At 45.9% G+C, this 72,089-nt stretch overlaps 1 protein-coding gene and 1 pseudogene across 1 annotated transcript; both read left to right on the plus strand.

The window, feature by feature from the left end:
- The first annotated feature begins 30,128 nt into the window (after positions 1-30,128).
- LOC113566373 lies at positions 30,129-48,452 on the plus strand. Its single transcript, XM_026991672.1, is given in 4 exon segments — positions 30,129-30,314; positions 40,688-40,841; positions 47,696-48,252; positions 48,309-48,452. Coding segments are annotated over 4 exon segments (1,041 nt in total).
- Positions 48,453-50,101: 1,649 nt separating this feature from the next.
- On the plus strand, positions 50,102-58,122 carry LOC6604466 (annotated as a pseudogene).
- Positions 58,123-72,089: the final 13,967 nt, after the last annotated feature.

The raw sequence follows: 72,089 nt of genomic DNA on the forward strand, positions 1-72,089 counted from the left end.
TCTCCCCAACTCAATTTGACACCATTTGCTCCACCAAATTTTGGCCGGAGCATTTGGTGGTGAAGGAGTTTAAGGCTAAGAAGAAGAATAGGCCCCCCATATCGCTTCCAAATCTTTCCAGCGTGCCACCCTCAACCTCAACTTCCTCTTCCTCAACTTCCCGTCTTGCTCCAACCTTTCCAAAAAACTAACTTCTCTTTTAGTAACCTATCAGAATGTAAGAGGCTTGCGTAGTAAGCTCAGCATTCTTTTCCGGGATAGTGTTGCATTTGCTTCCCACGTTATTGTGTTTACTGAAACCTGGTTAAAGCCGGACATTCTTAGTTCCGAGGTTTTGGCAGGTCGGTACACAACTTTTAGAAAGGACCGTTCGTCTCGACGTGCAGGAGGGGTTCTAATTGCAGTGGACTCTTACTTCACGTCAGAACACTTCACAGTCCAAGTTCAACAGGAACTGGAATTCCTGTGTGTAAAACTGATTCTTCCCGCTTTCGCTATATTCATTACTTGCTCGTATATCCCACCTTCTTCGGATGTCCCTATTTATGAGCAGCACTTGTCCGCTTTAACCGCTGTTGCTTCCTCGCTATCTGATAAAGATCGTATGATAGTTCTTGGTGACTTCAACTTGCCAGGAACTGTTTGGTCTTCGGTAAACGAGTCTAGTATCCTAGTGCCCATGTCACGACATGACTTTGTTGACGGCTTGCTTGACCTGTCCCTGTCTCCAGTCAATCATGTGAAAAATTTCTTGGGTCGATTGCTTGATCTATGCTTTGTATCGGATCCGACCATAGTGTTGTTAACCCGAGCCCTTCCGCTCACTATACCTGACGACGCCTACCACCCTACTTTCGAGGTGTCGCTAGATATAGGACCAACTGTATTGGATCGGTCGAGTAGACTACCTCAACGTGTCCGCTGCTTTCGTAAAGCCGAGTTTGCGAAGCTTAATAACCTAATTAGGGATTTTGATTGGTCCGCTTTGTACTTGTGCACTGATGTGACTAAAGGCACAAACATTTTTTACAATGCTCTTGGCACATTTTTTGATTCTTGTGTCCCGCTTTCTTGTCCGATTAGATCTGGAAAACCCCCTTGGTTTACCAAAGAGTTATCCAGTCTAAAAAACTTAAAATCAAGACTTTATAAACAACTTCAAGAAGTGGGCTCTCATACTTCTCACTCTCGTTATGTAATAGCTCGGTCAAACTTTTCAGTTCTTAATGCTCAATGCTATAAGAACTACCTATCTCGTTGCAGGATACGTTTTTCTCAGGACCCTTAATAGTTTTACTGCTTCGTAAACAGTAAGCGTAGAACGTCCGCACACCCATCCTCGCTATCATTTTGTAATACGTCGGCAAATAATGATCAGGCGATTGCCGATCTTTTTGCCCAGTTTTTCCAAACCACCTATTCTGAGGAACGCTACTCTGGTCAACCGTACCCATACGGATTACCGAGGTCGAACGGCATTTTCAGTCCCTTGTTAAATGAATATTCCCTACTTCATGATCTTCGACTAGTTAAGCCGGTGTTTTCACCGGGTCCAGACGGGGTTCCAGGTTGTGTACTCAGGTACTGCGCCGAGGCTCTGTGTGGACCATTGCTTAAACTATTCACCCTGTCCATTGATTCCTCTTGCTTCCCCCCGATCTGGAAGGAATCGTTTATAATTCCTCTCCATAAAAAAGGTAGCAAGTCTGATGCAAAAAATTATAGAGGTATAGCAAAGTTATCCGCTATTCGCAAATTGTTTGAGAAGGTTTTAACTCCGCACTTGCAACATCTCTGCAAGTCACTTATATCTCCAACTCAGCATGGATTTATTAGGCGGCGATCAACCACCACGAACTTGTTAGAGTTTACCTCTTTCATTGGACGTCTCGAATCAACTTTCATAGAGATCGGTTGTGTCGCGCTTGTGCAAAGTTGTTTTCTTTATTCTGCTTTAGCGGAGCATTCTCTTGTGTGCTAAAAATAGCATACATCATAAATTCGGGTGCTGCTTCGTGCGGTTTCGGCAATTGGACAAAAACAAAAAACATATTTGTGAACGTTTTTACAACTGTATTCACTGCCCTTCGGGCAAGACATTCCCCTCAGTCTGCGCACAGCCGCACAAGAGGGGCAATAAAAACTTCGCTTATCAGCTACGGTATAATGAATGCGAATAGTTCATCTGACTCTCGGCTTAGAAATAAGCGGACGGATCATGAGAGAATGCTTGTAATATCAGGCAAATTACCTTGTGAGATTCGTGCTGAGTACCGTTCAGAGGCTGAACGCTCTACATGCACAGAAACCACAACAACAGTAACATTCACTAGTGCCACCAACAACACCACCTACACCATGGCAACTGCTACAATAAGCAGTATCTGCCCTGCACTAAGCTTTGATAGCCAAGAAAACTCCATATCCACATGCCCCGACGACACTGAGGCAAAAACACTTCGCATTGCTGCCGAACGACTTCTGGATGCTCAAAAACGGAGAACGGGCAAAAGAAAAAACGATCAGACTTTGTCATCCTATCCTAAATCTAAACGAGGGAGCGGCGGCCGGGACCTGGGCGTGTCCCCCACTACAAGCCAACAGGCAAACACCAACAACAGATTTGCCATTCTTGACACGAACATCCCAAGTGATAGTAATAATGAGGAAGTTCGGATGAATGTAGATGCAGACGCTGGAAATGACCAAATGGATGAACACCTTTATGAAGCAGTTAATACAGACCAGTGTCTTCAAGGTGAATCAGCGAGCTCTGGTAATCAGCTTAAAGGCCCTCCAAAACCACCACAAATAGTTGTCAATATTAGCAACTTAAATGACTTATTTGATGTCATAAAGGACGTTGCAAATTTGAATAACGTTGTCGTCAAAGCTAACCAGGGGGAAACGGTCAGAGTCCTCCCCAAAGACAGTGATACCTATAGAGCAATTGTGGATCGTTTCGATGCCATTGGAATAGAATTCCACACATACCAATTGCAGACTGAAAAGCCTCATAGAATTGTTGTAAGAGACCTACATCATAGCACCCTAAACAATGATATTACCGCCGGATTTAAAATGTTGGGCTTCGAGATCCATAATCCAAGCTCAAGGACTAACAAGGACGAAAAACTTAATATTTTTTTCATTAATATTAAGCCTTGTGCAAAAATTAACGAAATTTACCAAGTCAAGACCCTTTGCCGCCAAAAAATAAGGATTGAAAGGATGCGAAAATCCACAGAGATTGCTCAATGTCGTCGATGCCAGGATTTCGGCCACACAGCCAAATACTGCCGCCGGCATCACAACTGTGCCAGATGCGGTGAAAATCACCAAACCTCATAATGCACACGCCCCCTAGATGCACAGCCAACCTGCATTCACTGCTCTGGAAGCCATATGGCCAGTTATAAAGGATGCCAATGGTATCAGGAGTTTCTACGCCGATCAATGTGCTCCGCAAAGAAGGCAATTAATACGCACAGGACGGGTCATGTCCCCTTAAATAATCAAGTGGCATATGCTTACTCTACCACACTTCCTGGAGACCAGCAACAGTTTCCTACCTTGCAGTCTAGTCACAAAAAGGGGGCTAATAGACCAACAATACAGCAGCACCAGCGAAATATTGTTCAGCACCAACCTTTGGTAGGCACTAGAAGTAATACAGGAGCCTCCTATGCTGCCGTAGCAAATGGTAATTCAAATGCAATACCTGCTACACCTGCTCAGCGTCGTGTTCATAGTCTACAAGCACATCAGCCACAAGGATTGAATAACCAGCAACAGAATTCATATGAAGTCCAGGCACTGCTACAACAACAGCAGACACAATTTCAACAATGGCAACAACAGCTCCAACAGCAGCAGCAGCAGCAGTTTCTTATGTGGCTACAGCAGCAGCAGCAAGAACAGCAGCAGCATAATAGTCAAGCCAATCAACGCCTTGAAAAACTCGAAAAAATGGTTTTTGAATTGGCCAACACGATTAAGCAATGGGCTGGATCTAATCTTCAGCTCCAGAACAACGTTTCAGCATCTCAATGAACCCACTAAAGGTTCTCATGTGGAATGCTAACGGCATTTCACGGAAAGCAAAAGAGGTTGAGCTCTTCGCGCACAAGAATAGCGTTGACATTCTTCTTTTGACGGAGATCAGAATTAAAAGAGGGGCAGCTGTTAAAATACATGGATATGCCTTCTATCCAGCCTTCAAGCCATCGCGGAATAATAATAGCGTTGGTGGAGTTGCGGTTTTAGTTAAGACTTCGCTTCGTCATTTTCCACAAAGGGTCATTGAGACACGCAGCATGCAAATGTCAGCAGTAAAAGTAGCCACAGGACTGGGCGATATGGAGTTCAGCGCCATTTACTGCCCTCCCAGAGTCAGGATTGAGGAAAGACATTACATCGATGCACTCCGTGCTTGCGGGCAAAGGTATTTGACAGAGTGTGCAATTCCACACTGAAAGCATTGCCTACTCGGGCGATACTCTACATAGTGCTCATTTTTAACGCCATGTTAAGGATGCAGTTTTTCCCTAAGCAGTGGAAGATAGCAACAATCCTGATGATCCATAAGCCTGGAAAACCGGAGGACGACCCTGAGTCGTATCGGCCAATAAGTCTCTTGTTTTCCTTATCGAAGGTCTGGGAAAGGCTTCTTGCCAATCGTCTTGGTGGCATCATCAAGGAATGCGGTATCTTGCCGGATCACCAGTTTGGCTTTCGGGAGGGACACGGCACAGTGGAGCAAGTCCACAGATTGGCAGGACACATCCTACAGGCCTATGATGATCTAGAATACTGCAATGCAGTCTTTATTGATATGCAGCAAGCCTTCGATAGAGTTTGGCATATCGGCCTACTGAGCAAAATTAAAAAACTGTTCCCAGCACCATACTACGGTGTCCTACGATCATACTTGGAAGGACGTCAGTTTATGGTCAGGTTCAGGAACACACATTCAACACCTTGCCAAATGAGAGCTGGAGTTCCACAGGGCAGCGTCCTTGGCCCGCTGCTTTACTCTATCTATACTGCAGATCTACCCTCCCCAAGCGAGCAACATATGGAGGCCCCCCGGAAGGCTCTGCTTGCTACCTACGCGGACGATATAGCACTGCTCTACAGCTCCAAGTGCCGCCTTGAGGCAGCAGATGGTCTCCAAGAGTACCTCTACTCTTTGGCAGCTTGGTGCAAAAGATGGAATTTAAAAGTCAACCCACTGAAGACCACCAATCCATGCTTCACCCTGAAAGCGCTCATAGACCACACCCCACCCATAAAGCTTGAAGGCGTAACTTTGGACCAACCAGAGCAAGCAAAGTATCTCGGTATCACCCTTGATAAGCGTCTTACTTTTGGTCCACACTTGAAAGCTACGGCTCGTAAATGTGGGCAAAGAATGCAGCAATTGCCGTGGCTGATTAACAGAAGAAGCACCATGTCACTGAGAGCCAAAAGAGCAGTTTATGTACACTGTGTAGCCCCGATCTGGCTCTACGGTGTGCAGATTTGGGGTATAGCTGCCAAATCGAACTATAAACGGATACAGGTCTTGCAGAATCGCGCCATGAGGCAAATAACGAACTGCCCTTGGTACGTGCGCGGCTCCACCCTACATCGGGACTTGAATCTGCATACAGTAGAGGAGCAGATTGGAAGGCACACCAGCAGATACAGTGACAGGTTAATTAGACACCATAGTATGCTCGCCAGACGATTACTACCTGCCAGGCCTTTGAGGCGGTTGAAGAGATTGGGTTTTGCCAAAACTATTGGCCAACTCTAAGTTTCCCTCCCAATATTATAATATTACTTTTTTTATTATTACTATATACTATACTATATTATATCTCTATAAGTCCTCTTGCATAAAGCAATAGGTTTGGTCTCCTTAATACTATTTACCTGGGTTGTTAAGATACGATATATGCAATGTACGGATTCAACGCTTAATAAAAAAAAAAAAAAAAACCTCTTTCATTATTAAAGGCTTTCAAGGTAACTTACAGACGGATGTTATTTACAGCGACTTTAGTAAAGCATTCGACTCTGTAAACCATTCCCTTTTAGCACATAAACTTGACCTTTTAGGGTTTCCGCCCAACCTCCTGAGATGGATTTCTAGCTATCTTTGTTCTAGGTCTCAAAGATTCCTCTTCAAAAACTCCCTCTCTTTACCAGTAAAGGTTTCTTCGGGAGTACCACAGGGCAGCCATCTAGGCCCCTTACTCTTCACACTCTTTATTAATGACTTGCCTTCAGTATTAACATACTCTCGAGTACTTATGCATGCGGATGATGTTAAACTCTGTGTCCAGTACAAGGACATTTCATTTCATTCTCGCTTGCAATCCGATCTCAATAGCTTTCAGTCATGGTGTTGTGCAAACTTGTTACACCTTAATGCCTCGAAATGCAAAGTTATGACATTTCATCGTTCTAGCCCTTTGTTGGCTCCATACACCCTATTTGGGGGTTCTCTTGAGAGAATTACCCTGGTGGATGATCTGGGTGTTATGTTAGACCCCAAGTTTAAGTTTTCCGAACACATTTCTACCATGGTAAATAAGGCCATGGGCGTGCTTGGGTTTATAAAGAGGTGGTCAAAGGAATTTGACGACCCCTATATAACAAAGACTCTCTATACCTCGCTTGTTCGTCCGATCTTAGAATACGGCTCCTGTGTATGGTGCCCTCAGTACAAAGTACACCAGGACCGTATAGAATCAGTACAGAAAAACTTTTTACTCTTTGCTCTGCGGGGCCTTAACTGGGATGCGGGTGTAAGACTCCCATCTTACTCTAGTAGACTATTATTAGTAAACCTCCCATCCTTAGTTAACCGTAGAATAATGCTTGGTGTGATATTTATGCACAACTTGATCAGGGGTGACATAGACAGCCCTGATCTGTTGAGCCGCATAAACTTCACGATTCCTGTTAGAATGACTAGAAATTTTACACCGTTGTTCCTTCCACTTTGTAGATCAAATTATTCCTTGCATGAACCGTTTAGGGTCTTATGCTCGGATTATAATTCCCTCTACCATATTATATCCAATACTAATTCTCTTCCTCTTATTAAATTATTAATCCTTACACACCTTTCGATTAATTAGTAACTGTAGTGGTATTTGTATTTTGATTGCATGCTTAGTTTCTTAGTGAGTTTAGTGCTAATTTTCCTCGAATGTTAGTCTAATATCTATCTTTCTTGCATGTTCGCGTTTGGTTCGGCTACGCACCGCGCGTCATGCGGCAGCGCCCCTCGGTCGGTTGGGCGGGAGGAGGGCTGCGTTTTGCCAGGGATCCGCGCGTAACAGCCTTCTGCTGGTGTCACACGGGCCACTTGACGGTGCAGTAACTGCCTCTTGAAAGATGCAGTCATTGCATGTCAACGTCCAAGAAAAAAGTTACTGTGCCGGCTCCGGGGCAAGGCGGATATCTCCCAAGAGGAGAAGTCTAAGCTAGCCTTGGCTGAGCAACGGGTACAGGAGGGCCGCGAACACTACGCGCAGTTGCCCCATATGAAGGCAACAAACGGTGGATTCACCAACAAGGTGGAGGAGATGTTGGCCACCAAGAGGCAACGCTCGATCGAGAGTGCTGCCAAAGACACTCCGGCGAGCAAGCGGCAACGCGGGCCCACGGTGGCCACCCCCCAGCCGAAGACGAGGAAGCCGAGACAGAAGGCCATGAGCAAGGTGTCCAAGAGACATCTCATTGTGGCCTTGATCGACCGCAGCGACGAGAACGGGAAGATGACGGCGGCGCAGTGGAAGTTAGTCCACGCGCAGCTCGTCGAGGCACTATTCCTAGGACCCTAGCGCTCTTATGCCCACGTTCGATGGAGCGGGATGGCTGAACGGGGTCAAAATCCTGAAGTGTAATGACGACCCAACGCGGCAGTGGCTGGTGCAGAAGGTGCCCCTACTGGAAGCTCTGTGGGAGGGGGCCAAGCTGAAGGTGGTAGACAGGGAGCTGATCCCGTCCATACCAAAGGCGAAGGTGCTCTTCCCCATTGCTGTCCAGGGGGAGCGAGCACTGAAGCTGCTGCAGAGGCAAAATCCGGACGTGCCAACGGCTGACTGGAAGGTTCTGCATGCCGGTAGCCCACTACCCAACGAGGGGGGCCAGCACGTGATCCTCCAGATCAGCAAGGAGGCGGAGGACATCTTGTATCCCAGGTTCGGGAAGATGGCGTGGGGCGTAGGTAGCGTATACCTACGGCTGAAAAAGCGCCACCCTGAGGACAAAGATGCGCATACCCTCCAGGCAGGCGAGGTCGAGAGGGACCTAGGTCTGGAGACCATAGTGGAGGCCGCCCAGGGTCTTGCGCTGGACGACTCGGAGGAGGAGGAGGACGGTGACCTGACAATCATAGTCAACCCGTTGTGCGAGGTTGAGTTAGCCACCCATGACACTAAGGGTGCTGCAACTCAATCTTCATAAAAGCAAGGTAGCGTCGGCGGAGCTCCTCATTGCCATGGAGCAAGGGCCCACCGACATAGCTTTAGTCCAAGAGCCGTGGATTGCGTCAGGCAACTCTGTGGCCGGACTAAAGTCCTCAAATTACAGCCTTCTCTACTCAACATCGGTAAGCAGGAACAGAACCGCCGTACTCGTACGGAAGGGAATCCATACTCATCTTATGTCTCAATACAGCACGGATGACCTGACGGTGGTGATGCTGGAGAGCGAGGAAAAGCGCCTAATGGCAGCTTCCTGCTACATGGCACATGACAGGCCCGCCCCACCCGAAGAACTTAGGAGTCTGGTGACAGAGGCCGGCTCCAAAAATCTCCAACTCCTCATCGGTGCAGAAGCCAACGCACATCACAATGTGTGGGGAAGCCCTGACATCAACGATAGAGGTGAGTCACTCCTAGACTTTATCTTATCCACTAACTTAGATGTAGCAAACGTGGGGGAGGAACACACCTTCGTGGGTCCCACCTCGTCAAACGTGCTATACCTAACTGTTGTCACGGGAAAGAGTACCTTGGTATCTGACTGGAGAGTCCTCGAAAGACCATCCTTCTCAGACCATAAGTACATTCAGTTCAAGTGCGACTTCAAACACTCTTCGAAGATAACAGTCTATAGAAACCCCCGGAACACAAACTGGGTAAAGTTTAAAAAGACAGTTACTTCGAAGCTCGCGAATTCGGGCTCAGTGAAATCCGCGGAGGATATAGAAAAATCCCTAAAGACCCTATCCAACGAGTTACTGAACGCCTACCATGCATCGTGCAAACCCTCGAGAACGAAGATGAGGTCCAAGCCACTCTGGTGGAACCGAGATCTCTCTCTCCACAGGAACAACCTCAAGGAATTCTTCAAGATCGCCAAACAAGCGAACGAAGAGATTGTCAATGAGGAATATAAAATCCTACTTAGGAGCTACAAGAAGGAAATACGTAGGGCACGAAGGAACTCGTGGAGAAACTTCTGCTCCAACATCGAGAAAGTGCCCGTAACCGCTAGGCTCCGGAAGCTGCTTTCAAAGCAGCCCACAGTACAGAGCCAACTAAAACTAGACAACGGACAGTGGACAGAGGGCAGTAAAGAAGCCCTAACAGCACTAATGGAGGCGCACTTCCCTGGATGCACCGAGGTCACTGACGCCAAGGAGCATCAGGACCTAGCAACTGAGGAGCAGCACCCCCCAATAGGTCTGTTAACCACTAAGAGAATCCACTGGGCCATAGACTCCTTCGCGGGCATAAAAACACCAGGACTGGACGGGATATTCCCAGCCATGATGCAGTTGACCAAAGAGGTTATTAGCCCATGGCTCCTCGCAATATACTCAGCATGCCTAAGTACGGGCTATAAACAAGTCGCCTAGAAGCGAATAACATACACCCTGCAATCAACGTCTGGATCAAAAACCTCCTAAGTTGTAGACGGGTGCAATCGGAGTGGGGCACTGCTTCCATGGTAAAGGGGGCACACAGAGGCACACCTCAGGGTGGAGTCCTGTCGCCACTACTGTGGAATTTGGTGGTCGACGACCTCATTAAGGGATTTGAGAGGAAGGCCCCAAAAATAACAGCTTATGCAGACGACATAAGCATACTTATTACGGGTGTTTGTCCATCGACCCTCAGCTCCTTAATGGAACGTACACTCAGGGAGATACGTGAGTGGGCGGAAGAGGTAGGACTCAGTATCAACGCGGACAAGACGGACCTCATCCTCTTTACCAAGAGGTACAAGGTACCGATATGGACCCCCCCGAAAATTGACCAAGCTAGGCTGACTCCAAAATCACAGGTGAAATACCTAGGCACAGTACTGGACAGCAAACTGGCATGGAGGCCCAATGTAGTGGAAAGGGTGAGGAAGGCTACCATTGCGCTTTATGCATCCAAGAAGATGCTCAGCAGCACATGGGGCCTGTCACCTGCTCTAATGCACTGGATCTACATCTCGGTGGTGCGACCAACTCTGCTGTATGGAGCCTTAGTGTGGTGGCAGGCTTCTGAAAAGAAGACATACCATAAGCTTATGGAAAAGACTCAGCGACAGGCTCTGCTCTGTATTACACGGCGCTGAGGTCAACCCCAACAAAAGCACACGAAACTGTACTCGGAATCGACCCCCTGGACATAAACTCGCTCGCCTGATTGCGGGAAAGGCAGCACAACGCCTTATAGTATCTGGAAATCTATCGATACAAGGATACGGGCACAGTTCAATTGGCAGGGACATGACCAGATCAACTGATTACATGACCCCCCAAACTTGCCTTGACGTCAAAACAACCACATCTTTGGGACCTGAAGACTGGAAAATTGGAAGGGACCAAACTAAGCACCTCAATATATACACTGACGGCTTCAAGATGGACGGAGGAGTAGGAGCGGGCCTATACTGTACAGACCCTGAGATAAGGCTGTCGTATAAGCTACCGGACCAATGCAGCATATTCCAGGCAGAAGTTTTTGCCATCGGGAAAGCAGCGGAGGTCGCTCTCCTCACAGAACGAGCACACGATGCGGTCAACCTATTCGTCGACAGCCAAGCGGCGATAAGATCCATGCAGTCGTCCGCGGTCAGTTCCAGAAGTGTCTTGGCGAGACAGTGTGGATCTATTGGGTTCCCAGCCACCAGGGCATCGAAGGAAACGAAGCGGCGGACGTACTAGCTAAGGAAGGCGTCGGGCTGGAAAATTGGAGAACCGAGAACGTGCCTGTCTCCCTTAGAACTCTGCAATGCGATCTAGAGAAGCAGGCTAGAACACAGACTGATAGCAGGTGGAGTAGTACCACCACCTGCAGAACCTCGAAGATAATGTGCAAGGAACGCAACGAGAAACTTAGCCACTACCTACTGCACCTACCACGAAAGGACTGTAGATTGCTAGTGGGAATACTTACAGGTCACTGTCTGGCTGCTGCACATGCAGCAAAGCTAGGCATCACCAACAGAGACAGTTGTAGGAAATGTGATGAACCTGGGGCTATCGAAACCCTGGAACATCTCATCTGCTACTGTCCGGCTCTCTGAAGGGCAAAGATTAGATACCTGGGCGCCCCAGTGCTGGCATCACTGGAAGATGCCTCCAAAAGGACGCCACAGGAACTGCTGGCCTATGCTAAAACACCTCGATTCTCGGGGACTTTAAAACCACATAAACACTCCCGCGACGGTTCATACACCCCCCTATTCGGATAAATAAGGGCCAGATTGGCCTATGCGTGGCCCCGCTGAGGGCCGTCCGGGTTAACATAACTTAACCTAAGCTAGAGATTCTGCAGGCTGTTCTTATATGTGGCGAACAGGAGCTCATTAGCCGTATGGAAGATCGTGAACCAAACTTTATGTGATTTGAGTGATGTAGAGTTGCGAGACATCATCGCAGAATTATTGCCGTTAGTGCGCATAAACCATGTTTTACCACCTCATAGTGAGATACTCTGCCAAGCAATTCGTAGAGATCTTGTCAGCACTCCACCTTCACATATGATTGGAGAAAATTTACGTATCAATGCCTGAATACGTAGTGGTAGTAATCAGGGACTCTTTGTTGAAGGATCGATTATCTTCATCTCACCACCAGGTGGAACTAATGCGTATTAGTAGGGCGCGACACCCGCCAGATATTCCTGATACCTTGAATATGGTGTCCCACATGAATGCAGCGGATAATAATGGACTTTGTAGTGTTGTTAATCGTGGTGCTATTCATGAAAATATTGACATGATGGTAGGGTCGGCTGTTATACCAGCACCGGATAACCAAACTTTATTGGCAATGCGTAAACGCAAAAATAAACTTCGCCAGTCACCTATGTGCCAGCGTGCATTGCTACTGCCACTTTCATCAAAACATGAAATTGAACGACAAATTCGGCTTCGGGTCGTGAGAGAGTTTAACGTCCCTGATGAAGTATCTGATATTCTGGAAAGCTCACACCAATCCAGCCAGAAAAGTGATGATGTTCACAAAGAAAATCCTTGTGGAGTTGCGTCCACTACTTAAGGCGAGGACAATTTGCTTGAAGATGAAGATCAAAGCCCACCGCCATCACCAGCGGCTACTGGCTCAGTTCCGCGAAACACAACCGTTGGATCTTCTTTTTTATCGTCCTCGTCAATGGGATCGTCAGCATCATAAATCTGTGGCAGTGGATTGAGTGCATCATAAATCTGTGGATGGAGTACACCCCTATTATAGCCGAAATCTCACTTTTCCGCGTCACCAATCAAATGGTCTTTTTGGTGTAGCCAGTATTTTAGCAACCAACTCTGGTCCTGCGCTTCAGTGTAGCTGTGCACGTATTTCAGCGTCAGCGCGTCCACGAAATGAACTGCCGGCGTTAATAACTGAAGGGGACTTTCGATTTCCGCATGGAAATAGCTTGGGCTTGGATATTATTGTTGAGAACGGCGCATGTGCTTTGGACTCTGGAAATAGTCATCTTTCAGATATGATGCCGGATGTGGCTATGGCCACCGCATCGTTAGGTCAGCTTCATTTGTCGAATAGTACTGGAAATACTAGCGGCCGTAGCGTCGGCAGCAATAACGACATGTCAGAAAGTTTACAATTACATTTGGGGGATGGTCCAAACCCTCGCGTAGTTGGAAACGTTCCAAGTGCACTGACCCTGCGAAGTATACACGTAAGTATTTCCTTCTCGGTATTTATCCTAAAATAAAAATTTTCCATTAATTTTAGCACGCCCTGCCACAAAGCAACTATCACCGCTTCGTGCAGCGCTCTAGTTCGCCATTTGATATGATGCGTCATGGACAGTTATCGCCCACATCACACCCTCCAAATCCTGGGTCATTCAACTCTGGACCACCCTGGTATTTATAGAGGTTGTAAGTGGGCAACTGTTACATGTTCTGCAGAGTAATTTTTTAACCAGCTCCTAAATGTGGAGAACAGGAGCTCATTAGCCGTATGGAAGATCGTGAACCAAACTTTTTGTGATTTGAGTGATGTAGAGTTGCGAGACATCATCGCAGAATTATTGCCTTTAGTGCGCATAGACCATGTTTTACCACCTCATAGTGAGATACTCTGCCAAGCAATTCGTAGAGATCTTGTCAGCACTCCACCTTCACATATGATTGGAGAAAATTTACGTATCAATGCCTGAATACGTAGTGGTAGTAATCAGGGACTCTTTGTTGAAGGATCGATTATCTTCATCTCACCACCAGGTGGAACTAATGCGTATTAGTAGGTCGCGACACCCGCCAGATATTCCTGATACCTTGAATATGGTGTCCCACATGAATGCAGCGGATAATAATGGACTTTGTAGTGTTGTTAATCGTGGTGCTATTCATGAAAATATTGACATGATGGTAGGGTCGGCTGTTATACCAGCACCGGATAACCAAACTTTATTGGCAATGCGTAAACGCAAAAATAAACGTCGCCAGTCACCTATGTGCCAGCGTGCATTGCTACTTCCACTTTCATCAAAACATGAAATTGAACGACAAATTCGGCTTCGGGTCTTGAGAGAGTTTAACGTCCCTGATGAAGTATCTGATATTCTGGAAAGCTCACACCAATCCATCCAGAAAAGTGATGATATTACAAAGAAAATCCGTGTGGAGTTGCGTCCACTACTCAAGGCGAGGACAATTTGCTTGAAGATGAAGATCAAAGCCCACCGCCATCACCAGCGGCTACTGGCTCAGTTCCGCGAAACACAACCGTTGGATCTTCTTTTTTATCGTCCTCGTCAATGGGATCGTCAGCATCATCAATCTGTGGCTCTGATGGAGTACACCCCTATTATAGCCGGAATCTCACTTTTCCGCGTCACCAATCAAATGGTCTTTTTGGTGTAGCCAGTATTTTAGCAACCAACTCTGGTCCTGCGCTTCAGTGTAGCTATGCACGTATTTCATCGTCAGCGCGTCCACGAAATGAACTGCCGGCGTTAATAACTGAAGGGGCCTTTCAATTTCCGGAAATAGCTTAGGCTTGGATATGAGTGTTGAGAACGGCGCATGTGCTTTGGACTCTGGAAATAGTCATCTTTCAGATATGATGCCGGATGGGGCTATGGCCACCGCATCGATAGGTCAGCTTCATTTGTCGAATAGTACTGGAAATACTAGCGGGCGTAGCGTCGGAAGCAATAACGACATGCCAGAAAGTTTACAATTAGATTTGGGGGATGGTCCAAACCCTCGCGTAGTTGGAAACGTTCCAAGTGCACTGACCTTGCGAAGTATACACGTAAGTATTTCCTTTTCGGTATTTATCCTAAAATAAAAATTTTCCATTAATTTCAGCACGCTCTGCCACAAAGCAACTATCACCGCTTCGTGCAGCGCTCTAGTTCGCCATTTGATATGATGCGTCATGGACAGTTATCGCCCACATCACACCCTCCAAATCCTGGGTCATTTAACTCTGGACCACCCAGGTTTTTATAGAGGTTGCAAGTGGACAACTGTTACATGTTCTGCAGAGTAATTCTTTAACCAGCTCCTAAGCTAAGCTAGAAGGCTGGCAAAAACCCTCTAGTTGAACCCTCCACGAGGTTGCCGGCTGGGCAATGGACACTGCATTATCCCGGGCGAGGATAATGCACTGTCGCTTGCCCTGCCCGCGGTAATGCAGTGTCTAGCTAAGGCTATTGTCCATCGTCTTCCCGATCTAAAGTCGGGGGAACTGAACCAAGGCCATAGCTAGAGGTGCCTGGCGGCCAGGCATAAAACGCTAGCGGGTGGTCCCCCCGAAAAACATTAACCGGTATGGACCTTCGGTTCAAATATGGAGGACCAAGCACGGTCATGTCTGTTGTAATACTACTGCCACAAAAACGACGCGTTGCAGGGTGAGCAGCGCGGGTGCCGTTGTCGACGCAGACTCGGACTTGGAGAGCGTGCTATCCATTAGCAAGACCGAAGAGGAAAGCCTTCTCCGCTCGCCGGAACTAGGTTCCAGCTCCCTGCGTAGGGAAGGGCCGAAGCGTTCCAAAGAGGGGATGAAGGCAGCTCAGTATAAGGCGGCCCTCAAGTTACTGAGCCGAGGTAATGTTGGCCACCAAGAGGCAACGATCGATCGAGAGTGCTGCCAAAGACACGGCAGTGGCTGGTGCAGAAGGTGCCCCTACTGGAAGCTCTGTGGGAGGGGGCCAAGCTGAAGGTGGTAGACAGGGAGCTGATCCCGTCCATACCAAAGGCGAAGGTGCTCTTCCCCATTGCTGTCCAGGGGGAGCGAGCACTGAAGCTGCTGCAGAGGCAAAATCCGGACGTGCCAACGGCTGACTGGAAGGTTCTGCATGCCGGTAGCCCACTACCCAACGAGGGGGGCCAGCACGTGATCCTCCAGATCAGCAAGGAGGCGGAGGACATCTTGTATCCCAGGTTCGGGAAGATGGCGTGGGGCGTAGGTAGCGTATACCTACGGCTGAAAAAGCGCCACCCCGAAGACAAAGATGCGCTTACCCTCCAGGCAGGCGAGGTCGAGAAGGTCTGGAGACCATAGTGGAGGCCGCCCAGGGTCTTGCGCTGGACGACTCGAAGGAGGAGGAGGACGGTGACCTGACAATCATAGTCAACCCGTTGTGCGAGGTTGAGTTAGCCACCCATGACACTAAGGGTGCTGCAACTCAATCTTCATAAAAGCAAGGTAGCGTCGGCGGAGCTCCTCATTGCCATGGAGCAAGGGCCCACCGACATAGCTTTAGTCCAAGAGCCGTGGATTGCGTCAGGCAACTCTGTGGCCGGACTAAAGTCCTCAAATTACAACCTTCTCTACTCAACATCGGTAAGCAGGAACAGAACCGCCGTACTCGTACGGAAGGGAATCCATGCTCATCTTACGTCTCAATACAGCACGGATGACATGACGGTGGTGATGCTGGAGAGCGAGGAAAAGCGCCTAATGGCAGCTTCCTGCTACATAGCACATGACAGGCCCGCCCCACCCGAAGAACTTAGGAGTCTGGTGACAGAAGCCGGCTCCAAAAATCTCCAACTCCTCATCGGTGCAGAAGCCAACGCACATCACAATGTGTGGGGAAGCCCTGACATCAACGATAGAGGTGATTCACTCCTAGACTTTATCTTATCCACTAACTTAGACGTAGCAAACGTGGGGGAGGAACACACCTTCGTGGGTCCCACCTCGTCAAACGTGCTAGACCTAACTGTTGTCACGGGAAAGAGTACCTTGGTATCTGACTGGAGAGTCCTCGAAAGACCATCCTTCTCAGACCATAGGTACATTCAGTTCAAGTGCGAATTCAAACACTCTTCGAAGATAACAGTCTACAGAACCCCCGGAACACAAACTGGGTAAAGTTTAAAAAGACAGTTACTTCGAAGCTCGCGAATTCGGGCTCAGTGAAATCCGCGGAGGATATAGAGAAGTCCCTAAAGACCCTATCCAACGAGTTACTGAACGCCTACCATGCATCGTGCAAACCCTCGAGAACGAAGATGAGGTCCAAGCCACTCTGGTGGAACCGAGATCTCTCTCTCCACAGGAACAACCTCAAGGAATTCTTCAAGATCGCCAAACAAGCGAACGAAGAGATTGTCAATGAGGAATATAAAATCCTACTTAGCAGCTACAAGAAGGAAATACGTAAGGCACGAAGGAAGTCGTGGAGAAACTTCTGCTCCAACATCGAGAAAGTGCCCGAAACCGCTAGGCTCCGGAAGCTGCTTTCAAAGCAGCCCACAGTACAGAGCCAACTAAAACTAGACAACGGACAGTGGACAGAGGGCAGTAAAGAAGCCCTAACAGCACTAATGGAGGCGCACTTCCCTGGATGCACCGAGGTCACTGACGCCAAGGAGCATCAGGACCTAGCAACTGAGGAACAGCACCCCCCAATAGGTCTGTTAACCACTAAGAGAATCCACTGGGCCATAGACTCCTTCGCGGGCATAAAAGCACCAGGACTGGACGGGATATTCCCAGCCATGATGCAGTTGACCAAAGAGGTTATTAGCCCATGGCTCTTCGCAATATACTCAGCATGCCTAAGAACGGGCTATATCCCCATCCAATGGAGAACCTCGAGAGTTGTCTTCCTCCCTAAGGCAGGAAAGTGCAGCCACGTGAGTCCCAAGGATTACAGACCGATAAGCCTTACCTCCTTTATACTAAAAATACTAGAAAAGCTGTTAGATTTGCACATCAGGAATGAGGTAGGGAGACTGATGTCAACAAAACCAACACGCCTACACCAAGGGGAAATCAGTGGAGACGGCACTACACTCGCTAGAAGCCACCATCCAGAGCGCCCTTCACAACAAAAAGTATGCTTTGGGAGCATTTGTGGACATCTCAGGAGCATTCAACAACGTGACCACAACCGCAATAACAAGTCGCCTAGAAGCGAATAACATACACCCTGCAATCAACGTCTGGATCAAAAACCTCCTAAGTTGTAGACGGGTGCAATCGGAGTGGGGCACTGCTTCCATGGTAAAGGGGGCACACAGAGGCACACCTCAGGGTGGAGTCCTGTCGCCACTATTGTGGAATTTGGTGGTCGTCGACCTCATTAAGGGATTTGAAAGGAAGGCCCCAAAAATAACAGCTTATGCAGACGACATAAGCATACTTATTACGGGAGTTTGTCCATCGACCCTCAGCTCCTTAATGGAACGTACACTCAGGGAGATACGTGAGTGGGCGGAAGAGGTAGGACTCAGTATCAAACTAGGCTGACTCCAAAATCACAGGTGAAATACCTAGGCACAGTACTGGACAGCAAGCTGGCATGGAGGCCCAATATAGTGGAAAGGGTGAGGAAGGCTACCATTGCGCTTTATGCATCCAAGAAGATGCTCAGCAGCACATGGGACCTGTCACCTGCTCTAATGCACTGGATCTACATCTCGGTGGTGCGACTAACTCTGCTGTATGGAGCCTTAGTGTGGTGGCAGGCTACTGAAAAGAAGACATACCATAAGCTTATGGAAAAGACTCAGCGACAGGCTCTGCTCTGTATTACACGGCGCTGAGGTCAACCCCAACAAAAGCACTCGAAACTGTACTCGGAATCGACCCCCTGGACATTCACTCGCTCGCCTGATTGCGGGAAAGGCAGCACAACGCCTTATAGCATCAGGAAATCTATCGATACAAGGATACGGGCACAGTTCAATTGGCAGGGACATGACCAGATCAACTGATTACATGACCCCCCAAACTTGCCTTGACGTCAAAACAACCACATCTTTGGGACCTGAAGACTGGAAAATTGGAAGGGACCAAACTAAGCACCTCAATATATACACTGACGGCTCCAAGATGGACGGAGGAGTAGGAGCGGGCCTATACTGTACAGACCCTGAGATAAGGCTGTCGTATAAGCTACCGGACCAATGCAGCATATTCCAGGCAGAAGTTTTTGCCATCGGGAAAGCAGCGGAGGTCGCTCTCCTCACAGAACGAGCACACGATGCGGTCAACCTATTCGTCGACAGCCAAGCGGCGATAAGATCCATGCAGTCGTCCGCGGTCAGTTCCAGAAGTGTCTTGGCGAGACAGTGTGGATCTATTGGGTTCCCAGCCACCAGGGCATCGAAGGAAACGAAGCGGCGGACGTACTAGCTAAGGAAGGCGTCGGGCTGGAGAATTGGAGAACCGAGAACGTGCCTGTCTCCCTTAGAACTCTGCAATGCGATCTAGAGAAGCAGGCTAGAACACAGACTGATAGCAGGTGGAGTAGTACCACCACCTGCAGAACCTCGAAGATAATGTGCAAGGAACGCAACGAGAAACTTAGCCACTACCTACTGCACCTACCACGAAAGGACTGTAGATTGCTAGTGGGAATACTTACAGGTCACTGTCTGGCTGCTGCACATGCAGCAAAGCTAGGCATCACCAACAGAGACAGTTGTAGGAAATGTGATGAACCTGGGGCTATCGAAACCCTGGAACATCTCATCTGCTACTGTCCGGCTCTCTGAAGGGCAAAGATTAGATACCTGGGCGCCCCAGTGCTGGCATCACTGGAAGATGCCTCCAAAAGGACGCCACAGGAACTGCTGGCCTATGCTAAAAACACCTCGATTCTCGGGGACATTAAAACCACATAAACACTCCCGCGACGGTTCATACGCCCCCCTATCCGGATAACTAAGGGCCAGATTGGCCTATGCGTGGCCCCGCTGAGGGCCGTCCGGGTTAACATAACTTAACCTAAGCTAGAGATTCTGCAGGCTGTTCTTAAATGTGGCGAACAGGAGCTCATTAGCCGTATGGAAAATCGTGAACCAAACTTATTGTGATTTGAGTGATGTAGAGTTGCGAGACATCATCGCAGAATTATTGCCGTTAGTGCGCATAGACCATGTTTTACCACCTCATAGTGAGATACTCTGCCAAGCAATTCGTAGAGATCTTGTCAGCACTCCACCTTCACATATGATTGGAGAAAATTTACGTATCAATGCCTGAATACGTAGTGGTAGTAATCAGGGACTCTTTGTTGAAGGATCGATTATCTTCATCTCACCACCAGGTGGAACTAATGCGTATTAGTAGGTCGCGACACCCGCCAGATATTCCTGATACCTTGAATATGGTGTCCCACATGAATGCAGCGGATAATAATGGACTTTGTAGTGTTGTTAATCGTGCTATTCATGAAAATATTGACATGATGGTAGGGTCGGCTGTTATACCAGCACCGGATAACCAAACTTTATTGGCAATGCGTAAACGCGAAAATAAACTTCGCCAGTCACCTATGTGCCAGCGTGCATTGCTACTGCCACTTTCATCAAAACATGAAATTGAACGACAAATTCGGCTTCGGGTCGTGAGAGAGTTTAACCTCCCTGATGAAGTATCAGCCAGAAAAGTGATGATGTTTACAAAGAAAATCCGTGTGGAGTTGCGTCCACTACTCAAGGCGAGGACAATTTGCTTGAAGATGAAGATCAAAGCCCACCGCCATCACCAGCGGCTACTGGCTCAGTTCCGCGAAACACAACCGTTGGATCTTCTTTTTTATCGTCCTCGTCAATGGGATCGTCAGCATCATCAATCTGTGGCACCGATGGAGTACACCCCTATTATAGCCGAAATCTCACTTTTCCGCGTCAGCAATCAAATGGTCTTTTTGGTGTAGCCAGTATTTTAGCTGCCAACTCTGGTCCTGGCCTTTAGTGTAGCTATGCACGTATTTCAGCGTCAGCGCGTCCACGAAATCAACTGCCGGCATTAATAACTGAAGGGGACTTTCGATTTTCGCATGGAAATAGCTTTGGCTTGGATATGAGTGTTGAGAACGGCGCATGTGCTTTGGACTCTGGAAATAGTCATCTTTCAGATATGATGCCGGATGTGGCTATGGCCACCGCATCGTTAGGTCAGCTTCATTTGTCGAATAGTACTGGAAATACTAGCGGCCGTAGCGTCGGCAGCAATAACGACATGCCAGAAAGTTTACAATTAGGTTTGGGGGATGGTCCAAACCCTCGCGTAGTTGGAAACGTTCCAAGTGCACTGACCCTGCGAAGTATACACGTTAGTTAATGCACTGTCGCTTGCCCTGCCCGCGGTAATGCAGTGTCTAGCTAAGGCTATGGTCCATCGTCTTCCCGATCTAAAGTCGGGGGAACTGAACCAAGGCCATAGCTAGAGGTGCCTGGCGGCCAGGCATAAAACGCTAGGGGGTGGTCCCCCCGAAAAACATTAGCCGGTATGGACCTTCGGGTCAAATATGGAGGCTGATAAGGACCAAGCACGGGTTGGGATGTCAACCCAAACGTCGGTGGAAAGCGTGACTGCTACCACCGGCGGGCACGGGGAGGAGAAATCCTCTCTGCGTGTCGCCAGCGGTCACACCTCGGGCATGGCGGGAGCAGGTCATGTCTGTTGTAATACTACTGCCACAAAAACGACGCGTTGCAGGGTGAGCCGCGCGGTTGCCGTTGTCGACGCAGACTCGGACCTGGAGAGCGTGCTATCCATTAGCAAGACCGAAGAGGAAAGCCTTCTCCGCTCGCCGGAACCAGGTTCCAGCTCCCTGCGTAGGGAAGGGCCGAAGCGTTCCAGGGAAGGGATGAAGGCATAAGCTCAGTATAAAGCGGCCCTTCAATAACTTCAATAACTTCAATAACTACTTCAATAACTGTTCTTTCTCTCTCGCTCTCTAAACTTTCTGAGCAATAGCGCTCTCTGTTTAGTAGCTCTCGCTATAACCGCTCTCCACTCTGCTCTCTTTTTTTTTTTTTTCTTTCCAATTCCGCTTTGAGCGTTGTCTGGCACATTGGTCTGATACCAATTTGTTTTGGAAATTTTAATTTTTCTTCGTAAATTTTCTTAAGAAAATATTTAAATAATAAAAATGGAATTCGCTGTGGTCTGCGCCAAAAAAACCTGCAAGAAGCAGATCACTCACGATCAGCCGAATGTCCCCTGCTGGCTCTGCGACAGCGTAGTCCACGCAAAATGAGCGGGATTTTCTGGCCTCGTGAGTGATGCTATAGCCAAACGTAATGGCTTGCATTACAGTTGCGAGGCATGCCGTGCGGTGGAGAAGGAAATGGTATCTTTCATGAGGCAGACGCGGAGTGGCTTTAAGGAGCTGACCGTTGGTTTCAAAAACCAATACGATCGGCTCCTAGCCATGGAGGCTCAGTTTAGCGGTTTAAAACTGCTGAATGAGTCTCCGAGGCGCAAAAAGGTCACTCCGCGGGACCTGCAAGTGCCAACCGTCACTCAGCCGTGCGCCGCCGAAAAACTGACTCCGACCACTCCAAGTGTGCAGCAGTTGATCTCGTTTGCCACTCCAAAGGCAACGACAGCTGCTGGCGATGCAGATTCGGTAGCCGAATTCATCGCCTCGGGGAATGTGCAGCCAAGTACGTCTGCAGCGTCCGTGTCCGTGGGGTCCGCAAGTACACTAGTTGTCCCGTCTATCCCGATCCCACCAGTAAATAGACGTTCCGGACCTCCGGATATTGCCACCACAGGTACTAGACCTGTGGTGACTAAACCACTGGTGGGAGTCCCACCAAAACGACAAGTTTTTGTTTCACGGCTGGCCCCTGACCTCACATCTAATGATGTAACTGCTTTTATTCAAAGCAAAATAAAAGCCGTGGGTTTAAAGGTGGAGAAATTTAACTTCTCTTATGCCAGGGAGATAGCGTCGTTTAAGATAAGCATCTCCCCAACTCAATTTGACACCATTTGCTCCACCAAATTTTGGCCGGAGCATTTGGTGGTGAAGGAGTTTAAGGCTAAGAAGAAGAATAGGCCCCCCATATCGCTTCCAAATCTTTCCAGCGTGCCACCCTCAACCTCAACTTCCTCTTCCTCAACTTCCCGTCTTGCTCCAACCTTTCCAAAAAACTAACTTCTCTTTTAGTAACCTATCAGAATGTAAGAGGCTTGCGTAGTAAGCTCAGCATTCTTTTCCGGGATAGTGTTGCATTTGCTTCCCACGTTATTGTGTTTACTGAAACCTGGTTAAAGCCGGACATTCTTAGTTCCGAGGTTTTGGCAGGTCGGTACACAACTTTTAGAAAGGACCGTTCGTCTCGACGTGCAGGAGGGGTTCTAATTGCAGTGGACTCTTACTTCACGTCAGAACACTTCACAGTCCAAGTTCAACAGGAACTGGAATTCCTGTGTGTAAAACTGATTCTTCCCGCTTTCGCTATATTCATTACTTGCTCGTATATCCCACCTTCTTCGGATGTCCCTATTTATGAGCAGCACTTGTCCGCTTTAACCGCTGTTGCTTCCTCGCTATCTGATAAAGATCGTATGATAGTTCTTGGTGACTTCAACTTGCCAGGAACTGTTTGGTCTTCGGTAAACGAGTCTAGTATCCTAGTGCCCATGTCACGACATGACTTTGTTGACGGCTTGCTTGACCTGTCCCTGTCTCCAGTCAATCATGTGAAAATTTTCTTGGGTCGATTGCTTGATCTATGCTTTGTATCGGATCCGACCATAGTGTTGTTAACCCGAGCCCTTCCGCTCACTATACCTGACGACGCCTACCACCCTACTTTCGAGGTGTCGCTAGATATAGGACCAACTGTATTGGATCGGTCGAGTAGACTACCTCAACGTGTCCGCTGCTTTCGTAAAGCCGAGTTTGCGAAGCTTAATAACCTAATTAGGGATTTTGAATGGACCGCTTTGTACTTGTGCACTGATGTCACAAAAGGCACAAACATTTTTTACAATGCTCTTGGTACATTTTTTGATTCTTGTGTCCCGCTTTCTTGTCCGATTAGATCTGGAAAACCCCCTTGGTTTCCCAAAGAGTTATCCAGTCTAAAAAACTTAAAATCAAGACTTTATACAAAATTTCAAGAAGTGGGCTCTTCTACTTCTCACTCTCGTTATGTATTAGCTCGGTCAAACTTTTCAGTTCTTAATGCTCAATGCTATAAGAACTACCTATCTCGTTGCAGGATACGTTTTTCTCAGGACCCTTAACAGTTTTACTGCTTCGTAAACAGTAAGCGTAGAACGTCCGCACATCCATCCTCGCTATCATTTTGTAATACGTCGGCAAATAATGATCAGGCAATTGCCGATCTTTTTGCCCAGTTTTTCCAAACCACCTATTCTGAGGAACGCTACTCTGGTCAACCGTACCCATACGGATTACCGAGGTCGAACGGCATTTTCAGTCCCTTGTTAAATGAATATCCCTACTTCATGATCTTCGACTAGTTAAGCCGGTGTTTTCACCGGGTCCAGACGGGGTTCCAGGTTGTGTACTCAGGTACTGCGCCGAGGCTCTGTGTGGACCATTGCTTAAACTATTCACCCTGTCCATTGATTCCTCTTGCTTCCCCCCGATCTGGAAGGAATCGTTTATAATTCCTCTCCATAAAAAAGGTAGCAAGTCTGATGCAAAAAATTATAGAGGTATAGCAAAGTTATCCGCTATTCCCAAATTGTTTGAGAAGGTTTTAACTCCGCACTTGCAACATCTCAGCAAGTCACTTATATCTCCAACTCAGAATGGATTTATTAGGCGGCGATCAACCACCACGAACTTGTTAGAGTTTACCTCTTTCATTATTAAAGGCTTTCAAGGTAACTTACAGACGGATGTTATTTACACCGACTTTAGTAAAGCATTCGACTCTGTAAACCATTCCCTTTTAGCACATAAACTTGACCTTTTAGGGTTTCCGCCCAACCTCCTGAGATGGATTTCTAGCTATCTTTGTTCTAGGTCTCAAAGATTCCTCTTCAAAAACTCCCTCTCTTTACCAGTAAAGGTTTCTTCGGGAGTACCACAGGGCAGCCATCTAGGCCCCTTACTCTTCACACTCTTTATTAATGACTTGCCTTCAGTATTAACATACTCTCGAGTACTTATGTATGCGGATGATGTTAAACTCTGTGTCCAGTACAAGGACATTTCATTTCATTCTCGCTTGCAATCCGATCTCAATAGCTTTCAGTCATGGTGTTGTGCAAACTTGTTACACCTTAATGCCTCGAAATGCAAAGTTATGACATTTCATCGTTCTAGCCCTTTGTTGGCTCCATACACCCTATTTGGGGGTTCTCTTGAGAGAATTACCCTGGTGGATGATCTGGGTGTTATGTTAGACCCCAAGTTTAAGTTTTCCGAACACATTTCTACCATGGCAAATAAGGCCATGGGCGTGCTTGGGTTTATAAAGAGGTGGTCAAAGGAATTTGACGACCCCTATATAACAAAGACTCTCTATACCTCGCTTGTTCGTCCGATCTTAGAATACGGCTCCTGTGTATGGTGCCCTCAGTACAAAGTACACCAGGACCGTATAGAATCAGTACAGAAAAACTTTTTACTCGTTGCTCTGCGGGGCCTTAACTGGGATGCGGGTGTAAGACTCCCATCTTATTCTAGTAGACTACTATTAGTAAGCCTCCCATCCTTAGTTAACCGTAGAATAATGCTTGGTGTGATATTTATGCACAACTTGATCAGGGGTGACATAGACAGCCCTGATCTGTTGAGCCGCATAAACTTCACGATTCCTGTTAGAATGACTAGAAATTTTATACCGTTGTTCCTTCCACTTTGTAGATCGAATTATTCCTTGCATGAACCGTTTAGGGTCTTATGCTCGGATTATAATTCCCTCTACCATATTATATCCAATACTAATTCTCTTCCTCTTATTAAATTATTAATCCTTACACACCTTTCGATTAATTAGTAACTGTAGTGGTATTTGTATTTTGATTGCATGCTTAGTTTCTTAGTGAGTTTAGTGCTAATTTTACTCGAATGTTAGTCTAATATCTATCTTTCTTGCATGTTCGCGTTTGGTTCGGCTACGCACCGCGCGTCATGCGGCAGCGCCCCTCGGTCGGTTGGGCGGGAGGAGGGCTGCGTTTTGCCTGGGATCCGCGCGTAACAGCCTTCTGCTGGTGTCACACGGGCCACTTGACGGTGCAGTAACTGCCTCTTGAAAGATGCAGTCATTGCATGTCAACGTCCAAGAAAAAAGTTACTGTGCCGGCTCCGGGGCAAGGCGGATATCTCCCAAGAGGAGAAGTCCAAGCTAGCCTGGGCTGAGCAACGGGTACAGGAGGGCCGCGAACACTACGCGCAGTTGCCCCATATGAAGGCAACAAACGGTGGATTCACCAACAAGGTGGAGGAGATGTTGGCCACCAAGAGGCAACGCTCGATCGAGAGTGCTGCCAAAGACACTCCGGCGAGCAAGCGGCAACGCGGGCCCAAGGTGGCCACCCCCCAGCCGAAGACGAGGAAGCCGAGACAGAAGGCCATGAGCAAGGTGTCCAAGAGACATCTCATTGTGGCCTTGATCGACCGCAGCGACGAGAACGGGAAGATGACGGCGGCGCAGTGGAAGTTAGTCCACGCGCAGCTCGTCGAGGCACTATTCCTAGGACCCTAGCGCTCTTATGCCCACGTTCGATGGAGCGGGATGGCTGAACGGGGTCAAAATCCTGAAGTGTAATGACGACCCAACGCGGCAGTGGCTGGTGCAGAAGGTGCCCCTACTGGAAGCTCTGTGGGAGGGGGCCAAGCTGAAGGTGGTAGACAGGGAGCTGATCCCGTCCATACCAAAGGCGAAGGTGCTCTTCCCCATTGCTGTCCAGGGGGAGCGAGCACTGAAGCTGCTGCACAGGCAAAATCCGGACGTGCCAACGGCTGACTGGAAGGTTCTGCATGCCGGTAGCCCACTACCCAACGAGGGGGGCCAGCACGTGATCCTCCAGATCAGCAAGGAGGCGGAGGACATCTTGTATCCCAGGTTCGGGAAGATGGCGTGGGGCGTAGGTAGCGTATACCTACGGCTGAAAAAGCGCCACCCCGAAGACAAAGATGCGCACACCCTCCAGGCAGGCGAGGTCGAGAGGGACCTAGGTCTGGAGACCATAGTGGAGGCCGCCCAGGGTCTTGCGCTGGCCGACTCGAAGGAGGAGGAGGACGGTGACCTGACAATCATAGTCAACCCGTTGTGCGAGGTTGAGTTAGCCACCCATGACACTAAGGGTGCTGCAACTCAATCTTCATAAAAGCAAGGTAGCGTCGGCGGAGCTCCTCATTGCCATGGAGCAAGGGCCCACCGACATAGCTTTAGTCCAAGAGCCGTGGATTGCGTCAGGCAACTCTGTGGCCGGACTAAAGTCCTCAAATTACAACCTTCTCTACTCAACATCGGTAAGCAGGAACAGAACCGCCGTACTCGTACGGAAGGGAATCCATGCTCATCTTACGTCTCAATACAGCACGGATGACATGACGGTGGTGATGCTGGAGAGCGAGGAAAAGCGCCTAATGGCAGCTTCCTGCTACATAGCACATGACAGGCCCGCCCCACCCGAAGAACTTAGGAGTCTGGTGACAGAAGCCGGCTCCAAAAATCTCCAACTCCTCATCGGTGCAGAAGCCAACGCACATCACAATGTGTGGGGAAGCCCTGACATCAACGATAGAGGTGATTCACTCCTAGACTTTATCTTATCCACTAACTTAGACGTAGCAAACGTGGGGGAGGAACACACCTTCGTGGGTCCCACCTCGTCAAACGTGCTTGACCTAACTGTTGTCACGGGAAAGAGTACCTTGGTATCTGACTGGAGAGTCCTCGAAAGACCATCCTTCTCAGACCATAAGTACATTCAGTTCAAGTGCGAATTCAAACACTCTTCGAAGATAACAGTCTACAGAACCCCCGGAACACAAACTGGGTAAAGTTTAAAAAGACAGTTACTTCGAAGCTCGCGAATTCGGGCTCAGTGAAATCCGCGGAGGATATAGAGAAGTCCCTAAAGACCCTATCCAACGAGTTACTGAACGCCTACCATGCATCGTGCAAACCCTCGAGAACGAAGATGAGGTCCAAGCCACTCTGGTGGAACCGAGATCTCTCTCTCCACAGGAACAACCTCAAGGAATTCTTCAAGATCGCCAAACAAGCGAACGAAGAGATTGTCAATGAGGAATATAAAATCCTACTTAGGAGCTACAAGAAGGAAATACGTAGGGCACGAAGGAACTCGTGGAGAAACTTCTGCTCCAACATCGAGAAAGTGCCCGTAACCGCTAGGCTCCGGAAGCTGCTTTCAAAGCAGCCCACAGTACAGAGCCAACTAAAACTAGACAACGGACAGTGGACAGAGGGCAGTAAAGAAGCCCTAACAGCACTAATGGAGGCGCACTTCCCTGGATGCACCGAGGTCACTGACGCCAAGGAGCATCAGGACCTAGCAACTGAGGAGCAGCACCCCCCAATAGGTCTGTTAACCACTAAGAGAATCCACTGGGCCATAGACTCCTTCGCGGGCATAAAAACACCAGGACTGGACGGGATATTCCCAGCCATGATGCAGTTGACCAAAGAGGTTATTAGCCCATGGCTCCTCGCAATATACTCAGCATGCCTAAGTACGGGCTATAAACAAGTCGCCTAGAAGCCAATAACATACACCCTGCAATCAACGTCTGGATCAAAAACCTCCTAAGTTGTAGACGGGTGCAATCGGAGTGGGGCACTGCTTCCATGGTAAAGGGGGCACACAGAGGCACACCTCAGGGTGGAGTCCTGTCGCCACTACTGTGGAATTTGGTGGTCGACGACCTCATTAAGGGATTTGAGAGGAAGGCCCCAAAAATAACAGCTTATGCAGACGACATAAGCATACTTATTACGGGTGTTTGTCCATCGACCCTCAGCTCCTTAATGGAACGTACACTCAGGGAGATACGTGAGTGGGCGGAAGAGGTAGGACTCAGTATCAACGCGGACAAGACGGACCTCATCCTCTTTACCAAGAGGTACAAGGTACCGATATGGACCCCCCCGAAAATTGACCAAGCTAGGCTGACTCCAAAATCACAGGTGAAATACCTAGGCACAGTACTGGACAGCAAACTGGCATGGAGGCCCAATGTAGTGGAAAGGGTGAGGAAGGCTACCATTGCGCTTTATGCATCCAAGAAGATGCTCAGCAGCACATGGGGCCTGTCAGCTGCTCTAATGCACTGGATCTACATCTCGGTGGTGCGACCAACTCTGCTGTATGGAGCCTTAGTGTGGTGGCAGGCTTCTGAAAAGAAGACATACCATAAGCTTATGGAAAAGACTCAGCGACAGGCTCTGCTCTGTATTACACGGCGCTGAGGTCAACCCCAACAAAAGCACACGAAACTGTACTCGGAATCGACCCCCTGGACATAAACTCGCTCGCCTGATTGCGGGAAAGGCAGCACAACGCCTTATAGTATCTGGAAATCTATCGATACAAGGATACGGGCACAGTTCAATTGGCAGGGACATGACCAGATCAACTGATTACATGACCCCCCAAACTTTCCTTGACGTCAAAACAACCACATCTTTGGGACCTGAAGACTGGAAAATTGGAAGGGACCAAACTAAGCACCTCAATATATACACTGACGGCTTCAAGATGGACGGAGGAGTAGGAGCGGGCCTATACTGTACAGACCCTGAGATAAGGCTGTCGTATAAGCTACCGGACCAATGCAGCATATTCCAGGCAGAAGGCCACAGGAACTGCTGGCCTATGCTAAAAACACCTCGATTCTCGGGGACTTTAAAACAACATAAACACTCCCGCGACGGTTCATACACCCCCCTATCCGGATAACTAAGGGCCAGATTGGCCTATGCGTGGCCCCGCTGAGGGCCGTCCGGGTTAACATAACTTAACCTAAGCTAGAGATTCTGCAGGCTGTTCTTAAATGTGGCGAACAGGAGCTCATTAGCCGTATGGAAGATCGTGAACCAAACTTTTTGTGATTTGAGTGATGTAGAGTTGCGAGACATCATCGCAGAATTATTGCCGTTAGTGCGCATAGACCATGTTTTACCACCTCATAGTGAGATACTCTGCCAAGCAATTCGTAGAGATCTTGTCAGCACTCCACCTTCATATATGATTGGAGAAAATTTACGTATCAATGCCTGAATACGTAGTGGTAGTAATCAGGGACTCTTTGTTGAAGGATCGATTATCTTCATCTCACCACCAGGTGAAACTAATGCGTATTAGTAGGTCGCGACACCCGCCAGATATTCCTGATACCTTGAATATGGTGTCCCACATGAATGCAGCGGATAATAATGGACTTTGTAGTGTTATTAATCGTGGTGCTATTCATGAAAATATTGACATGATGGTAGGGTCGGATGTTATACCAGCACCGGATAACCAAACTTTATTGGCAATGCGTAAACGCGAAAATAAACTTCGCCAGTCACCTATGTGCCAGCGTGCATTGCTACTGCCACTTTCATCAAAACATGAAATTGAACGACAAATTCGGCTTCGGGTCGTGAGAGAGTTTAACCTCCCTGATGAAGTATCAGCCAGAAAAGCTATGATGTTCACAAAGAAAATCCGTGTGGAGTTGCGTCCACTACTCAAAGCGAAGACAATTTGCTTGAAGATGAAGATCAAAGCCCACCGCCATCACCAGCGGCTACTGGCTCAGTTCCGCGAAACACAACCGTTGGATCTTCTTTTTTATCGTCGTCGTCAATGGGATCGTCACCATCATAAATCTGTGGCACCGATGGAGTACACCCCTATTATAGCCGAAATCTCACTTTTCCGCGTCACCAATCAAATGGTCTTTTTGGTGTAGCCAGTATTTTAGCAACCAACTCTGGTCCTGCGCTTTAGTGTAGCTATGCACGTATTTCATCGTCAGCGCGTCCACGAAATGAACTGCCGGCATTAATAACTGAAGGGGACTTTCGATTTCCACATGGAAATAGCTTAGGCTTGGATATGATTGTTGAGAACGGCGGAGAATGGCCACCGCATCGTTAGGTCAGCTCCATTTGTCGAATAGTACTGGAAATACTAACGGGCGAAGCGTCGGCAGCAATAACAACATGCCAGAAAGTTTACAAGTAGATTTGGGGGATGGTCCAAACCCTCACGTAGTTGGAAACGTTCCAAGTGCACTGACCTTGCGAAGTATACACGTAAGTATTTCCTTCTCGGTATTTATCATAAAATAAAAATTTTCTATTAATTGTAGCACGCTCTGCCACAAAGCAACTATCACCGCTTCGTGCAGCGCTCTAGTTCGCCATTTGATATGATGCGTCATGGACAGTTATCGCCCACATCACACCCTCCAAATCCTGGGTCATTTAACTCTGAGCCACGCAGGTTTTTATAGAGGTTGCAAGTGGGCCCAGATCCGGGGCACTTTATTTTGGGATGCCTTTCTGAACAAAAATTAAACTAAAAATGTAATTTAACAATCTAGATAAATAAAATAAACTATTAAATAAAGCTTACGGAATTTTTCTCTTCGGCAAGGGCTTAAAATTAGATAGTATGTATAATGTTAAAAATACTTAAGTATGTATATTATCTCTGGTATTTGCAAAGAAAAAAAAAGTTTAAGTAATTTGTTTATTACATCTGCAACCCTTTTGCACCTTTGTTAACACACAATAAATTGACCTTCCTTGCCAAATCCAACCCACCATAAACTTAAGTCGTCGAATGCTTTACCCGTTTAATCTGTCGAAATGTATAAAGTAACTAGACTCAAGACACCTCTTGGTCATATGGTCATATATTTCAGATGTTTTAGATTTTATATAGAAAGATATCTCTCTAGTGAAAGGGAGGTACTGAAGTAGTGTATCTTTCAGCGTCTGGCTCGAATTGGGAGTGTGAGATCGCTCCCCTGCGGTTGGCCGAGGTTTTTTCGTTCTATCAAGTTCCACCAATAGACTGAGCAAGACAAACAAAATAAATGTATGGGACCATATAGTCTGGAAGTGCCAGCTGAAGTTATATACATATGTATATTCATGAATGCAGGTTTCAAGCCAGCCAGATCCAAAGCGGACGGAAGACGGCGCCGACGCCGTTTCGTATCGCAGAAGAGGAGCGGCGCTCGATCAGCATGGCCAAGCCGAGATAGGGGTGGGCAAAGCCATGAAGCTGCGGATGCAGCACGCCAGAGATTTCTACTTTTTCGCTTACACGTACACTGAGCCCTGTCTGTCTGTCCGTCCCTATTAGCGCCTAGTGCTCAAAGACTATAAGAGCTAGAGCACCGACATTTTATATCTAGACTTCTGTGATATGTCACTGTTACAAGCCGTCATAAAGGGCGAAAATCTGGGGAATCCGCAATTTTAAAGATACGAGAACACAGAAAACGTTCAATCGCAGAGGATGAATATATCTTCTAGAATGCAAAATCAGAACCAGATCGTATAATTATTATAGCAAGAATCAAGAAAACAATTTCATTCTTTCTCGTTCTGTCTTTCTCTAACACACAGGTTTCATGGCCGATTTTGCCTATTGCAAAATATGAGTTCAAGGATCTCAGACACTATAAAAGCTAGAGAGACCAAAGTTGGTATCCACACTCCTGTTAGAACTCACTATTAATCGTATATCTCGCCCCACCCCCTTCCGCCCCGCAAAAGAGGAAAATCTGTGGCATCCTCAATATTGAAGATTCGAGAAAACTAAAAACAATCATAGAAAATGATGATCTCATCCATATCTATCAGATTGCTGAATCTGGATCAGATCGGATAATTTGTATAGCCAAAAGGAACAAATCAATTTGCAGTGGCTACGCAGCGCCCGACGTCACGCTCAGACTGATTTTCTGTCTCTCTCGCACGCACTCTTTGTCGTGTCGTTCAATAATAGCGGCGCCTGCCGGAGGAGAGCCATACTGACTAAGTATCGGGTATAAAGGTAGAGTTGCGGTGTCCGCAGCAACTCAAAACGTTCCCCCTCATTTTTTTATACCCGATACTCAAAACGAGTATTGGGGTATATTAGATTTTTGGTGAAAATGGATGTGTGTAACGTCCAGAAGGGCCGTCAGCCGTCGGGTGCTATAGTGGGATAAACGGATGTCGGGTCGGCTCGTCACAACTGTAGACTCGGAAAGGGGCACGGGCGCCTCGGGTTCATGGCTTGCCCTGGATCCAAGGCGACTGTGCTCCGCGTCATAGGATACAGGTGGGCACGAGCGAACCGGCACCCGCCGTAACTGTACACACCGGCGGAAGTGCGACTATACTCTCCCCGTGAGGGCGGCTGGAAACAGGTCCTGGTACGGTCATGTCTCTGCCAGGATGCTGGCTAATTGTAGTCGGGCGGAGAGAAGAAAACTCTCAGTGAAATAACCCCAATCCAAGGTGACACTGTCATATGCCGAGGGATGCATGGCCGAGGGGGTGCTCGGTCGCTTATATGCGGACTCTGGATACCTGCCGACCTCCAGTTTTAATAAGGCTTCCCGGGGCACGCGGGCTATGCCTCGGGCGACTAACCCCTTCCCGCCTACTCGTGGGACCAAATATGCCAAATTTAAACATAAACACAAAAAACACCGCAAAGGAGCACGGCACTCCTCCTAAAGTGCCGGAGGGAAAAGACCATCCCTCTACAAACGCATCTGGGAAACCAGTGCCCAAAAAGACGGGGAAGGAGACTAAGTCGGTCCACCGTCTCGAGGCAGCAGGCGCTGTGAGGCCAATCCACGTCGGGGGGCCCCAAGGGCGACCCGGTTACCGGGGGGGCGACCATGCAGAGCGATATCGCGGCTGGCGGACCCCTTGGGACCGGGAACCCCTTGACAACCCCGGCAGGCGGCGCCTCTGCCTCGAAAGATAGGCCCAAGTTTCAGGACAAAAGACGTGCGGCCTTCATCCTGGGCAACGACGACCCGGTGTTCCTGGCGTCTGCCCAGGGAATCGAATCGCGGCGATGGGCCAAGACAGTCCTGCCCGACTACCAGCCAGCCAAAGCTGGCAAGGCCACAGCCAAGGCCCCAAGCAAGCGGCAACGCTCGGCGGAGGACACCGCCACACAAGTCCAACAGGCCAAGAGGACAAAGACATTGAGCAACCGCTCGTTTGCCGAGGTGGCGAGGGGAAAAACCCTGATTGGAGTCCTAGACAGGGGCTCTAAAGACGGGCAGATCCCTAGGGACAAGTGGCACCTCGTGGAAAACGAGCTCCAAGACCGTTTCCTCCAGGAGTTGGAGGAGAATGGAGGACCACCGCCCAAGTGTGAGGACGCCGGGTGGCACCAAGGCAGGGTGAAAGCCATCGCCTGCCAAGATGCTCGCTCGGCGGCCCTCTACGCGAAGGCGGTAGCGTCGCTCAAGGAGGTCTACCCAGGAGCCCAGCTGGAGGTCGTGAAGTGGGAGGACATCCCCAGCAAGCCGAGGGCCAGAGCGTGGGTCTCAGCGAAGCCTGCAGAGCCGGATAAGATTCTCCGGATTCTGCAGGTCTGCAACCCCCACCTTCCCACAGCCGATTGGAAGGTGGCCAAAGTAGAGGAGAGCAACGGGCAGAGGCGCCAAATTATCCTCGTCCTGAACGAGGAGTCGGTCAGACTTCTCCACGACACGGAGGGCGCTGTGGACTACGGCTACAAGAAAGTAGTCGTAGTACCGTACAAGTCCGACTCCAAAGGCATGCAGCCGACGGTCGAGCCAGACCTGGAGCCCCCGGAGATCCCTAGTATGGAGATCAAGCCTGCGGTGTCAGACGTGGCATCAGTGGTGTCGGATGACATCTTAGATGGTTACGTCTCAGACGTGAGCGATCTCACTAGGGATCTCAAACACATCGGGGTCGCGGAGGAGTTGGACTCTTCGGAGAGCGACCACGACAGGACAATGGTGGAGGTGGACCTCAGGAATGTCACTGATACTCCTGCAGATAAACCTCCACCATTGTAAGGCAGCATGCGCTGCTCTCCTGCTCCACCTAGCCAAGGGTGGAGCCGACATAGTCCTCATTCAGGAGCCCTGGATCCTCGGAAACAGGGTCTCCGGTCTGAGGACTCCTGACTATAAGCTATACGTAGCTTACTCCGCAGGTAAAACTCGCACCTGCATCCTTGCAAAAAGAGATTTGCACTTATTTTTGCTCCCAAATTTCAGTAATGAAGACCAAACAGCAGTGAGCCTCGAAGGCCAGGGGTGCTCACTGAGAATCTGCTCCACGTACATGGGTCACGACCAACCAGACCCCCCTCCACAGGCGCTCAGGGCGCTAATCACAGACTGCGAGGCCAAGGACACCGGCCTAATCGTAGGGTGCGACGCCAACGCACACCACTGCCAGTGGGGAAGCACTGACACCAACGAAAGGGGTGAGTACCTTTTCAACTATTTACTGACCACTCAGATGGTCCTTTTAAATAGGGGGAGTGATCCCACCTTCATTATTAAAAACCGCAAGGAGGTCCTGGACCTCACACTTGCCTCTCATGAGCTACACGGGAACATCGTATCCTGGAGGGTCCTGGAAGAGCACTCCTTCTCGGACCACAGGTACGTGGAAACCGTATTCTCTTTTTCACTACCGAGACCAGCTCAATTTCGGAACCTTAGGCGGACAAACTGGGCTCGGTACTCAGACCATCTCTGTCGTGTTCTCCCTGAGACTCCACCTGAGGAGGAGATCTCCAGGGAAGCCACGACTCATCTTGTTAAACTATTTACCGACGCCTGCAATGAGGCGCTCGATAAATCCTGCCCCTCTAGCAAGAGCAGAGGCCGGAAGAAACCTGAATGGTGGAATCCGAAACTGAGGGAACTCCGGAAAGCCTCCCGAAGACTCTTCAATAAAGCTAAGGCCGAAAACGCTGAGCAGAACTGGGCCGATTACAAGGCCAGTCTGTCAGTTTACAATAAAGAACTGAGGAAAGCCAAACGCGCCTCATGGCGTAAGTTCTGTAGCGACATTGAGAATAACTCGGAAGCCTCGCGCTTGCGCAAAGTTCTCTCGAAGACTACACCCACTCTGGGCTACCTGAAGAACGCCGACCAATCATGGACAACGTCCAGTAATGAGTCGCTAAATCTTCTCCTTAACACCCACTTTCCCGGCTGCGATGAAAACAGACCACACTACATCGCGGCTCCCTCCGTTGCCTCAAGTGGTATCATGAACCTGCTAAGCCAGGAGAACATTTCCTGGGCAATAAAAAGCTTCAAACCATACAAATCCGCGGGACCAGATGGCATCATCCCTGCCCAACTGATTCACGCTGGACAAAAAGGCACTAATTGGCTCAAAAGGATATATGAGGGAATCTTCTCCCATGGATATATCCCGGAAACCTGGCTTCATACCAAAGTCGTCTTCATCCCCAAGGCAGGCAAGCCCTCGCACACTGCCCCCAAAGATTTCAGACCCATAAGTCTATCGTCCTTCCTTCTGAAGACGATGGAACGGCTTTTGGGGATGCATCTCACGGTAAATATTCCGCCTAGTCTATTCTCAGACTCCCAGCATGCCTATCGGAAAGGAAGATCCACCGAAACGGCCCTACACACGATCACATCGATCATAGAAGCGTCCCTCAACTGTAAGGAATACACCCTGGTAGCCTTCCTGGACATAGAAGGCGCCTTTAATAACATCCTACCGACCGCCATCACGGGTGCACTGACGGAACTGGGGGTTGACTCCCGGACGGTGAGCCTGATCGATCAGATGCTACAATGCAGGACGGTTGAGGCATCACTGGGGACGTCAACGTCCACCAGATTTGTCAGTAGAGGCACCCCGCAGGGCGGAGTCCTCTCGCCCCTCCTATGGAACGTGGCAGTGAACGAACTGCTGCGGGAGATAGAGGGGGGTGGCTGCCGCGTGGTGGCGTATGCGGACGATGTTGCTATAGCATTCTCGGGTAAATTCCCGCAGACGCTGTGTGAGTGCCTGACAAGCACTCTCATGAAGATGTCAAAATGGGCAGACAAATGCGGGTTAGGCGTCAACCCGTCTAAAACGGAACTGGTGCTCTTCACTAGGAAGTACAAAGTCCCGGCACTGATTCCCCCAAGACTATGTGGGGAAGCGCTAATCTTCAGCAACAACGCCAAGTATCTTGGTCTAATCCTCGATAGAAAGCTCGATTGGAAATTGAGCATAGAGGATAGAGTAAAGAAGGCCACAGTAGCCCTCTATACTTGCAGGAAAGCCATCGGACTGAGATGGGGAATGACCCCCTATATAGTTCGGTGGCTTTACACCACCATCATACGACCGATCATGCTCTATGGAGCGGTAGTATGGTGGCCAGCCTTAGACAAAAGGACATGCCTCAACAAACTCAGCAGAGTTCAACGCATGGCAGAGCTATGCATAACTGGCGGGCTACGCACTACTCCAGGGGAAGCCCTGGATACTGTGCTGGACCTCCTCCCCATAGATCTCATGGGAAAGAAAGTGGCAACACTTTCCGCACTCAGAATGAGAGAAGCCAGACTGTGGAAAGCGTCCGCGGTCGGGCACTCGGGAATCCTGACGAGACACCCGCAATTACCAGAGAGGACAGATTATTGTGTCCCTAGTGATCACCTCTCGACTCCTTTCCAGGTATCAATCCCACTTAGGGAGGACTGGGAGATGGGCGAACCAGAACCCGCAAATGCGGTTCACTTCTACACTGATGGCTCAAAGTTAGACGGCCGCGTGGGAGGCGGAGTCTACTGCAGCGAGCTGAACATCAGTCATTGCTTCAGGCTCCCGGACCACTGCAGTGTGTTCCAAGCGGAGGTTGTAGCCATCAAGGAGGCCATTTCCATCGTCTCCAAACTATTTCTAGACACGCACTTAGTGTGCGTTTTCTCGGACAGCCAAGCAGCTATTAAAGCTCTAGGCTCAATATCGTCGAACTCAGCGACTGTAAATGACTGCCGCAGGTCTCTGCACGAGATCGCAGATCAGTTAGACCTCTTTCTTATATGGGTCCCAGGCCATAGGGACATCGAGGGGAACGACGCCGCCGACGAGCTAGCAAGGCAGGGTACTACAATTCCTCTCCTTATGGAGAGGGAGCAGGTAGCGATGCCTCTGGCTACGTGCAGGCTCCGCACGCACGAATTGTTCGAGCAAAATGCCAATAGGAGATGGCAGCAAACAGCTTCCTGTAAAATCTCAAGATTGATATGGCCATATCGATCGAAGAAGCGCTCAGCCGAGCTGTATAGGCTCAGCAGAGCACAGTGCTCTGCAGTTACTCGAGCCATTACGGGACACTGGCAGATTGGCACTCATGCCTCTAGACTGTCAATCCCTCATAACGACTTCTGCAGGAGCTGTCGCGACGAGGAAGAAGAGGAATCGGTCCCCCACTTCTTCTGCCACTGCCCAGCCCTTGGAAATCGTCGTCTTCGTTTTCTCGGGGCTGCTTTCCTAACAGACATTTCGGACCTGTCCGAAATCAAACCGGGGACCTTGTCCAGATTCATCCAAGCCTCCGGATGGGACTGCCCTTAATTTGCAACAGCCTGTTTCTCCACGGTTTCTAGGCACTGGGAAGGGGCACACGCCCATGCGGCACCACAACGGACCTTCTATAGGTCCAAGTGAGCTTGGGAGGGTTTCATCACTCTCCCAGGCTACCGCCTGAACCTAACCTAACCTAACGTCCAGAAGGAATCGTTTCCGACCCCATAAAGTATATATATTCTTGATCAGCATCAATAGCCGAGTCGATTGAGCCCTGTCTGTCTGTCCGTCTGTCCGTCCGTCCGTCTGTCCGTCCCTATTAGCGCCTAGTGCTCAAAGACTATAAGAGCTAGAGCAACTATGTTTTGAATCCAGACTTCTGTGATATGTCACTGCTACAAAAATATTTCAAAACTTCGCCCCGCCCACTTCCGCCTCCACAAAGGACGCAAATCTGTGGCATCCACAATTTTAAAAATATGAGAAAACCAAAAACGCAGAATCGTAGAGAATGACTATATCTTTTAGACTGCAGAATCTGAATTGGATCGTAATTTTATTATAGCCAGCATCAAGAAAACAATTTCATTTTTTCTCGCCGTGTCTCTCTCTAACACACACGTAGCATAGGCGGCTTTGCTTAGAGTAAAACATTAGCGCCTAGATCTCAGAGACTATAAAAGCTAGAGCAACCAAATTTGGTATCCACACTCCCAAGATATCGGACCGAGACGAGTTTGTTTCAAAATTTCGCCACACCCCCTTTCGCCCCCGCAAAGGACGAAAATCTGGGGATATTCACAAATCTCAGAGACTATTAACGCTAGAGTAACCAAATTTGGTATCCACACTCCTGTTAGAACTCACTATTAAACGTATATCTCGCCCCACCACCTTCCGCCCCCACAAAAGAGGAAAATCTGTGGCATCCACAATATTGAAGATTCGAGAAAACTAAAAACAATCATAGAAAATGATGATCTCATCCATATCTAACAGATTGCTGAATCTGGATCAGATCGGATAATTTGTATAGCCAAAAGGAACAAATCAATTTGCAGTGGCTACGCAGCGTCTGACGTCGCGCTCAAACTGATTTTCTGTCTCTCTCGCACGCACTCTTTGTCGTGTCGTTCAATAATAGCGGCGTCTGCCGGAGGAGAGCCATACTGACTAAGTATCGGGTAATAGGTATAGTTGCGGTCTCCGCAGCAACTCAAAACGTTGCCCCTCGTTTTGTAATTTAATTGATGTATTGATAATTTGTAAACATTGATGAGTGCGTTAAACGTTCCTTTCACGTGCCCACGCGAATTGTATTAGACGAAATATTATACCGTTAACCTGGACATTATTGATTTGACACTGATTTTACGCGCTGTTGGATCGGGTACGTCGGCAGGATCACTAGGGGAACTGCATGCCTTAAACAACACAGGAAGAGTGCGTCCAACGACACTAGAGGAAGCTATGCAGCTTTACCAGATTGGTCGGTTTTTAGAGATTGATATTTTGGCGCAAGGCTGTGAGGATTTAATACTCGAGTAGCTGTCCCTTGATACTTTACCAACAATTTTAAAGTGGGGTTGCCAACTCCATGGCTCCGCGTGGGTGTTTAGACAAGCATGTCAGTACCTACGAGAAGAATTTACCATTATTAGCACCTCACCTGTCCTGCACCAACTAGATAAAAAGCAACTGTTACATGTTCTGCAGAGTAATTTTTTACAAGCTTCTGAGCTAGAGATTCTGCAGGCTGTTCTTAAATGGGGAGAACAGGAGCTCATTCGCCGTATGGAAGATCGTGAACCAAACTTGTTGTCACACACAGCTCACTCAGTTGCTCGCAAGGGCGTAAAAAAACGTGATTTGAGTGATGTAGAGCTGCGAGACATCATCGCAGAAGACCATGCGCATAGACCATGTTCTACCACCACATAGTGAGATACTCGGCCAAGCAATTCGTCGAGGTCTTGTCAGCACGCCACCTTCACATATGATTGGAGATGAACGAGAAAATTTACGTATCAATGCCTGGATACGTAGTGGTAGTAATCAGGGACTCTTTGTAAGACCACGTCTCTTTATGCCGTATTTTGAGGAAGTAAAGGCCTTGTTGAAGGATCGATTATCTTCATCTCACCACCAGGTGGAACTAATGCGTATGCGTAGGTCGCGACACCCGCCAGATATTCCTGATACCTTGAATATGGTGTCCCACATGAATGCAGCGGATAATAATGGACTTTGTAGTGTTGTTAATCGTGGTGCTATTCATGAAAATATTGACATGATGGTAGGGTCGGCTGTTATACCAGCACCGGATAACCAAACTTTATTGGCAATGCGTAAACGCAAAAATAAACGTCGCCAGTCACCTATGTGCCAGCGTGCATTGCTACTTCCACTTTCATCAAAACATGAAATTGAACGACAAATTCGGCTTCGGGTCTTGAGAGAGTTTAACGTCCCTGATGAAGTATCTGATATTCTGGAAAGCTCACACCAATCCAGCCAGAAAAGTGATGATGTTTACAAAGAAAATCCGTGTGGAGTTGCGTCCACTACTCAAGGCGAGGACAATTTGCTTGAAGATGAAGATCAAAGCCCACCGCCATCACCAGCGGCTACTGGCTCTGTTGCGTGACCTTCCATCCATGGCCACAATTATTAGTTATAGATGGAATTATGAATTATGAAGTCTAGTGTAAGTTAGGCTAGGGCAAAGCGGGAGCGCAATAAAAGCTCGCTCTCTCGCTCTTGGCGAATTCGCCCCGCTTTGCCACCGTAGGATAGCTAGAGTAAGAGATTGAATTGTGAAGAAACTTCAGTTGTTCGCCAACCTTGAAATAGATCGAGCGTATCAAGTTTTTCGCCCCGCCAAATAAATAATTTAAATTACAGCCACCCAAAGTTTTCGGTAACTGATTAGAAAAACTCTTCTAATTTTTCATGGCGCCCCCGGGTGGACTGTAAAGTGAATTATAGGCAACAAAAAACAAGTGACAGTGACACAAGAAATTGCAGTATACATATGCAAACATATTCGTTGCCCGCGTCGTGTGTGTGTGCAATCGGCAATCAATTTTTGTAAAATATCATCGCGTCGGTCGCGCCAACAATAATTTTTGTGCAATTCTGCTACCGCCGAGGGATGCCCTGCGAAAAAGACAGGAAAGTAGCAGTTGGATTCAAAAATCCAAAAGAGGAATCAGAGGTATTTGTGCAGAAAATTGAAGGCTGAGCTAAAGACATTCAGATCTTTCTTTGAGGTGTCTTGTGCTGAATACATTGCACATCGCCTTCAATTCTAGGCACAGACGTATGATACATATATAGTAGAGCTTGATTGCATGCATTTTGTTATTAATTGCATAAATATAACTAAAAACATAAATACATACATACATATCGACCCAAACAGACATACATATGTGAACCGCTATTTGGACGCAACAGTTATACATATGTACATACATACATACATCTTTCGTTTACTGCAATCACTGTCAACGCCCCCCCCCCCCCCCCCCCCCCCATTTTATTTTGTTCTACCTTTCTCGTCGTTAGAACAAAGTTTGTTCGTTCGTTCACCCAAGCCACGGCGTATAGAAAATATCCACACATACATACAAGCAGCAGCACCGGTGCATTATTTCGTTTTCGCTTTCGCTTCTCCACTGCTGCTTGCGTTGTATTTGTTGGGAGAATTTTCGTTGCCGCTCTTGAGCTTAACGGTGCGCCAAGTGACGTGCTACCCTACATCCAACGGGTATATTGTTTTCGGCTGTTACTTGCCAAGTGACGCGCTACCCTGTATCTAACGGGTATATTGTTTTCGGCTGTTACTTGCAACAACTCTTTCCCTTGATACCTCGTGCATCGACATTCAATTAAAATTCGTTTTCGATTATCGTTCTCGTTCAAAAATTTAAAATTAAAAAAAAAAAAAAAAAATATTAATAATAAATATATAAATAAAAACACAACCATTATGGCAGAAAAAAGTAAACCCACTCTTGAAGACTTAAAGATTAAGCTCAAAAGTAGAGTAAAAAGCATTCGCCGCTTAGAGGATCGATTAGATCAAGGGTCGATTCCTTTGCAATTACCGGAATTACAATGTAGATTAGATTGTTTGAATGCTTCAATTGAAAAGGCTAACCATTTGCAGGAGCAAATCGAGGATATAACAGGTGATGATGCATATGCAGCCGAGTTGGAAGAGCTGATAATTGTCACCAAAGGAAAGATAATGTCGCTTATCGCCGCCTTTGATGCAGCAAGCGAGACGAAGCCAGTGTCTTCTTCAGCCCCAACTCATGCTAGACTTCCGAAATTGGCATTACCCAAATTTAGTGGTAAACACTCGGAATTCAAAAATTTCATTAGCCTTTTTGAAAGACTAGTCCATAGCGACAACAGCATACCGGTGATCGAAAAATTTAATCATTTGATTTCGTGCCTCTCTGATGAAGCATTAGGAACAATAAAGGCGTTCCAAGTCACCGAGGCAAATTATGAAAAGGCCATGGCTGGCCTAAAACGAGTGTATGACAACGATTATTTGATTTTCACGAATAATATTTCCACATTGTTCAATCTGCCGAGAATGTCGCATCAATCTGCATCATCTCTAAGAACTCTAATCGATACTGTTTCGTCGATTTACGGATCGTTACTGTCGATCGGAGATGATACAACAATTTCGAATGCAATGCTCATTCATCTCGTTTTAAACAGAGTCGACCCAGTGACGAAACAAAAGTGGGATGAACAGCTTACTTATGAGAAGTTGCCGCTTTGGTCCGACTTTGAGAAAGTCTTGAATCGTCGATACCAGCATCTGTCTGCTGAAGAATCGACCAAGCCAAGGCAAGACAAAGTCATGCCAAGCAAGCAACATAATCGCAGTTCATTTGCTTGTTCTTCCACTTCCACCAACAGTAGAACTCAGCAAACTTGTAGCTACTGCAATTCAGGAGACCATGTAGTGTCAAATTGCCCTTCATTTTCGCGTCTCTCGGTGATGCAAAGGTTTGAGTTTGCTAAGTCGGCATCCCTATGCATTAATTGTCTGCGAAAAGGCCACGCTGTTGTAAAATGCAAAGCCAATAAATGTCGAGTGTGCAGCCGCTCACATCATACATTATTGCATCGATACACAGTGTCGGCTAATAGTCTCGCGTTGCCACCACCCCAAGAGAGTCCTTCTCCTCCATCAAATCAGAATCAACCTTCCACGTCACATGTTTTGCATGCGACAGCGTTGGACAGGGTAATTCTGGCTACGTCGATCGTAAGCGTCCGAACTAAGAGCGGTGAACACATTCTGGCCAGAGCTCTGCTCGACTCTGGATCACAAACAAATTTCATTACCGAGGACCTCGCTAATCGCTTACAGATCCGTAGAGAGGAGTCCTGTATTAACTTGCTTGGAATTGGTGAATCTAATTCCCAAGTAAAGGATAAAATACACACAGTGGTGAAGTCGCGAATAAATGGTAGTGAGTTCTCCTTTGATTTTTGGATCCTGAAATCAATTTCAGGTTATCACCCTGACCAGTCAGTGAATGTGACTGACTGGCGAATCCCAGAGAACCTACCACTGGCAGACCCTTATTTCTACAAGCCACAAAGAATAGATATGTTAATTGGAGCAGAATCGTTCTTTGAATTATTAGCTGTTGGTCAAATTAAACAAGGTCCTGACTTTCCAACTCTTCAGAAAACCCTTCTTGGTTGGGTTGTGTCGGGAAAATATGTTTCCAGGAGTTCTGCTCCTCAAATTACAAACAGTTTGAGTTGCAGTGAAGAGTTGCTAGTATCCATCGATAGGACCTTGAAAAAGTTTTGGTCACTGGAAGAAATGCCATCTACCAAGAAAATTGCCACACCTGAGCACAAGCTATGTGAAGAACACTATCGTAAGACGACTCAGGTACTATCATAAGGTCGGTTCGAAGTAAGGCTCCCGTTTAAATCAGATCCAAATTGTTTAGGAAACTCCTTTGAGGTTGCGAAACGGCGGTTTTTGTCGCTTGAAAGACGATTGCATCGTGACCCTGAGTTGAAGAAAATGTACTTGGAATTCATGGAAGAGTACCTCTCCTTAGGTCATATGTCTCCTACTGACAATACGATTCCGTCTACTCCACACTACGTAATCCCTCATCAGTGTGTTCTGAGGCCCCAAAGTACGTCTACCAAGCTCCGAGTCGTGTTCGATGCTTCGTCCAAGACGTCCTCACAGGTGGCCTTAAATGACATTCTGATGGTGGGACCTACCATTCAAGAGGAATTATACTCGACACTGCTCCGTTTCCGTCTGCACAGGTTTGCCCTGACTGCTGATGTTAAAAAGATGTATCGCCAAGTGATGGTGAACGAAGCGGATCGGCAGTTTCAGCTCATAGTGTGGAGAAGAGACCCTTCTGAATCCTTGAGATTATACAAGCTCAACACTGTAACCTATGGGACTGGACCAGCCCCATTCTTAGCTATCCGGTGTTTGAAAAGGTTGAGTGAGTCTGCGAAGCTCTCATTCCCTAGAGCTGCTAACGTTATTGGGTCCGACTTTTACGTCGATGACTTGTTGACTGGTGCTGCATGCGTAGAGGAGCTAAGGGCAATTAAGTCCGAAGTGTCTCAGGTTCTTCAGACCGCAGGGTTTGAGTTGACTAAGTGGTTTTCAAACTCACCCGAGATCACCGCATCTGAGAGCACAGCCAAACCCATAACAATCTCGGATTCAGAGTCGACAAAGGCGTTAGGAATCTCATGGTTACCTACTGACGATGCCTTTAAGTTCAAAATTGACAATTCAGTTATGGGTCTCCGAGCGACAAAACGGAACATACTATCGGTGACATCAAAGTTGTTTGACCCCCTAGGTTTATTAAGTCCTATCGTTATAAAAGGCAAGATCCTATTGCAGGAGCTTTGGCTTAACAAACTAGATTGGGATGAGTCGATCCCGCTGCATTTGGAAACAGCGTGGAATAAGTTGAAAAATACACTATCTCAATTGGAAGACATATCCATATCTCGGTTTGTGTATTCCGATCCGATGTCACCGGTTCAAATACATGCCTTTGCTGACGCCTCCATGAGAGCGTATGGAGCGTGCGTCTATATACGTAGCAGAACTGCAGAAGGTTTAAAAGTATCATTGTTGACTTCGAAATCCAAAGTAGCGCCGCTCAAGACCAAAACGCTCCCAAGGCTTGAGTTATGTGCCGCTCACCTTCTCGCAGATCTCTGTCACAGAATCAAGCCCCTATTAAACGTGCCCATTGAACGAGTCGTTTATTGGTCGGATTCAGAGGTAACTCTCCATTGGATCCGGTCTCATCCATCGTCGCTGTCGACTTTCGTTTCAAATAGAGTGGCTGAGATTCAAGAGTGGTCAGATGATGCTACGTGGCGGCATGTACCCACGAAACAGAACCCAGCAGATATTGTCTCAAGAGGTTGTGACGTCGACGAAATCGTTCAGTCAATTTGGTTCGAAGGACCATCATTTCTGAAAGAGGAAGAAGAAAACTGGCCCAAGAACGCTCATTTCGAACACTCCGATGATCTTCAGCTGGAAAAGAGGAAGACTGCGGTCGGGCTGACCGCGGCTGTGCGAAGTTCGGAGCTGTTAGATGTCATCGAGGGATTCTCGTCACATCTCAAACTGTTTAGAGTGTTCGTGTATGTGTTCCGCTTTATAAGAAAATGTAAAGACCCAAGCCTAAAATTCGAAAAAACTATCTCACCGACCGAATACAATGAAGCCTTTTATAAAATTGTCGAAATCGTCCAGCATCACGAGTATCAAGGAGAAATCGAAAAGGTTAGGAAAGGATCTACAATTGGTCCTAGTCTCCAGCGGTTGAACCCATTCATCCATGAAGACACAGGGACTTGGTGTAACTTTTCGTTGTTGCGAGTGGGGGGGCGACTAGCTAAAGCTCCTATATCATACGATGCCAAGTTTCCTCTGCTTTTGACTAAGCGCTCGCAATTCGTGCGAAGCTATATTCGTCATCTGCACCATTCGAATTTTCATGTCGGCCCACGAGCACTTGTGAGCATCCTTCGACAGAGCGTGTGGATAGTGAACGCTCAGGAGGTCTGCCGTCAGACAGTTCGATCCTGTATGCGCTGTTTTAAATGCAAGCCTCGATTGCTGACGCAACTCATGGGGAATTTACCCGCAGATCGACTCCGTGCTCTCCGCCCATTTTCAATTTGCGGCGTTGATTTTTGTGGACCAGTGCACACGACATTGAAAATTCGCGGAAGGCCCCCATACAAGTCATACATTGCGCTTTTTGTTTGTTTTGCGTCCAAGGCGGTTCACCTAGAAATAGTTTCCGATCTAACCACTGATTGTTTTTTGTTGGCTTTTCAAAGGTTCGTCGGGCGCCGAGGATATCCCCAAGTCGTTCATTGCGACAACGGGACGAACTTCGTCGGAGCGAGCCGCCATCTCAGCGCTCTGCGGATCAGGCTCAAGGAGCAGGGAGACGCAATTCGCGACTTTGCGTCAAAAAACGGATGCGAATTTGCGTTCATACCGCCGCGAGCTCCTCACATGGGAGGGCTATGGGAGGCAGGTGTAAAAACTGCCAAGAGCCTACTCCTACGGGCGGTAGGCAGCGCGCTCCTAACCGCCGAAGAGCTCGCCACAGTCCTCGTCGGCATCGAGGCCATAATGAACTCGAGGCCGCTGGGAGCCATCAGCCAAGATCCAAGCGACGGCGAGGCCCTAACACCCGGGCACCTGCTGACAGGCGGGTCGCTCATCGCCCCCCCAGCACTGCGGACTCCGGACCAGGAGAGTCTCAGTTGCTTGCGGCGATGGCGACTTGTCTCGTCAGTCAGGCAAGCGTTTTGGCAGCGATGGTCCCGCGAATATGTCCTGGGGCTGCAAATTCGGGGCAAATGGCACCAGCAGCAACCGAACCTCGAGGAAGGAGACCTCGTCATCGTGGCCGAGGACAATCTGCCGCCTCAGGAGTGGCTCGTAGGGAGGGTCATAGCCACGCACGCAGGAGAGGACGGCATGGTCAGGGTCGTCGAAATAAGGACTAGCACTGGAGCGGTTTTTCGGCGGCCCATACACAAATTAGCGCCGCTCCCAATGTGTTGAAGCCGATGCAGGCGTTCAACGGGGCCGGTGTTGCGTGACCTTCCATCCATGGCCACAATTATTAGTTATAGATGGAATTATGAATTATGAAGTCTAGTGTAAGTTAGGCTAGGGCAAAGCGGGAGCGCAATAAAAGCTCGCTCTCTCGCTCTTGGCGAATTCGCCCCGCTTTGCCACCGTAGGATAGCTAGAGTAAGAGATTGAATTGTGAAGAAACTTCAGTTGTTCGCCAACCTTGAAATAGATCGAGCGTATCAAGTTTTTCGCCCCGCCAAATAAATAATTTAAATTACAGCCACCCAAAGTTTTCGGTAACTGATTAGAAAAACTCTTCTAATTTTTCAGGCTCAGTTACGCGAAACACAACCGTTGGATCTTCTTTTTTATCGTCCTCGTCAATGGGATCGTCAGCATCATCAATCTGTGGCACCGATGGAGTACACCCCTATTATAGCCGAAATCTCACTTTTCCGCGTCAGCAATCAAATGGTCTTTTTGGTGTAGCCAGTATTTTAGCTGCCAACTCTGGTCCTGGCCTTTAGTGTAGCTATTCACGTATTTCAGCGTCAGCGCGTCCACGAAATCAACTGCCGGCATTAATAACTGAAGGGGACTTTCGATTTTCGCATGGAAATAGCTTTGGCTTGGATATGAGTGTTGAGAACGGCGCATGTGCTTTGGACTCTGGAAATAGTCATCTTTCAGATATGATGCCGGATGTGGCTATGGCCACCGCATCGTTAGGTCAGCTTCATTTGTCGAATAGTACTGGAAATACTAGCGGCCGTAGCGTCGGCAGCAATAACGACATGCCAGAAAGTTTACAATTAGATTTGGAGGATGGTCCAAGCCCTCGCGTAGTTGGAAACGTTCCAAGTGCACTGACCTTGCGAAGCATACACGTAAGTATTTCCTTCTCGGTATTTATCATAAAATAAAAATTTTCTATTAATTGTAGCACGCTCTGCCACAAAGCAACTATCACCGCTTCGTGCAGCGCTCTAGTTCGCCATTTGATATGATGCGTCATGGACAGTTATCGCCCACATCACACCCTCCAAATCCTGGGTCATTTAACTCTGAGCCACGCAGGTTTTTATAGAGGTTGCAAGTGGGCCCAGCTCCGGGGCACTTTATTTTGGGATGCCTTTCTGAACAAAAATTAAACTAAAAATGTAATTTAACAATCTAGATAAATAAAATAAACTATTAAATAAAGCTTACGGAATTTTTCTCTTCGGCAAGGGCTTAAAATTAGATAGTATGTATAATGTTAAAAATACTTAAGTATGTATATTATCTCTGGTATTTGCAAAGAAAAAAAAAGTTTAAGTAATTTGTTTATTACATCTGCAACCCTTTTGCACCTTTGTTACTCGTTGACCCTAGTAGTTGGCAGATTACAACACACAATAAATTGACCTTCCTTGCCAAATCCAACCCACCATAAACTTAAGTCGTCGAATGCTTTACCCGTTTAATCTGTCGAAATGTATAAAGTAACTAGACTCAAGACACCTCTTGGTCATATGGTCATATATTTCAGATGTTTTAGATTTTATATAGAAAGATATCTCTCTAGTGAAAGGGAGGTACTGAAGTAGTGTATCTTTCAGCGTCTGGCTCGAATTGGGAGTGTGAGATCGCTCCCCTGCGGTTGGCCGAGGTTTTTTCGTTCTATCAAGTTCCACCAATAGACTGAGCAAGACAAACAAAATAAATGTATGGGACCATATAGTCTGGAAGTGCCAGCTGAAGTTATATACATATGTATATTCATGAATGCAGGTTTCAAGCCAGCCAGATCCAAAGCGGGCGGAAGACGGCGCCGACGCCGTTTCGTATCGCAGAAGAGGAGCGGCGCTCAATCAGCATGGCCAAGCCGAGATAGGGGTGGGCAAAGCCATGAAGCTGCGGATGCAGCACGCCAGAGATTTCTACTTTTTCGCTTACACGTACACTGAGCCCTGTCTATCTGTCCGTCCCTATTAGCGCCTAGTGCTCAAAGACTATAAGAGCTAGAGCACCGACATTTTATATCTAGACTTCTGTGATATGTCACTGTTACAAGCCGTCATAAAGGGCGAAAATCTGGGGAATCCGCAATTTTAAAGATACGAGAACACAGAAAACGTTCAATCGCAGAGGATGAATATATCTTCTAGAATGCAAAATCAGAACCAGATCGTATAATTATTATAGCAAGAATCAAGAAAACAATTTCATTCTTTCTCGTTCTGTCTTTCTCTAACACACAGGTTTCATGGCCGGTTTTGCCTATTGCAAAATATGAGTTCAAGGATCTCAGACACTATAAAAGCTAGAGAGACCAAAGTTGGTATCCACACTCCTGTTAGAACTCACTATTAAACGTATATCTCAAAATTTCGCCCCACCCCCTTCCGCCCCGCAAAAGAGGAAAATCTGTGGCATCCACAATATTGAAGATTCGAGAAAACTAAAAACAATCATAGAAAATGATGATCTCATCCATATCTATCAGATTGCTGAATCTGGATCAGATCGGATAATTTGTATAGCCAAAAGGAACAAATCAATTTGCAGTGGCTACGCAGCGCCCGACGTCACGCTCAGACTGATTTTCTGTCTCTCTCGCACGCACTCTTTGTCGTGTCGTTCAATAATAGCGGCGTCTGCCGGAGGAGAGCCATACTAACTAAGTATCGGGTATAAAGGTAGAGGTGCGGTTTCCACAGCAACTCACAACCTTGCCCCTCGTTTTGTAATTTAATTGCGCGTCGAACGCGCCACATTGATGAGTGCGTTGAACGTTCCTTTCACGTGACCACGCGAATTGTATGAGGCGAAATATTATACCGTTAACCTGGACATTATTGATTTGACACTGATTTTATGCGGTGTTGGATCGGGTACGTCGGCAGGATCACTAGGGGAACTGCATGCCTTAAACAACACAGGAAGAGTGCGTCCAACGACACTAGAGGAAGCTATGCAGCTTTACCAGATTGGTCGGTTTTTAGAGATTGATATTTTGGCGCAAGGCTGTGAGGATTTAATACTCGAGTAGCTGTCCCTTGATACTTTACCAACAATTTTAAAGTGGGGTTGCCAACTCCATGGCTCCGCGTGGGTGTTTAGACAAGCATGTCAGTACCTACGAGAAGAATTTACCGTTATTAGCACCTCACCGGGTCTCGAATCAACTTTCATAGAGATCGGTTGTGTCGCGCTTGTGCAAAGTTGTTTTCTTTATTCTGCTTTAGCGGAGCATTCTCTTGTGTGCTAAAAATAGCATACATCATAAATTCGGGTGCTGCTTCGTGCGGTGTCGGCAATTGGACAAAAACAAAAAACACATTTGTGAACGTTTTTACAACTGTATTCACTGCCCTTCGGGCAAGACATTCCCCTCAGTCTGCGCACAGCCGCACAAGAGGGGCAATAAAAACTTCGCTTATCAGCTACGGTATAATGAATGCGAATAGTTCATCTGACTCTCGGCTTAGAAATAAGCGGACTGATCATGAGAGAATGCTTCTAATATCAGGCAAATTACCTTCTGAGATTCGTTCTGAGTACCGTTCAGAGGCTGAACGCTCTACATGCACAGAAACCACAACAACAGTAACATTCACTAGTGCCACCAACAACACCACCTACACCATGGCAACTGCTACAATAAGCAGTATCTGCCCTGCACTAAGCTTTGATAGCCAAGAAAACTCCATATCCACATGCCCCGACGACACTGAGGCAAAAACACTTCGCATTGCTGCCGAACGACTTCTGGATGCTCAAAAACGGAGAACGGGCAAAAGAAAAAACGATCAGACTTTGTCATCCTATCCTAAATCTAAACGAGGGAGCGGCGGCCGGGACCTGGGCGTGTCCCCCACTACAAGCCAACAGGCAAACACCAACAACAGATTTGCCATTCTTGACACGAACATCCCAAGTGATAGTAATAATGAGGAAGTTCGGATGAATGTAGATGCAGACGCTGGAAATGACCAAATGGATGAACACCTCTATGAAGCAGTTAATACAGACCAGTGTCTTCAAGGTGAATCAGCGAGCTCTGGTAATCAGCTTAAAGGCCCTCCAAAACCACCACAAATAGTTGTCTATATTAGCAACTTAAATGACTTATTTGATGTCATAAAGGACGTTGCAAATTTGAATAACGTTGTCGTCAAAGCTAACCAGGGGGAAACGGTCAGAGTCCTCCCCAAAGACAGTGATACCTATAGAGCAATTGTGGATCGTTTCGATGCCATTGGAATAGAATTCCACACATACCAATTGCAGACTGAAAAGCCTCATAGAATTGTTGTAAGAGACCTACATCATAGCACCCTAAACAATGATATTACCGCCGGATTTAAAATGTTGGGCTTCGAGATCCATAATCCAAGCTCAAGGACTAACAAGGACGAAAAACTTAATATTTTTTTCATTAATATTAAGCCTTGTGCAAAAATTAACGAAATTTACCAAGTCAAGACCCTTTGCCGCCAAAAAATAAGGATTGAAAGGATGCGAAAATCCACAGAGATTGCTCAATGTCGTCGGCCACACAGCCAAATACTGCCGCCAGCATCACAACTGTGCCAGATGCGGTGAAAATCACCAAACCTCATAATGCACACGCCCCCTAGATGCACAGCCAACCTGCATTCACTGCTCTGGAAGCCATATGGCCAGTTATAAAGGATGCCAATGGTATCAGGAGTTTCTACGCCGATCAATGGGCTCCGCAAAGAAGGCAATTAATACGCACAGGACGGGTCATGTCCCCTTAAATAATCAAGTGGCATATGCTTACTCTACCACACTTCCTGGAGACCAGCAACAGTTTCCTACCTTGCAGTCTAGTCACAAAAAGGGGGCTAATAGACCAACAATACAGCAGCACCAGCGAAATATTGTTCAGCACCAACCTTTGGTAGGCACTAGAAGTAATACAGGAGCCTCCTATGCTGCCGTAGCAAATGGTAATTCAAATGCAATACCTGCTACACCTGCTCAGCGTCGTGTTCATAGTCTACAAGCACATCAGCCACAAGGATTGAATAACCAGCAACAGAATTCATATGAAGTCCAGGCACTGCTACAACAACAGCAGACACAATTTCAACAATGGCAACAACAGCTCCAACAGCAGCAGCAGCAGCAGTTTCTTATGTGGCTACAGCAGCAGCAGCAAGAACAGCAGCAGCATAATAGTCAAGCCAATCAACGCCTTGAAAAACTCGAAAAAATGGTTTTTGAATTGGCCAACACGATTAAGCAATGGGCTGGATCTAATCTTCAGCTCCAGAACAACGTTTCAGCATCTCAATGAACCCACTAAAGGTTCTCATCTGGAATGCTAACGGCATTTCACGGAAAGCAAAAGAGGTTGAGCTCTTCGCGCACAAGAATAGCGTTGACATTCTTCTTTTGACGGAGATCAGAATTAAAAGAGGGGCAGCTGTTAAAATACATGGATATGCCTTCTATCCAGCCTTCAAGCCATCGCGGAATAATAATAGCGTTGGTGGAGTTGCGGTTTTAGTTAAGACCATCTCTGCTACTGGCGCTAAGATCCTTGCAACTGGGTCACCAACCAGGTACCCATATGTACTCAATCACACGCCGTCCTGCATAGACTTCGCAGTACACCATGGTATTCCGGATTCTCGAGCAACAATAAGTCAGAGCTGGGATCTGGACTCCGACCATCTGGCCTTAGTCATCAGCATTAAAACAGATGGCATTATAGAAAATCCAAGACCTCATCTAGTCACCAAGCACACTGATCTGCTCGCATTTAGGCAACATTTGGAGAGGTCGATTCAACTGAACGTCTCGCCCTCGCATCCTCCGACAAGCGCCGCCTATGGAATAGTTCTTACAAGAGAGGCCAGAGAGCTTTTGTCACAAAAAAGGAGACTTCGAAGACGCGCAATCCGATCTCAAGACCCATGGGACCGAGCTCTATGGAACCGGGCTGCCAAGCAACTTCGAAACACCCTGAGAGAACTTCGAAGCAACTTCTTTGAACAAAAGCTTGCTTCCATGGATTACACCGTGGATGCTGGATATTCGCTTTGGAAGACCACTAAGTCTCTTAAGAGACAACCGTTCAGACAGATTCCCATCCGGTGTCCCAACGGTGAACTTGCTAGAAACGAAGAAGAGCAGGCCAATTCGTTTGCACATCATTTAGGGGACAGGTTCACCCATTACCAATTCGCCACGGAGGCGCAGTACAAAGAGACAAAAGATAGTCTGCAAACACCTCTACAAATGGCCTTACCCATTAAACCAGCCAGGGCTGAGGAGATTGTTGAAGTCATCAAGTCCCTACCGAGGAAGAAGGCTCCTGGCATTGACAGAGTGTGCAATTCCACACTGAAAGCATTGCCTACTCGGGCGATACTCTACATAGTGCTCATTTTTAACGCCATGTTAAGGATGCAGTTTTTCCCTAAGCAGTGGAAGATAGCAACAATCCTGATGATCCATAAGCCTGGAAAACCGGAGGACGACCCTGAGTCGTATCGGCCAATAAGTCTCTTGTCTTCCTTATCGAAGGTCTGGGAAAGGCTTCTTGCCAATCGTCTTGGTGGCATCATCAAGGAATGCGGTATCTTGCCGGATCACCAGTTTGGCTTTCGGGAGGGACACGGCACAGTGGAGCAAGTCCACAGATTGGCAGGACACATCCTACAGGCCTATGATGATCTAGAATACTGCAATGCAGTCTTTATTGATATGCAGCAAGCCTTCGATAGAGTTTGGCATATCGGCCTACTGAGCAAAATTAAAAAACTGTTCCCAGCACCATACTACGGTGTCCTACGATCATACTTGGAAGGACGTCAGTTTATGGTCAGGTTCAGGAACACACATTCAACACCTTGCCAAATGAGAGCTGGAGTTCCACAGGGCAGCGTCCTTGGCCCGCTGCTTTACTCTATCTATACTGCAGATCTACCCTCCCCAAGCGAGCAACATATGGAGGCCCCCCGTAAGGCTCTGCTTGCTACCTATGCGGACGATATAGCACTGCTCTACAGCTCCAAGTGCCGCCTTGAGGCAGCAGATGGTCTCCAAGAGTACCTCTACTCTTTGGCAGCTTGGTGCAAAAGATGGAATTTAAAAGTCAACCCACTGAAGACCACCAATCCATGCTTCACCCTGAAAGCGCTCATAGACCACACCCCACCCATAAAGCTTGAAGGCGTAACTTTGGACCAACCAAAGCAAGCAAAGTATCTCGGTATCACCCTTGATAAGCGTCTTACTTTTGGTCCACACTTGAAAGCTACGGCTCGTAAATGTGGGCAAAGAATGCAGCAATTGCGGTGGCTGATTAACAGAAGAAGCACCATGTCACTGAGAGCCAAAAGAGCAGTTTATGTACACTGTGTAGCCCCGATCTGGCTATACGGTGTGCAGATTTGGGGTATAGCTGCCAAATCGAACTATAAACGGATACAGGTCTTGCAGAATCGCGCCATGAGGCAAATAACGAACTGCCCTTGGTACGTGCGCGGCTCCACCCTACATCGGGACTTGAATCTGCATACAGTAGAGGAGCAGATTGGAAGGCACACCAGCAGATACAGTGACAGGCTAATTAGACACCATAGTATGCTCGCCAGACGATTACTACCTGCCAGGCCTTTGAGGCGGTTGAAGAGATTGGGTTTTGCCAAAACTATTGGCCAACTCTAAGTTTCCCTCCCAATATTATAATATTACTTTTTTTATTATTACTATATACTATACTATATTATATCTCTATAAGTCCTCTTGCATAAAGCAATAGGTTTGGTCTCCTTAATACTATTTACCTGTGTTGTTAAGATACGATGTATGCAATGTACGGATACAACGCTTAAAAAATAAAAAAAAAAAAAAAAAAAAAACCTACGCGGACGATATAGCACTGCTCTACAGCTCCAAGTGCCGCCTTGAGGCAGCAGATGGTCTCCAAGAGTACCTCTACTCTTTGGCAGCTTGGTGCAAAAGATGGAATTTAAAAGTCAACCCACTGAAGACCACCAATCCATGCTTCACCCTGAAAGCGCTCATAGACCACACCCCACCCATAAAGCTTGAAGGCGTAACTTTGGACCAACCAGAGCAAGCAAAGTATCTCGGTATCACCCTTGATAAGCGTCTTACTTTTGGTCCACACTTGAAAGCTACGGCTCGTAAATGTGGGCAAAGAATGCAGCAATTGCGGTGGCTGATTAACAGAAGAAGCACCATGTCACTGAGAGCCAAAAGAGCAGTTTATGTACACTGTGTAGCCCCGATCTGGCTCTACGGTGTGCAGATTTGGGGTATAGCTGCCAAATCGAACTATAAACGGATACAGGTCTTGCAGAATCGCGCCATGAGGCAAATAACGAACTGCTCTTGGTACGTGCGCGGCTCCACCCTACATCGGGATTTGAATCTGCATACAGTAGAGGAGCAGATTGGAAGGCACACCAGCAGATACAGTGACAGGCTAATTAGACACCATAGTATGCTCGCCAGACGATTACTACCTGCCAGGCCTTTGAGGCGGTTGAAGAGATTGGGTTTTGCCAAAACTATTGGCCAACTCTAAGTTTCCCTCCCAATATTATAATATTACTTTTTTTTATTATTACTATATACTATACTATATTATATCTCTATAAGTCCTCTTGCATAAAGCAATAGGTTTGGTCTCCTTAATACTATTTACCTGGGTTGTTAAGATACGATACATGCAATGTACGGATTCAACGCTTAATAAAAAATAAAAAAAATTAGCACCTCACCTGTCCTGCACCAGATAGATAAAACGCAACTGTTACATGTTCTGCAGAGTAATTTTTTAACCAGCTCCTAAGCTAGAGATTCTGCGGGCTGTTCTTAAATGTGGAGAACAGGAGCTCATTAGCCGTATGGAAGATCGTGAACCAAACTTTTTGTGATTTGAGTGATGTAGAGTTGCGAGACATCATCGCAGAATTATTGCCTTTAGTGCGCATAGACCATGTTTTACCACCTCATAGTGAGATACTCTGCCAAGCAATTCGTAGAGATCTTGTCAGCACGCCACCTTCACATATGATTGGAGATGAACGAGAAAATTTACGTATCACTGCCTGAATATGTAGTGGTAGTAATCAGGGACTCTTTGTAAGACCACGTCTCTTTATGCCGTATTTTGAGGAAGTAAAGGCCTTGTTGAAGGATCGATTATCTTCATCTCACCACCATCTCACCACCACCACCACTTCATCGCGACACCCGCCAGATATTCCTGATACCTTGAATATGGTGTCCCACATGAATGCAGCGGCTAATAATGGACTTTGTAGTGTTGTTAATCGTGGTGATATTCATGAAAATATTGACATGATGGTAGGGTCGGCTGTTATACCAGCACCGGATAACCAAACTTTATTGGCAATGCGTAAACGCGAAAATAAACTTCGCCAGTCACCTATGTGCCAGCGTGCTTGTTTTGGGTTCACAGATCCTCCCATTTGCATGGGAATAGCTTGTTGGTTTTTCGGCAAATTCGTTTCGGAATTCCCAAATATCCTTATTCACAGGGTCGCCTTTCGGGCTTTCCCCTACTGGTTGTAGTGGCATCACCGTCATCTGATGATCCGCGCACTGTATTGGCTTTTTTCATATTACAATCGCACAACTCTCGATTGTAACCGTTCTCAGTATCTTTTCAATACCATGAATGACCATGAGGTTCCCCGTTCTTTCAACGGGCTTACTACCTCAACTTGTTTGTTTTATTTCAAAAATTCTTAGAAACTTTTTCAGTTTTTTCAAACACCTTGATTTGTTTATTTCAAACATTCTCTCAACTTTGTTTCAGTCGATCTGCTTCATTTGTTGCTACTGCCACTTTCATCAAAACATTAAATTGAACGACAAATTCGGCTTCGGGTCGTGAGAGAATTATCTGATATTCTGGAAAACTCACACCAATCCAGCTAGAAAAGTGATGATGTTCACAAAGAAAATCCGGGTGGAGTTGCGTCCACTACTCAAGGCGAGGACAATTTGCTTGAAGATGAAGATCAAAGCCCACCGCCATCACCAGCGGCTATTGGCTCAGTTCCGGGAAACACAACCGTTGGATCTTCTTTTTTATCGTCCTCGTCAATGGGATCGTCAGCATCATCAATCTGTGGCACCGATGGAGTACACCCCTATTATAGCCGAAATCTCACTTTTCCGCGTCCCCAATCAAATGGTCTTTTTGGTGTAGCCAGTATTTTAGCAACCAACTCTGGTCCTGCGCTTTAGTGTAGCTATGCACGTATTTCATCGTCAGCGCGTCCACGAAATGAACTGCCGGCATTAATAACTGAAGAGGACTTTCGATTTCCACATGGAAATAGCTTAGGCTTGGATATGATTGTTGAGAACGGCGGAGAATGGCCACCGCATCGTTAGGTCAGCTTCATTTGTCGAATAGTACTGGAAATACTAACGGGCGTAGCGTCGGCAGCAATAACGACATGCCAGAAAGTTTACAATTAGATTTCGGGGATGAACGTTCTAAGAGCACTGACCCTGCGAAGTATACACGTTAGTATTTCCTTCTCGGTATTTATCCTAAAATAAAAATGTTCCATTAATTTTAGCACGCTCTGCCACAAAGCAACTATCACCGCTTCGTGCAGCGCTCTAGCTCGCCATTTGATATGATGCGTCATGGACAGTTATCGCCCACATCACACCCTCTAAATCCTGGGTCATTCAACTCTGGACCACCCAGGTTTTTATAGAGGTTGCAACTGGGCCCAGATCCGGGGCACTTTATTTTGGCATACCTTTCTGAGCAAAAATTAAACTAACGAGGGGGAACGTTGTGAGTTGCTGCGTACACCGCAACTCTAAATTTATACCCGATACTTAGTCAGTATGGCTCTCCTCCGGCAGACGCCGCTAATATTAAGCGACACGACAAAGAATGAGTGCGAGAGAGACAGAAAATCAGTCTCGGGCGCTGCGTAGCCAGTGCAAATTGATATGTTCCCTTTGGCTTTAAAAATGATCTGATCTGATCCAAATTCAGCAACTTGATAGATATGATCATTATCTATGATTCTGCGTTAGTTTTAGTTTGCGTTTAGTTTTCTCGTATCTTCAAAATTGTGGATGCCACAGATTTTCGTCCTTTGTGGGGGCGGAAGGGGGTGAGGCGAAATTTTGAGATATACGTTTTATAGTGAGATCTAACAGGAGTGCGGATACCAAATTTGGTTACTCTAGCGTTAATAGTCTCTGAGATTTGTGAATATCCCCAGATTTTTGTCCTTTGCGGGGGCGGAAGGGGGTGTGGCGAAATTTTGAAACAAACTCGTCTCGGTCCGATATCTTGGGAGTATGGATACCAAATTTGGTTGCTCTAGCTTTTATAGTCTCTGAGATCTAGGCGCTAATGTTTTACCCTAAGCAAAGCCGCCTATGCTACGTGTGTGTTAGAGAGAGACAGGGCGAGAAAAAATGAAATTGTTTTCTTGATACTGGCTATAATAATAATACGATCAGATTCTGCAGTCTAAAAGATATAGTCATTCTCTACGATTCTGCGTTTTTGGTTTTATCGTATCTTTAAAATTGTGGATGCCACAGATTTTTGCCCTTTGTGGGGGCGGAAGTGGGCGGGGCAAAGTTTTGAAATATTTTTGTAGCAGTGACATATCACAGAATTTTGGATCCAAAACATCGTTGCTCTAGCTCTTATAGTCTTTGAGCACTAGGCGCTAATAGGGACGGACAGACGGGCAGACGGATAGACGGACGGACGGACAGACAGACATGGCTCAATCGACTCGGCTATTGATGCTGATCAAGAATATATATACTTTATGGGGTCGGAAACGATTCCTTCTGGACGTTACACACATCTACTTTTACCACAAATCTAATATCATGGAAACTAGCCAGCAGCAGAGAAATCAGTTCCGTTTGAGACAAGCAGACCCAAAGTCAAGTCGGGGAATTCATTTAAATCTTGTGACATAAAGATATTTAAGTTTGTAAAATAAAAGTCTTTTTTAAAAACTTAAAATCGAGTTGCGGATATTTAACTGGCGCAGTCGGTAGGATTTCGTTTAAGATTAACACCTATATTTCGGTAATGGTCAGCTTGCGTAATTTCTAATTACTGTGATCACGTAATCCCGGAATCGTTAATAAAATTGTGAAGTCCGCCAAAGAACCTACATATGTGTTACGAGCCCATACGATTTGCAAAACTAAAATTAAGTGAACTGAAGTAAGCGGAGATAATGATCCACCAAGAACAGTGAAACACTAAATACAAAATAAAAAAACTTACCAGTGAACCAAAATAAAGTTCAAAACTACTGAAAACAAAACAAAACCCAATCAACACCAACAACATGGCGTTATTTATTTATTATTAAATTAACAATTATCTGTTAATAATGGTACTTAGTTACTAAAGGCGGAAAAAGATAAGTTAAAAGTTAGCTAAATTTAAATGATTATAAATATTGCATGCAATTAGTTTAAGAGACAGTTCAGGGGATAGGGTTTGACAGAGGGAGTTATAATTATGGCATAAAACCCTAAAAGGTTCATGATCAGCATAATTAGACCTACATATGGGTAGCCGGATAGGCCTAAAAGTACGGGTAGGTCTAGATGGAACGGCCAAGTCAATCTGACCCAAGAGAGTTTGGGAGTCAACAGTCCTTAGAAGGAGCTTGGGCACGAACATTACGCCATTGCATATTCTGCGATGGTGCAACGACGACAGGTCAATAAGATTTAGCCTAGACCGGTAGGGTGGCAAGATTCTACCTGAGTCCCAGTTAAAGTTCCGAAGGGCAAAAATTAAAAATTGCTTTTGCACGGATTCAATAACAGCCTCCTGTACTTTATACTGCGGGCTCCACACACAAGAACAATACTCCAATATAGGACGTACTAACGAGATGTACAGTTGTTTCGTAACGTACGGGTCGTCAAACTCCTTGGACCAACGCTTGATGAACGCTAAAACACCCTTAGCTTTATTTACAGTTGCAGCTATATGGGTGTTAAAACACATCTTATGATCAAAAAGGACTCCAAGGTCATTTGAACTCGAAATTCGCTCAAGGACATGATTTCCTAGAACATATGGGACAAAATGAGGAGCGCGACGGTAAAATGTCATAAGTTTGCACTTGGAAAGGTTCAGAAAAAGAAGATTAGTTGAACACCACAATAGTAGTTCACTTAGATCAAGTTGAAGGCGTGTGTGCAAATACCAATCAGAGTAAGAAAGACAGATTTTGACATCATCAGCATACATTAGTGTAGTAGAGTATGTTATAACTTGAGGAAGGTCATTCACAAATAAAATGAACAGAAGCGGGCCCAGATGACTTCCCTGTGGCACACCTGAAGTAACATTTACAGTATTTGACAACACGTTAGAAAACAAAACACGTTGAGTATGGTTAGAGAGATAGGACAAAATCCAATCTAGAAGATTCGTTGGGAACACTAATAAAGAGAGCTTGTGAATAAGCAGAGCATGGTTCACAGAATCGAATGCCTTGCTGAAGTCAGTAAAAACTACATCCGTCTGCAAACCAATTTGAAAACCACGGTGGATTAGGTTAGAAAACTCAAGAAGGTTAGTCGATGTTGAACGATGTCTGAAAAAACCGTGTTGCGACGGAGATATCAAGCTGCAACAAAGATGTCGCAGTTGCCGGGTGACCAGGAACTCAAGAAGCATCGGGATGGCGGAAAGCTTTGCGATACCACGATAGTTTTCAATGTTTGATCTCGAACCTTTTTTGTGAAGCGGAATGATATAGGACTCATTCCAAATTAATGGGAGACAAGATTGTTCCAAGGAGAGGTTGAAGAGAAAGGTCAAGGGTTTGCAAAGGGACTGGGCACAGTGTTTACCTGTACGTTATCTGGACCCGCAGAAAACGATATGTCCATAGATGACAAACCTTCCAGAACAACGCTTTCCTCGAAAAAGGGCAGAAAAATGCTGTTAGCTTGAGGTAGCTGGTACGGATACGGAGTGGATGCGTTGTAAATATGAGACGAGTACGTTGTTTGGAAAAAGTTAGCGAATAAATTTGCAATACCAACAGCAGAAGCTTCTGTTTTGTTCTGGTAATGAAGGGACGGAGGAAAAACGTTTGACTTGCGCTTAGAGTTAACGAACGAATACTACGAAAGTTACTACTACATTGTGAAAGGTAATGATTATTACACTGACTATTGACGGCAAGGAACAGAGAGCGAGCGGAGGAGTATAGAGCTAAGGCCAACGTGGGGCCCGACTTCTGGTACTTTTTATAGAGCCGGGATTTATTATTTTTTAAGTATGACAAATACTTGGAGAACCAGGGAGGCTTGGACGATACAGGTACAGTGATATCTGGAACAAACGTATTTAGGGCGGAGTAAATAGAACTATAAAACGAGTTAACAGTTGCATCTATGTTCGGTAATGAATAAAGAAACGACCAATCAACACGCGAGAGATGAAGATTTAAATCGATAAAGTTTGTTTTGCGAAAACACTTTATGTGACAAGGAGACATGGAACCGTCAGCACCTCCAGATTGTGTACACTCCAGTGATATCAACAAAGTTGGATGGTAAGGATCTTCAGGGAGAGATATTGGGCTTGCTCTAGATACCGTAGCAAGAGAACCATCGTTAACAAAAACGAGGTCAAGAAGTCTGTCCCTAATGTTTTTAGCGGCATTAATTTGGACAAGGGAAATATCCGTTAGCCCATTGATAAAGTCGTTATGACAATTGGGAAACAACAGGTTGGCGTCATCACAAGGCAGCCAAGAAAGAAATGGGAGGTTAAAGTCCCCCATGACAATAATTCGATCATTGCACCCTAATGCAGAAACAACAATATTAATTGCTGAGAGGTGGTGTAAGTAAAGCTCAGCATCAGACCTGGGAGGAATGTAAGAGCAGGTTAAATAGAAAAATGCGGAGCCAACACGAACTTTGACTGCAACAAATTCAATTCCGTGAATGTTATTAAATGGGAATAACTCAGATGAGAAAACAGATTTAACTGCAATCAGAACCCCACCTGCAAAAGATGGGCGGTCCATTCTATAAATAGTGTAACTATCAATGAAAATTTCATGATCATTGACAGAGGAGTTAAGCCAGGTTTCGGTAAACGCGATGGCATCGAAATCAAAGGACGCGCTATTAGTATGAATTTGACGCAATTTCCCATGCATGGAAAAATAGTACATCAGTTTTTTGGAGCATGTTCGGTAATTCTTGGATTCGAGTTTGAATCTTTGAGAAGGAACTCATGCACAATTGTATGCTCAGGCCATATTGACGGTTCTAGAGAACGGGATAGTAAGGAATCAGGGAGAAGAATTTTAAATGATGATATGTTGCGCTTATGTTTAAATGTAAATTTAGTCACAACTATATCAACAGGCGAAGTTTTAAGTTTAGAGGAAAGATGTTGTTTAACATCCTCCGTTGTAGCCTCAGGAATAAGACGAGAAACAAATATTGCTTTCCGAGGGACCACTGCTCTAAGTTGAAGTCCCGAGCGAGATCGAGATGGTGGAGCCACTCCTAAAAGAGATCTCGGTCCAAGGGCAGAGGAATTGGCAGCAATGGTTGTAGCAGGAATCGGAGTAGGAAATGGGGCAGGAATTGGAGCAGGAATTGGAGCAGGAATTGGAGCAGGAATTGGAGCAGGAATTGGAGCAGGAATTGGCAAGACGTCGTCAACAACCAGCACACCCGCACTAGGAGCACTCACCGCGTCAGAAGTGACGGCCACATTGCTCGGTGTAAAGAACTCCGGAGCCACCGTTGGCGGATTTACAGACAACGGCGTGACATGACTACACGGAAATGCTGCCGATGGATGAAGGTGGGAGGCAGGCGTACCAATCGGATTAGGTTGCAAGAGATTGGTATCATTATGCGGAATTTTCCGTCTAGGCGATTCGCTCAAGAGTTTGAGCCCAAGAAACTGTGATTCAAGGGCAAGAAAATTCTCGTTGAGAGCCACAAATTGTTTCCGGACATCCAGAAACCCAGTTCGAGTCTGTCTCATAAATGTGCGCATTTCGGCCTCAATCTCCCGACAAGCTAGACATGACCAAGACAGGCCCATGCGTTTCGAGATCAGATCATTCAGCCGGCCAAAATTTCCACCACCAGCACATTTTATGTGGGCAAAATTGTCGCACAGCCAGCAGCTAAGAAATGGATCACCAATGATAGCACCACCGAATTCACATTTCTTTGCACTACAAACGATTGCCATTATTGACAGCAATAGAATCACTGTGCACGAATAATAAAAGAACGGAGTGAGATCGCAGGTAAAGTAGGAGAGCAGACAGCAGAGCGAGCACAGACAATCAGCTGCAGCAGCAACAATTCAAAGCAGATGATCCAACGAAGTGCAGAAAACTCACCAAAGCAGAGACACAAAAGAAAAGTCCACAGTGAGGGAGAGTATAGGCAATCCAGAGAGAGTGATAGCAACAATGCGAGCAGCCCGCTTATGCTCACGAGAGAGTGTGGGCGATGACAAACGCTGATGCGCGAGAACAGTGCACACCGAAGAAGCGATAACGAAAAGCAGACTGAGCAAAAAACAATAACAAATTGCCTGCACGAGTCCGATGCGTTACGATTGCAATATTGAATTTATATTAAACACTTGTTTACAAACAAAACACTGGTGGTTAACACAAAGTAGAATCAAATTAAAGAGATGCGATAATATATCAAAACAAAGTCACAACAATGTTGTATGATATTTAGGCAAAGGGCGGAGAATGCGGGAGCAAGAAAAACAACACAACCGGCTTAAGCAAGAGCTAGAAGCGAATCGTTACCACCACTATCATTGAGCGAAATCCACTTGAACCAGGCACTGCTGTCGATCCGACAAATACCTGCCTATGACGGTTCATCTGGACAGCTAAGCTCATTTATCAAACGAATCGAATATGTATACGGATTATATCCAACTGAAGATCTTCGCCAACAAAGGAGCGACCGAGATCCAACTGTCAGGAGAGGCACAACGCATATCGCAAATGATACAACTCAACACGTGGCTCGAACTGAAGACGGCGCTGATCAACGAGTTCAAAAATCACACACCATATGAATAACTCTTACGACAACTATACACCACCAGATTCAACGGCAGTCTTCGTAAGTTTATAGATGAATTAGAGATAAAAGCATTATTAATAAACAATAAGCTAAACTTAGAAAACATACCAGAAAATAATGTCATTTATAAAAACGCTTTGAACAACACAATTCAAGATGTCATTACTCGAAAACTTCCTGACAGAATGTTCATGACCTTAGCAAGAAAAGATATTACCACATTGTCTAATCTTAAGAAGGCAGCACAAGAAGAAGGATTGTACGAAGCTAGTACAACAGATTCAGGTACAAATAAAGATCAATCGAAATCGTCTCAATCAAATCGAAGGAATGTTGGAAACTATTATCCAAATTATAATACTACTAACTATCACAATCAAACTCAGAGTTCATCTGGAACAGGTCAGACTAATCGAACAAATCAAAATCAAAATTCCCAAAATCCTGGATTATATAATGAGTTCAAAAATTCCTTGAATCAAGGTAGGGCTCAGAATCCATTCAATCAGCAAATATCTCAAAACCAAGCTAGTGGGAGTGGACCCATCCAACCTACTAAAAGAGGAGGGAGAGCCAGAGTGGCCAAACGAAGATGGACGTAAATTTTCATCAAGCCGCCTCGGAAGAAACCGAGGAGGACCCTATATAAACATTACCATTAATAAAAGAATATTAAGGTGTATCGCTGACTCGGGATCATCGATCAACATCATGAAAGAAAATTACACAGATTCCGAGATAAAAGACGATAACCTTACGGTCCATACCATCAATGGACCTGTCCGTTTAACTAAGAGTATAATGAGGAATGCGAACAAAACATGTCCGTCCGAACAAAAGTTCTACATACGTAACTTTTCCGAAAATTATGATATTTTATTAGGAAGAGAATACTTGATGGCAAGTAAAGCCGTCATCGATTACAGAAATGACACTGTAACACTAGGAGCTAGGTCGTACCCAATCATTCGCACCTAAGTGCCTTGACTCATCTCCAGAGGGAGATCAATACTTCGCTTCCGCTCTAGACAGTGAATTAAGGGAATGTAATCAGTTAAGATTGGAACACTTAAACGACGAAGAGAGGGAAGAGTTAAAGAAGGTCTTATATGAGTTTAAGGATGTGCAGTACAGAGAAGGTGACAATTTGACTTTCACAAGTACAATCAAGCACGAGATCAAAACTCAACATGAAGACCCGGTCTACAGACGACCATACAAATATGCCCAGATACATGATCAGGAGGTAAACCAGCAAATCAAAGATATGATCAGGCAGGGAATAATTCGAAAGTCGAATTCTCCTTACTGCTCGCCCATATCTATGATTCCGAAGAAGATAGATGCTTCAGGAAAGCAAAAATATCGAATGGTAGTAGACTATAGAAGTCTAAATGAAATAAAAGTTAAGGACAAATTCCCAACTCCAAGAATGGATGAAATCCTAGACAAACTAGGTAAATGTCAGTATTTTACGACAATCGATTTAGCAAAAGGTTTCCATCAAATACCCATGGAACCTAGCTCAATCCCCAAAACTGCGTTCTCCACTAAGCATGGACAATACGAGTTCACTCGTATGCCCTTTGGGCTAACCACTGCCCCAGCTACCTTCCAAAGATGTATGAACAATCTGCTAGAAGAGTTAATCTTCAAAGATTGCTTTGTATACTTAGATGACATCATTATATTTTCCACTTCATTGGAAGAACACTTGTTGTCACTAAGGAGAGTATTTGGAAAGTTGAGAGACGCCAACTTGAAGCTACAAATGGATAAATGTGAATTCATGAAAAAGGAAACTGAATTCCTAGGTCATGTAGTCACTACTGAAGGAATAGTACCAAATCCAGGCAAAATCTCTGCCATTGTAAAATTTCCAATACCAGAAACGACTAAACAAATAAAGTCATTCTTAGGTCTGTGCGGGTTCTACAGGAAATTCATTCCTAATTTTGCAAACATAGCAAAACCCATGACACTCAAACTAAAGAAAGGAGCTGTCATAGACCCCAAGGAAGAAGAGTACGTCGAGGCATTTGAGAGACTAAAAGTACTCATCACCTCAGACCCTATCATTGCGTTCCCAGACTTTGACAAAATGTTCACGGTAACAACCGACGCTAGTAACATAGCATTGGGAGCGGTCTTGTCACAAGAACACAAACCGATCTGCTACGCTAGCAGAACCCTAAATGAACATGAAATAAACTATTCAGCCATCGAAAAGGAATTATTAGCGATCGTATGGGCAACCAAGTATTTCCGTTCATACCTGTTCGGTAGAACATTCGAGATACAAAGCGATCATAAGCCCTTGATTTGGTTGAACAACCTCAAGGAGCCAAATATGAAATTACAAAGGTGGGAAATAAAACTGAATGAGTTTGATTTTAAAATGAAATATCTACCAGGCAAAGAAAATCATGTAGCTGATGCCTTATCAAGGGTAAAGATTAATGAAAATCTCCTTGGAGAAGCTTCCAATAGCGTTGGTGCAACTGTACATAGCGCACAGGAAGACAATCTAAATCACATTGCTATCACGGAAAGACCAATTAACTATTACAATCGGAAAATTGAGCTAATAAAAGGCAATGAAGATAAGGTAGAAACAATTCGTTATTTTCACAAGCTAATCATCAAGATCACGTATAAGGAAATGACTAACACCTTAGCGAAGGATATAATAAAGGAATATCTATGCACCAAAAAGAGCGCATTATATTTCCATAACGAAATAGATTTTCCTCCATTCCAAAAAGCCTATTTAGAAATCATTAATTCTAACAATATAACCAAAGCTATTAAATCAAGCACGAAACTCCTAGATATTCAGAATTACGCTGAATTTAAAGAAACCATATTAAAGAATCATAAAGGCTTACTCCATCCAGGGATAGAGAAAACCGTCAATTGGTTTAGGGGAAAATACTATTACCCGGATTATCAAAAACTAATCCAAAACATCATAAACGAATGTCCTACTTGTAATATTGCAAAAACAGAGCATAGAAATACGAAGTTGGCATTCGAAACTACACCGGAAATACTGAACATCAGAGAGAAATACGTCATGGATTTCTATATGGTTGGTAACCAACAGTTCCTATCATGTATTGACGTATACTCGAAGTTTGCCACTCTTGTAGAAGTAAAAAGTCGTGACTGGTTAGAAGCAAAAAGAGCCATCATGAAAGTTTTTAACGAGATGTGCAAACCAATTGAAATCAAAGCCGATAAAGATTCAGCTTTTATGTGCACAGCATTGCAAGCATGGCTGAATGCGGAAAACGTCAAAATAGAGATCACTTCCAGCAAAAATGGAATATCTGACGTAGAAAGATTTCATAAAACATTAAATGAAAAATTAAGAATAATATCTAGCGAGGATAACCCAGAAGATAGATTCACGAAGTTTGAATTAATTATTTATACTTATTGTTCGGGCCAGCCGCTGAAGAATAACCGTAACTTTAAAATTATTATTATTGTATGAGCATAGAGAGCCGCCTACATATGTTGTTAAGCATTGACTTTCTGCAGAGCTGCTGCGCTCTCCCGCTAAAGGGGCTCTCTGCCGCCGCCACTTCGGCAACTACTTTGATCTGCTGCCGCCACTTCGGCAGTCACTTTGATCTAACGCCGTCGTCTATAGTTTTAGTTCTATGCTAACCCCTCTGCGCATTGGTTGCATATCGATCTCGCATAAAGTTCATCTGGCAATAGCAAGCAATCGGCTTCCGCTAAGCCACCAAGATTAAATACGAATTATAAAGTTTAACCCAAAATCTCTTTTTATTTTGAAATACATAGGTGCCAAAAAAGCTTGGCATCTCAAACACTTATAATCATAAAACCAAACATAATACCACAAATAGGATACCAGCTGATATATTCATTTATGCAGGCTCACCTGATTATGACACCCAACTAAATAAAGTGAATAAAATCACTCAATTAAATAAAAACCGCATAGAGTATGAAGTAGATACCCGCTATAAACTATCACCTCTAGTTAAGTCTAAGGTAACAAATCCTTTCAAAAGGACGGGCGAAATTAGACAGGTAGACGAAAAACATTATGAAGAAAAGAATAGGGGTAGGAAAATAACTCATTATAAATCAAAATTCATGAAAAATAAGAAATCTAATACAAGCAAAAATAATAATTCCAGAGAAACCGAGGAAGTTAATGGAATCGGCGAACTTCAACACAATTAAAATCCTCATCTTCCTCATAATTACCATCGTAATGGCACAGGTCCAAAACATAGAAATAAATCCTATAAAATCCCAAAACGGATATATGATATTCAAAACTGGATCGATTAACATACCTATCAATTACGAATACCATTATCCAACTGTTAATGTAACTAAAACCGAAGAACTATACCAAAATTTGTTGTAAGCCACTAAATTCCAGGACATAATCCAAATAAAATATCTAGTAGACAAATGGCAAAGAGAAATGAACGGGCTAAAAATAACCAAAAGAAATAAAGGAGGCCTAATCAATATAGTGAGAACAGCCTACAAATATCTCTTTGGAATACTAGATCAGGAAGATAAAGTCGATTTGGAACAAAAAATAGAAAATTTAGCCAGCCATAGCATTCAAATGAATAAACTAAATTTGGTAATAGATGCAGTTAATAGCGGAATAAACGTTATAAACAAACTAAATGAAGAAAATGACAGGAATCAACAAATAGAAATTTTGATATTCAATCTACAACATTTCACAGAATATATCGAAGATATAGAACTAGGTATGCAATTAAGTAGGCTCGGTATATTTAATCCAAAATTATTAAAACAAGACTACCTGGAACAAATAAATTTTGAGAAAATACTAAATATAACGAGGGGGAACGTTGTGAGTTGCTGCGGACACCGCAACTATAAGGTTATACCCGATACTACGTCATTATGGCTCTCCTCCGGCAGACGCCGCTAATATTTAACGACACGACAAAGAGTGCGTGCGAGAGAGACAGAAAATCAGTCTGAGCGTGACGTCGGGCGCTGCGTAGCCACTGCAAATTGATTTGTTCCTTTTGGCTATAAAAATGATCTGATCTGATCCAGATTCAGCAATCTAATAGATATGGTCATTATCTATGATTCTGCGTTTTTAGTTTTCTCAAATCTGCAATATTGTGGATGCAACAGATTTTCGTCCTTTGTGGGGGCGGATGGGGGTGGGGCGAAATTCTGAGATATACGTTTTATAGTGACATCTTAAAAGAGTGTGTGTACCAAATTTGGTTACTCTAGCCTTAATAGTCTCTGAGATTTGTGGTTGCCTCAGATTTTCGTCCTTTGCGGGGGCGGAAGGGGGTGTGGCGAAATTTGGACAGGAAACGGTCAAGGTCCGATATCACAGGAGTGTGGATACCAAATTGGGTTGCTCTGGCTTTTATAGGTTCTGAGATCCTTGAACTCATATTTTGCAATTGGCAAAACCGACCATGAAACCTGTGTGTTAGAGTGAGACAGAGCGAGAAAGAGTGAAATTGTTTTCGTGATTCTGGCTGTAATAATTATACGATCTGGTTCAGATTTTGCACTCTAGAAGATATAGTCATCTTCTACGATTCTGCGTTTTTAGTTTTCTCGTATCGTCGAAATTGTGGATGCCACAGATTTTCGCCCTTTGTGGGGGCGGAAGTGGGCGGGGCAAAGTTTTGAAATATTTTTGGAGCAGTGACATATCACAGAAGTCTGGATCCAAAACATCGTTGCTCTAGCTCCTATAGTCTTTGAGCATTAGGCGCTGAAGGGGACGGACAGACGGACAGACGGACGGACGGACAGACAGACAGGGCTCAATCGACTCGGCTATTGATGCTGATCAAGAATATATATACTTTATAGGGTCGGAAACGATTCCTTCTGGACGTTACACACATCCACTTTTACCACAAATCTAATATACCCCAATACTCATTTTGAGTATCGGGTATAAAAACCTCCTGGCTAAAATCCGATACCAACGAAATTCTAATAATTTCCAACATTCCCAAAGACATTACAAAAGTACCAATCTATAAAATCGTTCCGTATCCAGACGAATTAAATAACATGTTAACAGATATGACATACGACAAGTACTACATAAAAAATGAAGAAGTATTTGTTAAAGAAACTAGATTGAAAACCAATGAAAATTGTATAAAAGGCACTGACATTTTAATGCAAACTCCCACTAAATGTCCATATTCCAAAACTTTTCAAAACTTTCAAATAAACTTTATTGAACCCAATATACTAATCACATGGAATCTTCCAAAAACAACGCTGGTTTTATCGTATCTTTAAAATTGTGGATGCCACAGACTTTCGCCCTTTGTGGGGGCGGAAGTGGGCGGGGCAAAGTTTTGAAATATTTTTGTAGCAGTGACATATCACAGAAGTCTGGATCCAAAACATCGTTGCTCTAGCTCTTATAGTCTTTGAGCATTAGGCGCTGAAGGGGACGGACAGACGGACAGACGGACGGACGGACAGACGGACAGACAGACATGGCTCAATCGACTCGGCTATTGATGCTGATCAAGAATATATATACTTTATGGGGTCGGAAACGATTCCTTCTGGACGTTACACACATCCACTTTTACCACAAATCTAATATACCCCAATACTCATTTTGAGTATCGGGTATAAAAACTTACAAGTGAACCAAAATAAAGTTCAAAACTACTGAAAACAAAACAAAACCCAATCAACACCAACAACATGGCGTTATTTATTTATTATTAAATTAACAATTATCTGTTAATAATGGTACTTAGTTACTAAAGGCGGAAAAAGATAAGTTAAAAGTTAGCTAAATTTAAATGATTATAAATATTGCATGCAATTAGTTTAAGAGACAGTTCAGGGGATAGGGTTTGACAGAGGGAGTTATAATTATGGCATAAAATCCTAAAAGGTTCATGATCAGCATAATTAGACCTACATATGGGTAGCCGGATAGGCCTAAAAGTACGGGTAGGTCTAGATGGAACGGCCAAGACCCAAGACCCAAGAGAGTTTGGGAGTCAACAGTCCTAAGAAGGAGCTTGGGCACGAACATTACGCCATTGCATATTCTGCGATGGTGCAACGACGACAGGTCAATAAGATTTAGCCTAGACCGGTAGGGTGGCAAGATTCTACCTGAGTCCCAGTTAAAGTTCCGAAGGGCAAAAATTAAAAATTGCTTTTGCACGGATTCAATAACAGCCTGCTGTACTTTATACTGCGGGCTCCACACACAAGAACAATACTCCAATATAGGACGTACTAACGAGATGTACAGTTGTTTCGTAACGTACGGGTCGTCAAACTCCTTGGACCAACGCTTGATGAACGCTAAAACACCCTTAGCTTTATTTACAGTTGCAGCTATATGGGTGTTAAAACACATCTTATGATCAAAAAGGACTCCAAGGTCATTTGAACTCGAAATTCGCTCAAGGACATGATTTCCTAGAACATATGGGACAAAATGAGGAGCGCGACGGTAAAATGTCATAAGTTTGCACTTGGAAAGGTTCAGAAAAAGAAGATTAGT

The sequence above is a fragment of the Drosophila persimilis genome, unplaced genomic scaffold (assembly GCF_003286085.1).
Source record: "Drosophila persimilis strain 14011-0111.01,24,50 unplaced genomic scaffold, DperRS2 tig00000677-arrow-arrow-pilon, whole genome shotgun sequence".
In the NCBI taxonomy this organism is placed as follows: domain Eukaryota; kingdom Metazoa; phylum Arthropoda; class Insecta; order Diptera; family Drosophilidae; genus Drosophila; species Drosophila persimilis.